The 60,948-nt window shown below is 39.3% G+C and overlaps 1 protein-coding gene across 3 annotated transcripts; it reads right to left on the bottom strand.

Moving 5' to 3' along the window:
- Positions 1–7,723: 7,723 nt before the first annotated feature.
- LOC141657618 (7-deoxyloganetic acid glucosyltransferase-like) lies at positions 7,724–37,617 on the bottom strand. 3 transcript variants are annotated; one of them, XM_074464904.1, is made up of 2 exons: positions 37,009–37,617; positions 7,724–8,839 (listed from the first exon to the last, which is right to left on the bottom strand). In XM_074464904.1, exons 1-2 carry the CDS (start codon positions 37,511–37,513, stop codon positions 7,893–7,895), a joined length of 1,452 nt encoding a protein of 483 aa, XP_074321005.1. In that variant the 5' UTR covers positions 37,514–37,617; the 3' UTR covers positions 7,724–7,892. The 3 variants fall into 3 exon arrangements, with proteins under 3 accessions (XP_074321005.1, XP_074321007.1, XP_074321006.1); XM_074464906.1 differs by lacking the exon at positions 37,009–37,617 and adding an exon at positions 15,891–16,597; XM_074464905.1 differs by lacking the exon at positions 37,009–37,617 and adding an exon at positions 9,549–10,226.
- Between the last annotated feature and the right edge of the window lie 23,331 nt (positions 37,618–60,948).

Raw genomic sequence — 60,948 nt, 5'->3', positions numbered from 1 at the left:
CCAGGAGGAGTCCATTGTGATACTATACCACAATCTTTTAGGTGTGAATCAAATTCAATATTTAGATACTCACCACCACGGTCGGACCGTAGAGTCTTTATCCTTTTATCCAATTGGTTCTCTACTTCTTTTTGAAACTCTTTGAACTTGTCAAAGGCTTCACTCTTATTCTTCATCAAGTAGACATACCCATATCTACTTAAGTCATCAGTAAAAGTAATGAAGTAGTGAAAACCTCCTCTAGCGGTGATGGTTAATGGTCCACACACATCCGTGTGTATGAGAGCCAAAACCTCACTAGCTCGTGTCCCTTTTCCCGCAAAAGGTGCACGAGTCATCTTGCCAAGAAGGCAAGACTCGCATGTACCATAAGATTCGAAACCAAATGGTTTGAGCACTTTTGATGAAGCAAGTCTCTTAATGCGTCTTTCGTTTATGTGGCCTAAACGACAATGCCAAAGGTAGGATTCGTTTGGATCACCCTTTTTGAGCTTTTTAGTTTCCATATGATAAACGTCATTAACATCATTTAAAACATAAATGCCTCCAATTGAAATGGCCTTGCCATAAACCACTTCATTAAAAGAAAAAGTACAACACTTGTCCTTGATCATAAAACAAAAGCCTTCTGCGTCTAACGCGGAAATGGAGATGATGTTCTTAGTTAAAGTTGGTACAAAATAACACTTATTTAAATACAACTCTAAACCACTAGCTAAAGTGAGCACATAAGTCCCTACGGCAACGGCGGCTACTCTAGCTCCATTGCCCATCCGGAGATCCACATCACCTTTTGCTAGTGCTTGCACGTCCCTTATACCCTGCAAATGGTTACAAAGGTGAGACCCACATCCGGTATCAAGTACCCAAGTGGAAGTACAAGCATAATTAACGTCTATCACATAGAGAGGAAATCATACCAATAGGCGTCACACGCCCTTCCTTGAGATCCTCCAAGTATTTGGGACAACTCCTCCTATAATGCCCCTTCCCATTACAATGGAAACATTCGGCCTCGGAGAGCTTGACATTTTTTGCCTTGGGATTGCCATTCACAACGGCCTTCCCCTTTCCCTTGTCATGTTTCTTTGACGATTTCTTGAATTGGGACTTTTCTTTCCCCTTTCCTTTCTTAACTCCAAGAGACATGTTGTTTAACTTCATAGCTAAAACATCTCCCTTTTCACTCCCACTAGCCTCCATATCCCTCTCCGCTTGGGTGAGGAGTGCATGAATTTCATGGTAACTCTTATCCATGTCATTCATGTTGTAGTGAACCCTAAAGTGGGCAAACTTGGTGGGGAGTGAGTGAAGGATACGATCCACCACAAGAGTTTTAGGAATCTTACACCCTAGACGCTCTAGGATGTCAACATATTCGACCATTTTAAGTACATGGGGACCAACCTTTTGGCCCCTCTCAAGCTTAGCTTCGAAGAAGCATGCCGCCGCATCGTATTGACGGACTTTTGGTGTTTGTGAAAACATAGTGATCATACGAGTGAATATCTCGTAAGCATTTAAAGAAATGCATGATGGCTTGAGCTTTGGCGATATTGACCATATCAACACATTCTTGATATCATTCAACATCCTCACATAGTCATCATAGGCGGTTCGCACCGCCGATGTAGCTCTTGCACCGGGCTCGATAGGAGGAGCATCGGTCAAGTAAGTGAGCACATTGTCGGACAACGCGGCACTTTTGATGTTGGATTCCCATTCAAGAAAGTTATTACCGTCATCATTTAAAATACATTTGTCCATTACGGACCTTAGCCATGAATCTTTGCCTAGTGAAATAGTCGATGGAGTTGATGAAGTTGCCATTGCGAATTAAAATGCTACAACAAAAAGGAAAAATTAACATTCATTGTTTTAAAATTACTTGTAAAAACATGTTTAGCAAGTTTTAGCATTTATATAATGACCTCCCACTTAATTATATAAATGATTCCAAGACCCAAATTTTAAACAAAAATGAGCATCGCTTGGGCGAAACATCCCATAATTGCGTATATTCGGTAAGTCACGTTGACTAATTCTACCTCTAGAATTCTTGGTCGACGAATTTTCTCAAATTCATCTACTAGCCCCGGAACAAAAGACCGTCTTATATCCCGTTGAATCCAACCAATTTTGGCGTGTGATAACCTCTTACCACCCTACTTACCCAAGGTAAAAAGAGAACACCCGCTTGGCATGTGTGGTTCTAATGAACAAGAGATTCATAGGTGTTACTAATTGGTAAGGCTAATCTCAATTTTAGATATGTGAGAGATCTTGTCAATTTAGTCATAAATTCCTTATAAGTGAATTAATTCGGTGAATGTAAATGACGTGAATTGACAATCGCGAAAATAAAATGCATGTGAATGGCGATTTTGGCATGCGCGAAAAATAAAACAAGCAAACATGTAAGCATATGAATAAATCCTAGTATGGCCTCCTAGTTAATAAAAACTAGTCTATTACATTTCGGAAACCAACTCCTTGGTACCTTGCCTCTTCCTTGTGGGAATTTGGAACACCTTCCAAAAATAGACTAAAATCTCGTTTAATCCGTCTTTTGGAAACGCAAGATAAAATAACTATTACAAATGAATTACATAGCTATTCCTTTTATACATTAATGAATAAAATGAATAAAACTATTAATTAATTAAAAACTGACGATACGAGATCGTATTTAATTACAAACAAATCGATATTCCCATTCATTTCGGGTAATAACGATTAAAATTAACTAGGCCATACTAGGTACAATAAATAAATACTTTAAATAAATGACAATCATTCATTCAACTTAAATAAATATGCTTAAAATGCTGTAAATATGATGCCAAAATCGCCCTACCTATTACTCATTGGTACCCATCTCGGTTTTTGTGGATTTAATCGATTTTTAACATGTAAAAATCAATAATTAACTCATAAATCTCATTTAAGTCCAAACTAATTGTCCAAACTGTTTTGAACCTCAAAATTAGTCCTCACCAATTTTATGATAAATAATTAGTTTGATTTGGTGATATTTTGCTAATTTAATCGGTAAAATCATAATATTTAAGTAAAAATCCAAAATCATTGAAAAATTACCCAAACAATTGACACGAAAATTTTTAGTATTCTGGAACACTCCCAAGAACACCAAAAAGTCAGAAAAATTGCCCAAAATTTCCGGATAAATTTTGTGAAGAAAAAGATCGATATTTATCGGTTTTTAACCACTAAAACCAATAAACATCAAAACAAAGTGAAGACACACATAAAAAATCACTTTTGACATTTAAATAATATTCATAAATGTACATAAATTTATCATGGGCAGAATCGAAAATTTCGAAATTATGATTAATTAATTTGACTTTTATCGACTTTTTACTCAAAAAATCAATAAACATGCAAAAATTCGAACCAACCTTCAACCTTTTGCATACAATCATTAGAAAACATGCATGAACTACCATAAAAAATCCATGCACCGAATCAACATATAACTAATTTTAGTCAATTTTTCACTAAAATGCGTCATTTTGACTCGGTTTTCTATCAAAAAATCATTAAATTAACAAAATTACTTCACAAATCACCAAAAAATTCCACAAACCTTTTGAGATCAGTAGGTATGCATGACCCAAAAATTTCGTGCTAAAACCTCTTCCAACACAATTTTTGAGTTTTTACTAATTATCTCATAATTCATTAAAATGCTTAAAATCAACAAGCAAATTACAAGCCTATGCTCTGATACCACTTGAAAGATCATAGATCCATATTAGACTCTCTAATAAAATTAATTTATCTTCATAAATTGTAATTTAGATGATCTATGTAATATGCATGCTAATATAAAAGCATAATAAGAAAGTATAAGGAAAAACAATTTCCTTACATTGATTTTGTGGTAATAAAGGGCACAAACTAGTTCACCTTACTAGCTTGTTCTTGAGCTTAAACCAAATGGAAGATCCTCCTTGCAAATCTTCAAAAAGAAGATCTCCTTCTTGTTGCACCCAAGAACTTACCCAAAAACCTTACTAATATTAACTAGATATTAAGTAAAATTACCCTTGATAATATGTACCAACTTTGTTCATATGCAAAAAGCACTAATGAATTAGTATATCAAAATGAACAAGTAATTGGAGTATATAAGGAGGAAGTGGCGTGAAGGAGTAAGGGAAATGGTGGAGTTCTTAATGTACCACTAATAAGTGCACAAAGCACCATAAAATTAGTGCACAAACATCACCATCACATGATGCACAATGCACCATCTTAATGCATAATATGTTTGTGTTTTGTACGTACACACAACCACATACAATTTACACGGTCCATATTACCCATATATGGGTCTATTTTGGTTCTTATATTTGTCACACAAATACGTGTAAATTTTATTTAAACATCGTTTTATGTTTAAATGCTTCCCAATTAATATTGTCAAATAAACACTCCGTAAATATATGTGTACCGTTACAAATATATTTTACGTACCAATACTAATCTCATTAGTCAATTAGTACCTATCTTAAAAATTAACTGCTTAATTATTAATTCACGTCTCATATAATTTATTATTCAATTATCGCATAATTAAATAATAATTTCCGCACCTCGAGTTCACAACTCAATATCTCTCTATATCGACTAACTTTTCAGTCTATTTATCAAGGGACTAAATACATTGTATCTCATACAATTAATTAGTAGTCAATTGGGTTCCGTTCCTTTAGGTGTGACCGAAAGGGGTCAGTTGATCACCGCCGTCTCACGACAATAACGTCAAACTCTAGTCAGCCAACCGTTATCGATTTTACGTTAATCAACTGACGAGGATCAAATAATTAAATATCTGATGATATTCCATTAATGAGATTTATTATGTTAACGCACTATTGTGGAGGACACTAACTCCAACAGCTTGTTGTAGTTCGATGTTTAGCAATGAGAGAATATTTCAACAGTGTTGACAGTTGAATGATAATGATTATGAGTCTAATAGTTTTGACAGTTGGAAGATGATGTTTATGTGTTTGAGTAAACTTCGAGGACGAAGTTCGTTTTAAGGATGATAGAATGTAACATTCCGTTTTGATGATTGATCTTCTTTTGTGGATTGAGTGCTATTGAGTGTTATGGAAGTAATGTTATGGAGTCAGTATTGAGAGCCTATGCTATAGTTGAGACGATATCGTGAGCCATGTTGTGGAAGGAAGAGTGGTTTGTGGAGTTAGTGTTAGATGTCCATGTTTTATAGGTTGGGTTGGAACTTCGGGGACGAAGTTCTTTTTAAGGGAGGAAGATTGTAACACTAAGGATTTTTATAAGCTAAGTACTCGACCGAGTAGTTCCTACTCGGCCGAGTAATGTCAAAAGTGTATTCTGCTTGGCTTCTGCCGAGGAATACTCGGCCGAGTATGATGAATACTCGACCGAGTAGAGGATACTCGGCCGAGTATGCTCTATACTCGACCGAGTATTCCGGTCCGTCGAGTATTATTTCCGCGGTTTTATTTGGGAATGGTTAGGGCGTTATATATTACGATAAACAGTTTCTAATTACAATTTACAAAACCTAAAACATCCTACGACGCTCTCATCATCTCTGAATCTCTCCTTTGGGTGATCATAGCAATTGTATTCTTCCTTTGATTCATCTTCGGTAAGTCCCCATCCTTATATTCAATGATTGTTATTTAGGGTTTGTCTTTGATCATGAATTGGGGGAAATGGGGTTTTGCAGTTAGTGATTGGAATTATGTGATTGTTGTTGTAGGTGACGATGTGGTAATTGTTATGCATTTGTATGATTGATTGCAGCATAGCGGATTGCGAAAAGGTAGGGTTTCTCCTACTCAGTACTGTTAATTGATTGAGATTGCATATGTTTTATAATTGTTGTTATCTGCTGATCATCGGAGGTTGGGTGTTGTGGTGACGGTATTGGTGTGGTTGTGCCGTGACGATTGTGGTGTTGTGACAAATTGGTGATGATCTTGTGTGTGTGATTGTGGTGGAGTCACTTGCGGGAGTGGCTTCACACCCTAGTTCGCCCTCCGTGGAACCCGTCACGGGAGGGGATGTGCACATTAAGGGACAGGGATTGTTAGTCGCTCGTTGATGAGCTGGACTAGGTGGGGATGGGCTGCGGTCACCCACTGGCGGCGAGGATTACCTGTTGTGATGGGTAATCAGTGGCCGCACACCGGTGTGTAGTCGATTCTGTGTGAGATCGATGATGTTTGGTTGTATTGTTGTTGTCTTGTATTGATTGAGTAATACCGACCCGTGTTGTTGTTTTGTAAAACCGCGGTGATCCATTCGGGGATGGTGAGCGATTGTGACAGTAATGCGGATGTTTAGCTATGGGACAAGTCATGGGAGTCACCACGTCGAGTCTAGCTTAGTTGTTATGAGTTTAGATGTCTTGGATTTCATTTGTATCGAGACCTTGTACGTTTATTTTGAGTTGGTCTGAGATAATGTAATCTTTAACTTATATACTTTGATAAATGTTGTTTGGAAATTGTAACTTTGATATACTAACCTCGGAAAACCGAGATGGTAACAGCCTTTCATGCTAGGGTAGTCCTTGGTAAGGTACCTTGGTATGAGGGGGTGTTACATTATATGTATATCGATGATGTCTGCAAAGCTAACCCATATCCTATGGTTTATGACAATGTGTGTGCGGCTGACCCACCTCTGCTAACTAAGGGTAATAACAATGTACCTGAACCCTTCACAACAAAACCTTCAAAATTCTTCTCCAATAGAAAGCAAGCTAAAAATAAATTACATATTTCGTCCCAAGTTTATGAAAACTTGATCCTCCCCCCGCCCCCTTTTTTTTGGGTGTCAAAACCAACTCTCTCACTTTATCATGTTAATAATTAATTATAAAATGTTACTCTAAATTTCCATTTATTTTCCTTCTTTTTGGCATAAGAAATAAGGAATTAATTAGACCACACAATACACATCATGACCCACATCGATTGATTTTGGACCACACAAAGTTGTCCAAAAAAGGAAAGAGGGAACAATAAGGAAAATGGATGGAAAGGGAAAGAGGAACAATAAATGAAATTGGAGGGAGTATAATATTATCTAATTTAATTGATGTCCTAAACTCCCTTACATTATAAGTGGTCATGCCACTAGACCGAGACTCTCATCTTTTTTTTGTTAGATTATTTATTTTCAAGAATTTAATGTTTTAAACTCATTTAAAAACAATGCAGAAAAGGAAATTATAATATTAAAAAATAAATAATGTTGCAAGATCGACTCAATGGATTAGTGACGTTAGCTATCAAGAATAACCTTTTGGAGAAAGTTACTTATGATAATATTTTCCTTTCGAGACGAAACATGGCTTTGCTTTTTAGTTTTTACATGAATTATTGTAATTTTAGAAAATCTTTAAAAACTTGTGTAATAGTGTTTGCATTGACTATATATATTAAAAAATATTTATGATGAATTTTGTATTTTTGTTATATTACCAGGGCCCCATTTTTAAGTTTCGTACAGGGGCCACAGGGCCACCTCAATCCCCGAGACGGCCCTGACAATGCAGAAAAGGAAATTATAATATTAAAAAAAATTGAACTATTTGCGAGCTTTTCAAACCAAACTTGACCTTTGCTCGCATTGTCTCACAAAGGACCCCAACCGAGCTCAAGCTCGAGTTCTGTTGACATGAGACAAGTTTTGACCGATCAAATTTCGAGTTACTCACGAGCTATCTCGTTTTATTATCTCATCCCTAGTACGGATAATCATGCATAAATTAAGAACACAACTGAATATATTGTCCAAGCTAAGTCCTTACACAAGTGAACATTACTCACCGGATTTGAACTGAATTAAACACGTAACTAATCTGCACCTTTTATCGACATCATTTTAATGTCCTGTATGAGACGGTCAAGATTACAATACGAGGAACCACCTTCAGTGACGCTTTTCTTAGCTGCTTCCGACATCCTAGCCATGGATTCCTTCAACTCATCCTTCTTCCTATCCAGCACGTCATTTACCATCTCCGCGACCACTTTCCGATCACATTTATCCTTCATGTCTAACCCAATTTTCCAGACTTCACCCACATACCTGCTGTTCACTTGCTGATCAGCAAAGTAAGGCCAACATAGCATTGGCACGCCCGCTGTAATGCTTTCCAGGGTCGAGTTCCATCCACTATGAGTCAAAAACCCACCTACGGCTGGATGGGCTAAGACCGCCTCCTGCGGGGCCCAGCTCACAATGCACCCTCTCTCTTTAGTCCCCTCCAGTAGCGCCGTTGGAGTTGGAGTACCATTTTCACCACCAATTACCAAATTAGGCCTAATTACCCATAGAAAATACTTATTACTCTGTACTAATCCCTCCCATATTTCGAGAATTTGTTCCTTTTCGAGTATTGTCAAGCTCCCAAACCCGACATATATAACAGATTCCGCTGGCTTCTTGTCCAACCAAGATAGACAACTTTGATCAACCTCCCACAAGCTACTCGAAGAGATGGGTAACGTGGTCTTTTCTTCATCAAGTCTGTGTTTAAGGTGGGAGTGTAGGGGTCCGATGGAGTAGACTCTTGGACATTTTGATCGAAGGAGCGAGAGAAGAGGACCCTCGAGATCTTCAAATGTGTTCAGGATGAGCCCATACGCTTCACTCGTTCGCTGTACCTCATCCGCAAATGCTTGTTGGAGTCCTAAACAGGTAGCTCTATCTTTGGTTCTGCAGAAACTTGGAAGGTCACGGTTGCGCAGGAAAGTATCCAATCCGGGTACATTCTCGACTAGCTTATCCATGTCCTCCTCTGCACTTAGCATGTGTAATTGACAAACAGTTAGAGATACATTTAAAGTTTGAAATGACAACCAGAATCTGGAGTTCGGGAACAAACTAATACGGAGTAATACAACACGTACTTTCAAAAACGCCGACAGTTAGAATTGATGTTTTCAAATTTACCATTTGCTCCAAATAGCAAAACTGAGCTATAAAACACATCTGTTCTACGTCTTACACTCTTACTACGTCCTGTATTGTTTTGAGAAAACATATACTCCGTAGGAGTATAATTTTTTGCCAAGCCTATTTGTTAAATTCAACAACGGGCAAGAGAAAGAGGGAGTAGCCCCTTGCCTTGTTATATAGTAGAATACTCTTCTCTAATTCTCCAATGTGCGATCATTACATGTGTAACTCATATGGGTTGGAACTTTATTCTCAAACTATTGACACGGATTTCGCTTGACAAGGGTAGGCGCTTATGGAACGTGATGCATGAATTTCCTTGGCGCAAGACAAATTGACAGAGGCATTATAGAGTAACTATTGGAATCTTTGTCTTACGGAATGAAGCATTCAAAACTATACTAAGATCCGCCATTTTACAAATATTCTATTCATGGACCGGGGGACTCTCTTAACTGAACTCAACTGAAATGAAGATGAAAATGAACAGAACTGAAATTGCTTCACTCGGAAGTCTAAAAGAACGAGGCTTATAGTATTACAAGTACCTTTAAAAGGAATACGTTCATCTTCGATGAGCTTTACAAGGTAGGCATCTAACCAATAGTAGGCAGCACTAAAACACCTGATTGCAATCAGTGGAATGCCAAATTCCTTTGCTAAATTATTAGCAAATCCCAGCCACCCATCAACAAGTAAACACGTAACAGAAGTACCAACCGATGATAGCATTTCTCTAAGAAAGGGTTGTGCAGTTAATGCAAACCCCTGAATCGAGGCCCAACAACCATCCTTACCAGTCCTAGGATAGTCATCAGGCAACCCGTCTGATACTGCCTCCAACTTAAACCCCGGGTAGCGAGCAAACCGTGCCTCGATAGATTTGTTAATTCGCTGGTGGACGTAAGTTGAAGTTAATAATGTTACGTTGAGTTTAGCTAGGCAAAGTAGTTCGGCCAGATGAAACGTTGGTGTTACATGGCCTTGCATAGGTGTTGGAATTAAGACCACGTGAGGTGTAAAAGGGTTTTGGTGTTCCATATTTGTGTATATACTGTATATACACAAATAATTGTGCTATTGCTTTTAGTTCCTTCGGTGTATATACTGTATAATTCCTCCTAATGGATTTGAGATTTACACACAGGGGTAGTGGTGACAGATGCAATAATTGTGATATTTGAGATTAGTTTTGTGGGGATTTTTGGACCTCGAGGGTCACGTTTCAAAGTTTCAATAGACAGTATATAAACCACATGTATCGCAAATTAGGCATCAATTGTTTGGATGTACTTACTTTTCAACATCACTAAGTTTTTTGGGTTTGGTGTATAGTGAACACTAGTATTGGGGTCCGGTTTCGTCCGGGCTACCTCTACTTACCATTAATTTTTTTTTTTCATTAAATAAAATTAATTAAAGTTGCATAAGCCATAAATTTATGATTAATATATTTTTTTTATAACATATCCTAAAATTACGATGAAATAAATTTTGAGACAAATTCACCACTCCCGCTATTAATATTTTTTCCTATTAATAATGAAACAATAGTAATAACATTTCAATACTTGCCCGTAATCATTGTTACTTTCACTACTCCCGCCGTAATTATTGTTACTGTCACTACTGCCGTATTAATATTGATAGTTTCACTGCTCCTGCCGTAATTATTGTTACTTTCACTATTACCGCATTAATATTGACTATTTCACTACTCCCGTTGTTGTTTCTACCACTCTCACTGTTGATAATATTGTTACTTTTACTATTCAAATGAGTGATTATTATCATATAACTATATCCAATGTTACTACAATATTTTTTTTTTCCTGACGAAATTACTTTTACTATCTAGCCATGCAATTTTAAGAGGATTATATATTTATATAAACTAGTATTGGTGCCCGGCTTCGCCCGGGCTACCTTTACTTACCATTAATTTTTTTTTATTAAATAAAATTACTTAAAATTGTATAACACATAAATTTATCATTAATTTATTTTTCTATGACATATCCACAAATTACGATAAAATAAATTTTGAGACAAATTCACTACTCCCGCTATTAATATTTTACTCTTATTATTAAAACAGTAGTAATAACATTTCACTACTTGCCCGTAATCATTGTTACTTTCTACTGCCGCCGTAATTATTGTTACTGTCACTAATGCCGCATTAATATTAATAATTTCACTACTCTCGTCGTAATTATTGTTACTTTTACTATTGCCGCATTAATATTGATTATTTCACTACTCCCGTTGTTGTTTCTACCACTTTCACTAATCTCGGTCATAATATTGTTACTTTTACTATTCAAAGGAGTGATTACTATCCTATAACTATATCCAATGTTATTACAATTCTTTTCATTACTGACGAAATTACTTTTACTACTTAGGCATGCAATTTTAGAGGATTATATATTTATATAAATATATTACATATATGCATTAAATCAAATCGAAAGAATTATGGAATATTATATATTATGGAATCTAACTTGAATTATTTTTGTATGCTAAATAAGTAACAACTCTATACATCTAATAAACTATAACGTTTAATAAAATTGCATAGATTTTAAATTTAATATATAATTTTATGATGATAATAATTAATACCATAAGTGTGCATGTTTATACTAATTAATTATTTTATTTTAGGGAAATTGACCATCTTAATTAATTATTTTATTTTAAGGAAATTGACCATGTTTTAGTCTCTTACAATGTTTAGGAAAATTATCAAACTTCTATATAATTAATTTTAACCCAAACTATATAATATTTGCATTGAGATCCCTTAATCGGGTCCATCACACGGTACTATCGATTTAAAACTATATAGTATCATTAATTTGTATAGATTTCTTTAATTACATTGAAGTCCCTTGGTTTCTGGATTTAATATATAGTATTGATATATTACATATACGCATTAAATCAAATCGAAATAATTATGCATTATTATATGTTATGGAATCTAACTTGAATTATTTATAACTTACTTATTATATTTTTGTATGTTATTAACATCTCTATACATCTAATAAACTATAAAGTTTAATAAAATTGCATAGATTTTAAATTTAATACTCCCTCCCAGTCGCTATAATGTTCCCTCTTTCCCAAAACAGATTATTCAACTAATGTTCCCCTTTCTATTTTTATAAACTTTTACTCTTATTTTATTCATTCCTCTCTCCTATCACCAAACCCTACACAATTCTTTTACTCTTATTTTATTACTTTCCTTTATGTTTTGGCTCCACAATTCTTTATTTAACTACTAATAATTCACCCCTCTCTCCTATCACCAACCCCACATAACTCTTTTACTCCTATTTTAATACTTTTTCTAAAGTATTGTGCCAAAACCAAATGAGAAGATTATGATGAATGAGAGGGAGTATATAATTTTATGATGCATAAGTGTGCATGTTTATACTAATTAATTATTTTATTTTAAGGAAATTGACCATCTTCTAACCTTCTATAATATTTAGAAAAATTATCAGGCATGTTTTTTTTCTTTTAGTCTCCTTGAAATTGACCATCTTAATTAATTATTTTATTTTAAGGAAATTAACCATGTTTAGGAAAATTACCAAGTTTCTATATAATTTAATTTTAACCCAAACTATATAATATTTGCATTGAGATATTTTTAATCGAGTCCATCACAAGGTGTTATTGATTTAAAACTATATAGTATCATTAATCTGTATAACTTTCTTTAATTATATTGAAGTCCCTTGATTTCTGGATTTAATATATAGTATTGATGTACACATAAACATCGTTTATATACTCGTAGTACATTAGATGTAAGTTCCTCTTTTTCCAATTACATACTCATACTAATATTTTATTTCATACTCATTATATTAGGAAAAAGAAGAATTAAGTTTCTAATTTATCATAATTATTGCATAATAAAGAGTGTTTTTTTTAATTTAAATAAAAAAAATCCACTTTTTGGTAAAACAATAAAAAAAAAGTGGTAAATTTTCCCACCAAACACACTCAATTAGAAGTTGGGCCTTGCGCACTATTTTTGGAGCTTCCATAGTTCTTGTGCAGAATTAGAGCCTTAGAGGGTGTTAAACAAATCGGCTTATCCTATAAGAGACTTGTATAAGCCAAGGCAATTTATAGGGATAAAATAGTTTTAGGGTGGGTTTGGATTGATGGATTTAGAGGGAAAGAGAGGGGAGGGAATTGGAAGGATGAGAAATCTATTATTTGTATAAAAAAATGAAGGTAGAGAGATTCTCCTACAAGGCAAATTATTTTCCACCAATATAGGTAAGATTTAGAGGGAAAATCACCTCTTTTACCTTCCCTCCTTTTCCTTTCCCTCCCCCCTCCTTCCCTTCCTTTCCCTCCTTTTTTTGCTATCTAAACACACCCTTAGGCAGGGACGATTCTAGAATTTGGGTAAAGGGGTGCAAAAATTGACAAACACGAGACATTGGATTAGCGTGAGATTAAGGGTGTGTTTGGATAGCAAAAGTGGAGGGAAGGGAAGGGGAGGGGAAATGAGGGAAGAGAGAGGGAGAAAAAGAAAAGGGAGGGGGAATGGGGTGTAGGCGTTTAGATACAATTGGATTCCTCCAAATCTCTCCCCCCTCTATTTCCCTCCACCCTCATTTGTTATTCAAACAAGGGATTTTAAATTCCCTACTCTCACTCCCTTTCTTTTCTCTTCAAATCACTCAATCCAAACACACCCTAAGATTCTAGCGATAGAGGTTGGAGTTTGAACAAAACATTTTTTTTTAAAATTGAATTTTTTTAAAAACTGAACTTTTATAGCATAAAATCAACAAAAATAATACCTTATATTATCTTTTAATATACAAAAATATTGTAGGAGTAAAAACGCTGGGCAAAGTATATAAGGAAGTCTAAAATAAAAGGTTAGGAGGTGGATACCACTACCACTGAGCCAATATGAAACACATAATTCTTTATTTCGCTCAAATCTTATTTGTTCTTTAGATCAGAGGGGGTGCAATGAATTCCTCTACCCCCACTAGAATCACCTATGCCCTTAGGATATGTTTAAATAGCAAAAGTGGAGGGAAAGCGAGAAGAGGGAAGGGGAATGAGGGAAGGAAAAGAGAGTTTAAATTCCCTACATTCCTCCCTTTTTTTTTCTCTCAATCCAAACACATCCTTACTAAGATCCGCCATTCTACCAATATTGTATTCATGGACCGGGGGACTCTCTTAACTGAACTCAACTGAAATGAAGATGAAAATGAACAGAACTGAAATTGCTTCACTCGGAAGTCTAAAAGAACGAGGCTTATAGTATTACAAGTACCTTTAAAAGGAATACGTTCATCTTCGATGAGCTTTACAAGGTAGGCATCTAACCAATAGTAGGCAGCACTAAAACACCTGATTGCAATCAGTGGAATGCCAAATTCCTTTGCTAAATTATTAGCAAATCCCAGCCACCCATCAACAAGTAAACACGTAACAGAAGTACCAACCGATGATAGCATTTATCTAAGAAAGGGTTGTGCAGTTAATGCAAACCCCTGAATCGAGGCCCAACAACCATCCTTACCAGTCCTAGGATAGTCATCAGGCAACCCGTCTGATACTGCCTCCAACTTAAACCCTGGATAGCGAGCAAACCGTGCCTCGATAGATTTGTTAAGGCGCTGGTGGACGTAGGTTGAAGTTAATAACGTAACGTTGAGTTTAGCTAGGCATAATAGTTCGGCTAGATGAAACGTTGGTGTTACATGGCCTTGCATAGGCTCCGGAATAATGACCACGTGAGGTGTACAAGAGTTTTGGTGTTCCATATTTAATTTGTGTGGCGGGTTTTGGTGCTGGTTATACGGTTACAGAAGCGACTCTATAGGCTTTCGCTTTCGCTTTCGTTTATAGGTAGTTCACTCAGTAGTGTATATAGCATACTTCCTAATGGATTTGAGATTTTTCAACGGAGGTAGTGGTCGCAGGTGCAATAATTGAGATTAGTTTCGTGTTGATTTTTCCACATACACCGTATGCTTTGGGGTTTTGGTCTTTAGTGAATATCATAGATATAAATATTTCATTGTTCATCCTTTTCTCTAAGTGCGCTCTACTTAAACATACATTTTTATATTCATTTTATTATGAATATAATCAAATTTGTCTTCATTAAGACTCACAGTGAAACATAATTCATTGTCTTCTTTTCCAAATTTTATTGCTCTTCTAAATATTACTCGACATGATTTTATTGTATTATTATTTATTTTACAAATTTTCTAAAGTTGAAAACTTTAACATTGACACAAAATTCAACTTAAATAAGTAAAAGTAACCGAAAAATCAAACTTTCTATGCGAGCAACCAAAAGTAGTGATAAACAAATAGTTTGAAATGACATCACCATCATCTGGTGCAATTGGGATTCTCTCCATTTATGTCTCTCTCCATTTCCTTCCATTTCTTATTAACGTTTAAGATTTCGTTTTATAACGATCCAACGGTTGATTGTTTGATGAGTTGGAGGGTGAATAATGATTTAATATTGTTGTATTAGAGGAAATAGAAGGAAATGGAGAGAAAAGTAAATGGAGAGGATCCCTACTCCATCTGGTGTTCGGCATCAAACTACTCCGTACTACAATGACATAAATGAGATACTAATACATAAAATGCTACGATAAAAATGCTCTCAACAATTTAGTGAATAAAGTTTTTGTGTTAAGAAATATTCTATTCGTAAACGTGATTGGAACTCTCTTAATTGAACTAAATTCTGAAATGAAATGAAGATAAAAATGAAATGAAATAAACTAATAGAGTGAACTGAAATTGCTTCTCTCGAAGTCGAAAAGAACGAGGCTTAGTAGTAATACATGTACCTTTAAAAGGAACACGTTCATCTTGAATGAGCTTTAAAACGAAGATATCTAACCAATTGTTGGCAGCACTATAACACCTCAATGCAATAAATGGAATGCCAACTTCCTTAGCTAAATTATTAGCAAATCCAAGCCACCCATCAACAAGTAAACACGTAACGGAAGTACCAATCGATATCATCCCTCTAAGAAAGGGTTCTGCAGTTAATGCAAACCCTTGAATCGAGGCCCAACAACCATCACTACCAGTCCTAGGATGGTCATCGGGTAACCCATCCGATACTACCTCAAACCTAAACCCCGGGTAGCGAGCAAACCGCGCCTCAATAGATTTGTTAAGGCGCTTGTGGACGTAGGTCGTACTTAATAACGTTACGTTGAGTTTAGCTAGGCATAATAGTTCGGCTAGATGAAACATTGGTGTTACATGGCCTTGCACAGGGTCTGGAATTATGACCACGTGAGGTGTAGAAGAGTTTTGATGTTCCATATTTTTTGTGTGGCGGGTTTTGGTGCTGGTTATCCGGTTACAGAAACGACCCGATAGGCTTTCGCATTCCTCAGAGTATATACTGTATATACTCCCTGCTAATGGATTTGAGGTTTACACACGGGTAGTGGTTGGAGATGCGATAATTGAGATATTTGAGACTAGTTTGGTTGTGAACTTTGGACATCGAGCGTCACGGCTCACGTATCAATAGACAGTATAAAACCACATGTATGGCAATTTGGCATCAATAATTTGGAAGTATGTATCCTTTTCAATATATGACTAACCTTTTTGGTTTTGGTCTTTAGTGAACATCATAGTATCTCGCACGTAAACATTTCATATTTTTATTTAGTAATATATACTTCTTTCGTTCCATAGGATAATTTACATTTACTTTATATTTTCTTTTGTTTATATCTTTAGTTACATAATATTACTAAAAATTATAAAAAATTAATATTCATAATCTACTTAAAAGGCAATTTAAACAAGATCTCACATGACTATGTTTTATGTTATACATTAAAAGTTATATTGAAAATTCTTTACACTTATGAATAGTATCCAAAAAGCAAACATAGATAATTCTATGGAACAGAGGAAGTATAACCTAAAACTACATTATTGCTCATCTGTTTTTTCTAACGTGCGTGTTCAATTATACGTTAAGGAGTAATATTTTATTTCATACTCATTGTATTAGGAAAAAGACGAATTAAGTTCCTAATTTATCATAATTATTGCATAATAAAGAGTTTTTTTTAGAAAATTAGAATATTATCATGTAAGACACAAATCCGTTTATTTATGAGTTTTTTATAATCCGTTTATTTAAACTTGTTGGGTTTGTCTTGAATCATTAGTCGTAACACTTCGAACACTATGCTTGTTATTGGGCTAGGGTCTGTCTTGGGCCTTATTAGTTCATTCTATATTAGGTCTAAGAGAGTATTATATAAACTCTCTAAGCCGCCTCTCCCTAGCAGTTATGATTATCATATCGTCTGAATTTGTAATTTGAAAACTTCTCATATATCAATAAAACTCTCTCTCCCTTCTGCCCTGTGGACGTAGCTAACACACCGTTAGTGAACCACGTAAATCTGTGCGTTGCTTTCTTTATTGTTCTTTATTTGTCTTTCTTGCTTCTGTTATAACAAATTGGTATCCGAGCCTTCAGGTTCCTGACCAGCGAAAAAGATGTCGGCGATGAACATAAAGATCGATCACTTTACCGAGAGGAATAGTTTTAGTCTGTGGCAGATCAAGATACGGGCTCTGTTGAAGCAATAAGAGTTGTGGGCGCCGCTTCAAAAGAAGCAGGAAGGCAGAGCCGTCGTTGCCGTCACCGCTGAGATGGCCAGTCTGGAGGAAAAGGCACATTCAACAATTATGTTGTGTCTTGCTGATGATATCATCACTGAAGTTGCGGAGGAAGATACTGCCGCAGGTCTGTTGGCAAAGCTTGAAAGTCTTTATGTGACGAAGTCTTTGACCAATAAGTTGCTTATGAAGCAAGGTGTGTTCAATCTGAGAATGCAGGAAGGTACGCCTCTTCGAGATCATTTAGATCAGTTAAACACAGTTTTACTAGAACTGCGTAATATTGATGTTAAGGTAGAAGATAAGGATACCGCATTTGATGGGGCATATTCTGCATCGCTGACCAAGTCAACATATTGAGCAAGGTCAAAGATATCCACAGCAAGTCAACGACTTAGGCATTTGAGCCTAGCCGTCGACCCCCATCTACTGTCACTGGTCTCGGCATGGCAACTTGCGGCGGGGCACATACCCGCGTACTCATATCCAAGACCCCTCGGTGAGTCAACGGGGCCGCCGGCCGCCATAGGTCCCTCGGCCGAGGGGTAGATCGATCTTTCCACCGCTAGCCACTTGGCCACTTGGCACCACGTGACAAAAGGTGAAAGCCTATAAATACTCCTCAACCTTCATTGAGGAAAGGATCGAACAAATACACAACTAAACCTAAATACACTATTCATCTGGTAATATCTTCCTTATCTCTCTACAATATACATTCAGCCAAGTAACAACTTATCCTTTCAGTTTACTGACTTGAGCATCGGAGTGAGTACGCTTGGCACAAAGCCAAGCCCTCAGTTCGTTCATTGTTGCAGGAGAGGCCGAGAGGAACGAATCAGACCAAAGGAGAATCCAACTCAAGACATCATTCAACAAGCCACGGGTGGTAACTATACATGCTCTGGAATTACACCCGGAACAATTGGCGCCGTCTGTGGGGATAGACACTAGAAGCTAGTCACATTCATTCCCAAACAAAAAAAAAAACAACAAAAACCCACCCCAAAAGCTAAGATGTCAAAACAACAAGACGCAGTCGTGACCGACGAAACCGCATTCTACCACGATGACACTTTCAACAATTCTGGAGTCGTACAGCCCTCCACCGGCGGAGTAATCCAACCGGAGTTCGGGATGCCAATAATGCCGGACACGCCGCTGCCAGCCAACCAAGTCACCATCATGGGACACGTGGTTGACATAGCAAAACCGAACCGTCGGGAAGCCCGATGAGGTCTGGTGCCGAGTCTTCCCAACAACTTTGCATGGGATGGCTCAAAGTTGGTACAAAGGGCTTCCCGACGGCTCGGTATACTACTACGCCGACCTAAGAGACGCCTTTCTAGCCCAAGACTCTTTGCAACAAGAGAAGGGCCGTGGAGACATCGGACCTCCTAACTATCAAACAGAAGGGGGGCGAGTCTCTACGAAGCTATGTGAAGAGGTTCGATGGAAAGGTCCAGCAGATTCGAGAAATTAATCCCGAACGGCGGCCTTGCGGCGATGAAGGGCCTCCCAAGGGGAGACTTAAAGAATGAGCTCATCAAGTGCGGAGGCTCGAACTTGGACGCCGCTAGGAAGATGGCCGACCAAGCCATCAAGGTAGAGGACTATCACAAGACACGGGTAGGCCCAGCGAGGCCGAGCACTCGAGAAAGAAGAGTCACCGGGAGGACAACCCCGGATGAGAGACGCCGTGACAACAACGGGTCACGGTCCGATGAAAGACGCCGTGAGAATAATAGTCACGGACGGACAAACCTCGCCGGGAGACAGGACTCGACAGCGCGCCGGTGGAGTTCGGGAACGTACCACCGCAGGCGGTATAGTGATAAAACCCCTCTCGTCGTATCGCCCGCCGAGGTCTTTGCCCCGAGCAAAAGCGAGGGCGGAAGTGGGAGAGACCCCAAGCCAAAAAGTGACGGTGACACGAGCCGATCTTTGTGAGTACCACGCCACACCGCCATTTAACCAACGATCACGGCAGCATCTAAAGAATGCCATTGAAGAGCCGATCCAGGAAGGGAGCCTCGGCAAAGTACGTTGCCAAAGGCCAAAAGACCGACGCCGACAAACGATTCGGGTAAGAAATCCGTCTTGAACGGATAGGAGTGATCCATGTTGTCATCGGGGGGGCAACGAGAACGGAGGGTCCGCTCACGGGCACAAACGGCACCTGAACGAGCTATATCAGGCCATCAACTTTGTGCCCAACACGGCGATCCCTGCTTCCAACATCCCCGATATAACCATCGGAAGGAAGGACTACGAAGGAGTCATCGCTCCTCACAAAATGACCCACTTGTAGTCAATTTGGACATATCCACCCACTGGTCAAGAGGTGCACGATTGACACAGCGCGTACACGAACATCATGTTCGGGAGTGCTTCCTCACCTCGGCCGAAAGTCGAGGACTTGAGCCCCCGCACCAACCCACTATACGACTTCTCCGGGCCGGCCCTGGTACCGCTGGGTCGATCGGACTCCGGTGACGTTCGGCGAAAAGAATGCGGCCAAGAATGTCTGGGCCGAGTTCGTGGTCATCGACGGCTCGTCCGCCTACAACGTTCTCATAGGCCGAGTCACCCTGAGCGAGGCCGACGCAGTGATGTCCATCCGGGCCCTAACACCGATGTATGTCTCGACCGGGGAAGCGCATAAGCTCGTCTCCAAAGACGAGAATGACGAGGTGGTCAACGTCCAGATAGCCGCGAGAGGATGCAACATGCAATCCCTCAAAGTGGCAAAGAAATCGGAGAAAGGGAAAAGTCTATCCTTACAACAGGAGGGCGACCTCATGGATGTAACTAGCGGTACCGACTAGGACGTTGTGCCTTTGATAGGCCATTAGGACGCGGTAACCTCGGGAATACTCTATGTAGCGGCGGAGGTGCCTAAAACATTTGTGGGCACCCCGACGCATGTTTTTACCTAAATGAAAAATCATCCAAGTCTTCCATCAAAATGTTCATTCTTCCCATAGTCACAGGAAGCGTGACGCCGACTCACACCGTCATACCGACAAGAGCGGCTAGTCTTTATCGATAGCGGATGTCGGCTCACACCGTCATACCGACAAGATTTAGCGATCTCCATGAAGAAATAGCGCGCCGTCAGATCACCCCAGTAGTAGACGCCACGGCTAGATCCACCCCAAGAGGTTGGACGCCGTCGCAGTCACCCAAGTGGTAGACGCCACTAGCCCGGTCCCATGAAGAAGTAGGCGCCGTCGCAGTCACCCCAAGTAGTAGACGCCACTAGCCACCCCAAGAGGTTGGACGCCGTCGCAATCACTCCAAGTGGTAGACGCCACGACAGTCTCATGAAGAAATAGGCGCCGTCGCAGTCACCCCAAGTAGTAGACGCCACGGCATTCACCCCAAGAGGTTGGACGCCGTCGTTAGTCACTCCAAGTGGTAGACGCCACGACAGTCTCACGAAGAAATAGGCGCCGTCGCAAGACACCACAAGTGGTAGACGCCACTAGCCGATCGAATAAGAAGCAGAATGAATGCGGCTCACACTTTGTCATTGTCACACCGACAAGAGCGGCAATCACGACCCGGTATTGATTGATACTCGCAAAGCAATCAAAATGCCTTAGAAGCGTTAACACAATTGAGATACGCTCTAGACAAGCGCCTCGGCCAAGCCGAGGCGGAAACAAAAGAGACACTCAATTAATAACGTAAGGAGACAACCCAGACGAAGACGAAGACGCTAAAAGTACAGTTGAGGCTTAAATACTAGCGCAAGAAAAAGAAGTAAGGTAAAAACCTCGGCGGGTAGGAGGCGAAGAAACGAGCTCTTATTAAAAATGTTCAACGAATTACAAGAAATTACAAGGACAAACCAAAAGACAAAAGGCTACGAATATCATCTCCCTATGTCTCTGTTGTTGCTCGCCATCGCAGTGTAGCAAACACCTTCTTCGAGGGGCAACCCAGCGGCTCCTTAGCGACCTCGGCTTCGAGCCTTTTACCTTAGCCTCGGCGGCCCTCAATCGCCCTTGCCCAATCGGCTTCCTCCTTGGCCGCTTTAGCCTTCTCGGCGATAGCAATTGCCTCCTCGGCCGCCTCTTGCTCTATCTTCACTCTCACCGCCTCCTTGACCTTCTCCTCCATGACCTTCTCCTTAGCTTCGAGCTTGTCGTCAAACGGCTCGTCAAATCGCCCCACGGAAAGGAACCTTCAAGAGGAAAGAGCTCCTCAATTACTTCCCTGGCGGTGCTTGGCGGATCCGGGTCGGAACACGAGTCGGGGAGCATTTTGGTTTGGAGCATCTCAATGTCGTCCTCCTTTTGCCTGATGATGGCCTCCTTGCTCCGGATCACCTTCCCCTGGATCCGAAATTTGCCCCTAAATTCATTCCTCTGCTGGAGATAAAGGTCGGCGTGCCTCTGAACAAGGTCACACTTCTCCAAAGAACTTTGCAACTTCGGCCGCAGCGGCCTCGGCCTTGGCTCTCTCAAGAAGGACCTCCTTTTCGGCGTCCTCCCTAAGCTTTCTCTCGGCCCAAGAGCGCTTTCTCGACATCTCCCCTAAGCCTTTGCTCATTGAGGAGATCCAGCCTCGCCTTCGCGGCCACCTTCTTAGTGACATCAAGCTCAAGAGCGGGTGAGCCACGGCCTTCTCTTGCTCTATAACGCGAGCACGGCCCTCGTTCCACCTCGCTTGACTCCTCGACCAACCTCGCACCTCCCGCCACGAGCCGGGAGGGGGAAACCTCTCGGGATGAAGAGTCGCAGTGACATTTCGATCACTAGTCTCCGGTCGGGAAAGGGAAACCTTCGGGATGAAGACCCAATGGCGACGTCATGATCATCACTGCGCGGGTTTCTCTTCCACTTGCCGCTCAATAAGAGCGGCGATCGACAACGGCCGATCTACAAAATTTAAAGAAAGCATCGTATCAACATACATCGACATGCCGAAGAGCTTTGTCATCGGCAGCGCGATGAACCGGCTAAACCGAGCCACCGGATAGATCGATCGTGCTTGGCCTTCTTGGCCGAAGGGCGATCTCCTCGTCGCCAGCGAAGCAACAGCGGCGGTAAAAGTCGCCCGCTTTCTCTTACGGACAAGGGGAGACCCCTCCTCCTCGTCAAAGTCATCCCCATTAGAGATGTAAACGATCTCCACCGTCTCCTTCGACAGGGGGGGATGGAAGGTGGAGCCGATGTCGACGCCATCACCGCCGAAGGCTTTGTTTTTCGAGTATGGCGCGGCATGTTACTAACAACCTTCGCCTGGGCCTCCACCGCATTCAAGCTTTTTCCCGCTGGTCCATAAGATCATTCGGCGACGTCCTACGGTCATGGGCGAGCCTGGGGGTGCGGGTTAGAACGGTTTTGTCTTTGTGCGGCCCATTCTGGGAGGATATCCTCGACAAGTCCCGTCCAAAGTGGTCTGCGAAAAAATAAAGGCAAGGATTAAGTAGAAGAAATAAATCGAAGTTCGAAAAAGGGAACATTAAGAGCGGTGATGGGCCTCACACCGACCCCACTCACCCCGTGCTGGGGGCTAGGTATGAGGCCGACGTGGTGAGCGGCTCATCCCGAAGAATGATCTGCGTTGGGGGAATCCATTTTTTCGACACCCCACCCTTGTCCGCCTCAAAAGCCTCATCGCCGACTTGAGCTTCTTCCGGGTGACCCATCCGTCATGCTCCGCCTTAGTCTCACACCGCAAATTCACTTGGTCTTTGAAAGGAGAGGGGCGGCGGATAGTCATCCAAGCACCTTAACATACACCCACCGATCTCTCCAGTCTTTACAAGAAGTAAGTTTGTCAACAGAAACATAACCTTTCTCCGTGTGCACACTGTACCAACCGACGCGCCAGCGATTGTGGTGGAGATAATGAAGCCGTGGAATAAATTCACCGTCGGGGCCTCCCCCTTGAAGAGACAAAGCCACACAAAGCCGACTATCGTCCTCATGGCCAACGGATGCGGTTGGGCCACGGCGCGTTCATAGCCTTAATGATGGCCATGACATACTCATTCAATGGAAACCGGAGCCCGAACTCCAAGTGTCGCATGTATACGCCGGTATGGCCCGGCGGAGGGCAACAGACGGCTCGACCCTCCTCGGGGATAACAATCTTGTACCCCCGCCAAAAAAGAAATGGCCCTCGAAAAATTTCTCACCGAACAACCGCCAACTTATGGGTCCAAGTTCGGTCAACGCGTACCTTGCAGACGTCACCGTGATCCATAACGTCTTCGCCTCACCTCTTTGGGACGAGCCTCTTGACATCATCACCAAAATCGTCTGCGTCATCATCGACATCGAGTCATCCTCCCATTCCTCCAAAATTCGAGGATCGACTTCAGGAGAAGGAGACCAGGGCCCCTGTGCCTTATCGGAGGGCGTCCAACTTCTCCCCCTCATCAAGACGCGACGGGGAACCCCGGTCCGGCTTACTAGGACCAGCATCGTGAGAAGACATGTTTACCATAAAGACTTACAAAATTAAGAAATGGGAAAGTTTGTTTGTTTACCTTAAAGAAAACACTCACGGAGTAACAACTCGAGAATTAGAAGACAAAGAAAACCCTTGAAAGTTTAGAGGAAAATTTTAGAGAATGAAATTGGTGGCCAATTTCGCGGGATAATCGCCTCTATTTATAGGGAAAAGCCCATAAAGAAGGACCAATCGAATGTTGACCCATGAGGCGTCAACCAATCAAAGCATGCGGACACGTGTCGGGCATGCAATTACGAGAATGTCAATCGTTGCAAATGATTAGACGTCAATCAATGCAACAAGAACCAAGCGTCTTCAACACGCCTATTCATATCTCCTTGCCTATTCACCTTCCTCAACAAATTCCCAAGCATCCGTTTCTCCGACATCATGGTCAACCAAGCTAAGTAGCGCCGGCCGGGGGCAATCAAAAACAACCAAGCACGCTCAATCCCGGTCTCCCGGCGTCACTTTCTTTTCCACATAGGATGCCCTTTACACATCCATGTGGAGGGGGATATGGTACGGCCTAAGAAAGACCAGGCCGAGGTAAAAGAAGCCGCGAGAAGAAGCCGATCGAGAAATTTTCCGCAAAATACTTACGCAGAATATACGCTCAAACGTACATCGGAGCCCATACCACGGCATAGACTACGCTGGGGCAAATTGATGGGGCATATTTCGCACCGCCGACCAAGTCAACATATTGAGCAAGGTCAAAGATATCCACAAACAAGTCAACGACTTAGACACCCCTAGCCGTCTGCGACCCATCGGCTGTCACTGGTCTCGGCATGGCAACTTGCAGTAGGGGCACATACCCGCGTACGCATATCCAAGACCCCTCGGCGGTGAGTCAACAGGGCCCGTCGGCCTGCCATAGGTCCTCGGCCGAGGGTAGATCGATCTTTCCACCGCTAGCCACTTGGCCACTTGGCCACTACGTGACAAAAGGTGAAAGCCTATAAATACTCCTCAACCTTCATTGAGGAAAGGATCGAACAAATACACAACTAAACCTAAATACACTATTCATCTGGTAATATCTTCCTTATCTCTCTACAATATACATTGAGCCAAGTAACAACTTATCCTTTAAGTTTCTCGACTTGAGCGTCGGAGTGAGTACGCTTGGCACAAAGCCAAGCCCTCAGTTCGTTCATTGTTGCAGGAGAGGCCGAGAGGAACGAATCAGACCAAAGGAGAATCCAACTCAAGACATCATTCAACAAGCCACGGGTGGTAACTATACATGCTCTGGAATTACACCCGGAACAGCATTAATTCTGTTAGTTTCTTTACCATTGTCATATGAGAATTTTGTTTTATTGTGGGTAAAGATACTGTGTCTCTAGATGATGTTAGGTCGTCTCTTCATACTAGAGAACTGCACCATATGGCGGCTGGTACAAGTACAGACAATCAGGCTACAGGGTTAGAAGCCATCGGGAGTTATGGATAGGGAAACTCGGGGAAGTAAAGTATAAGAAGCCTTCTTATTCGGGTTCTTCTAATTCTGCTGGTACTTCAGGTACTTCTGTTTCTAAGGGTCCTAAACCTACTGATGTTTGTAACTAGTGTAAAGGAAAGGGGCATTGGAAATTTGATTGCCCCAAGAAAGATAAATAGAACAAGTCTGGTACTGCTGGTGTAGCAAATGCAGATGCAGAGGAAGATGATTATGCTCTAGTTACTGATAGAGGGTCACACATCATACTGGTGTGTGAATTCTAGATTCTGGAGCATCTTACCATATATGCCCGCGCAAAAAGTGGCTTACAACTTATGAACAAGTAGATGGAGGCAATATTTCTATGGCCAACAGTGTTGTTTGCAGAATAGTTGGAATCGGCCCAGTCAGGATACATACACATGATGGTAAATTCTTCACATTGAACGAAGTTAGACATGTTCCACTGATGACTAAGAATCTGATCTCCTTAAGTACGTTAGACAGTAAGGGTTTCAGTTTTCAAGGTGTAGGTAGAGTTCTGAACGTCTGCAAAGCTTCGAATGTGGTTCTGAGAGGTATCAAGCATGGTACTCTATATTATCTTCAGGGATCTACTCTGTCAGGTTCTGTTGTTGTTAGCTCCTCAGATATTCATAAAGAAGATTTGACTAAGTTGTGGCATATGAGGCTTGGTCATATGAGTGAAATGGGGATGCATACTCTGTCAAAAGAAGATCTTCTGTGTGGTCACAAGGTTAAGAATCCGGATTTGTGTGAGAATTGTGTATTTTGGAAGCTACATTGCATCAAGTTTTCTAAAGCAGTGCATAGGACAAAAGGCACACTTGATTACACCCATTCTGATTGCTGGCGTCCTTCTAAGGTGGAGTTTTTGGGAGATCACAGGTATTTTGTGTCAATTATTAATGATTATTCAAGGAAGACTTAGATTTATTTGATGAAGCACAAAAACGAAGCCTTTACTCACTTTAAGCAGTGGAAGACATTAATGGAGAATCAAACTGGGAAGAAGGTCAAGAGGCTGCGAACTGATAACGGCCCAGAGTTTTGTTGTTCGAGTTCGACGAGTTCGCAAGAATTAAGGGATTGCTAGACATCGTACGGTCCGAGATACACCTCAGCACAATGGTGTAGCAGAGCAAATGAACCAGACACTTCTGGAGAGGGCAAGGTGCATGCTCTCTAATGCTGGACTAACAAGAAGATTCTGGGCAGAAGCAGTTAGTACAACATGTTAGTTGATAAATCGAGGAACTCACACGAGTCCGATTCTCAAAACTCCATTTGAGATGTGGTCTAGTAAGTTTGCTGACTATTCTATTTTAAGAGCTTTTGGTAATACTGCTTATTATCATGTTAGTGAGGGTAAGCTTGAACCACGAGCTAAAAAGAGAGTATTCATGGGCTATGGGGATGGTGTCAAGAGATACCGCATCTGGTCTCCATCTGAAGGTAGGGTTATTCTGAGTAGAAATGTTGTCTTTGATGAAAATTCTATGGTAAATCCTACTGTGAAATCTATTATTTTGTCAGATAGTAGTAGTAGTGTTGATAAAGAGGTGGAGTAGCAAGACACTCTTGATAAGAGTGTACCACAGGAAGAAGATCAACCACTACAGTCCGAATCCGAATCTGTACCATCAGGTTCTTCATTACCAGTTCCGAATCAGCAAAGTTTTGCATGTGAGCGATCAATCAGGCCTAATTTTGGTAAGCTTCCGAATAGACTTGTTTTGAAGATATGGTGGGTTATGCACTTCAGGTTGCTGAGGAGGTGGATCCTGACTTACATGAGCCATCCACCTTCAAAGAAGCAGTTAAATGTTCTGAATCTGCCGAATGGGGCTTGTTGCCATGGGAGATGAGATGGAGCCACTTCAAAAGAAATAGACCTGGAAATTATCCAAGAAGCTTGAAGGCAGAAAGATTGTTACTTGTAAATGGGTCTTCAAGAAAAAAAGAAGGAGAAACTGCTGCTGAGGGTATAAGGTATAAAGCTCGATTGGTAGCTCGTGGGTTCAGTCAGAAAGAGGGGGTAGACTATAATGAGATTTTTTCACCAGTGGTCAAACATACTTCCATCTGAGTGTTACTAGCAATAGTTCCACATCAAGATTTAGAACTCGAACAGCTAGATGTGAAGACAGCTTTCCTACATGGAGAGTTAGAAAACGAGATATACATGACTCAGCCAGACGATTTCCAGGTTCCGGGTAAAGAAGACTACGTTTGTAAGCTGAAGAAGTCCTTATATGAGCTAAAACAATCACCGAGGCAGTGGTATAAAAGGTTCGACAGCTACATGTTGGAAATTGGCCACAATAGGAGTCTATATGATTGGTGTGTTTATTACTAACAAGGTAAAGAATAGATCTCTCATTTATCTGATCCTATATGTAGACGATATGTTCATAGCTTTAGAGAGCAGGTCTGATGTTCAGAAATTGAAGGGTCTTCTCAGTGTTGAGTTTGAGATGAAAGATTTGGGTGCAGCAAGAAAAATTCTAGGAATGGAGATATACAGGGATAGGAGCAAGAATAAGCTTTTCTTATCTAAAAAAGGCTATATTAAGAAGGTACTGTCAAGGTTTGCCATGTCTACTGCTAAATCCATTATAGATACTCCTAGTGCATCAAATGCACATCTGTATGTTGCTTTCGCGCCTAAATCAGCTAAAGAAAGGGAGTACATGTCCCGAGTTCCGTACTCTAGTGCAGTGGGTAGCTTGATATATGCTATGGTCTGCACTAGATATGATCTAGCGCAGTTAGTCAGTGTGGTGAGCCGGTTTATGGGTGATCCAGGTAAAGAGCACTGACAAGCTGTGTAGAGAATTTCCCGGTACCTTACGGGTACATTTGATGTTGGTCTCATTTATGGAGGTGAAAGAGAGTGCCTTGTGTAAGGGTACTCGGATTCTGATTATGCAGGAGATGTTGACAGCATACGATCAATGACTGGTTATGTTTTCACTCTTGGTGGTTCAGTCGTCAGTGCAATATGCTGGCTAAAGATCAACATGTTTACCAAGCCAGTTGTATTCTGTGACAGTCTTAGTGCAATATGCTTGGCTATCTGGGTCTACATCAGGAGCAAGCAATTGTATTCTGTGACAGTCTTTGTGCAATATGCTTAGCTAAAGATCATGTCCATCATGAGAGGACTAAGCATATAGATGTGAGATATCACTTTCTGAGAAATGAGAAGAGGATTAAGGTGAACAAAGTGGGTACTACTGATAACCCAGCTGACATGTTTACCAAGCCAGTTCCGCATAGCAAGTTCCAACACTATTTGGACTTGCTAAATATCTGAAGTCTATAATTGCCCCTTGTGGGCAATATCTGAGGGGGAAGGGAGAAAAGTTTTCTGGTACATCTGGCATCTATAAGGGTGTATCTGATACATCTGTCTGTTTGTGAGAGAATTCAAGTTTAGGTGGAGATTTGTTGGGTTTGTGCCTTGAATCTGTTAATCGCCGCTTCGAACGACTATGCCCTGTTATTGGGCCTTATTAGGTCATTCTGTATTAGGTCTTAGAGAGTAGTATATAAACTCTCTAAGCCTCTCCCTAGCAGTCATGCTTATCATACCGTCTGAATCTGTAATCTGAAAACTCCTCACATATCAATAAAACTCTCTCCCTTCTGCCCTATGGACTTAACTAACACACCGTTAATGGACCACGTAAATATGTGCGTTGCTTTCTTTATTGTTCTTTATTCGTCTTTCTTGATTCTGTTATAACAGAACTCATGTCTAATTATTACGAGTTGTATATTATGTCGTTATGTCCTAGTGTCTTCTCTCCAACATTCCTTCATTACATGAATTATTTCCCTTCTTTCAAGGAAAATGATATTTTTTTTAAGTTTTAGTTAATGGTGTGATTCGAATTGATTTATGTTTCATAATAACCACCACTTTCTCGCTCTACCTTTATCTCTCTACCTTTCCTCTTCCCCTAAGGATCCCTTGAACTACTACCACCGCCATCCCCTACCATCCCTGCCTTCACCTCGGGTACCGCCGTAGGTTTGGCTGTTTACAGCCGATCTTTGGCGGTTTCCGTTGCTCGATCTCGATTTAGCTTTTTAATTTGATCGCAGCCACTGATTTTTCCACCTTTTTATGTCTGCATGTGACTCTATCCGCCTCCGCCTTACCGGTATCTTCGGTTACAGTTTGTCCCCTTCATCTCGGGTCCGCTTATCTCTCTTGGTATGTTCTTGACTGGCTTAATCTTTATCCTTTTGAAGGTTTTCATGTTTCTGATCGTAATTTCAAGCTTGTTTTTGGATTATGAGCTTCTTGAGTGGATGAGAGTTTTGGCTCTTCTGATTTTGCTCTCTGATCGATTCCGAGTGTTTTGTCCGTCTTCAGGATGTCGCTTGATTGGTAACCATGGGGTTTTTTCTTTGTTGGTTTCACTTCTTCTTGATGACAGTTTATGTGTCACCTGTGTTAGTTTGGGTGTTTATCTTCCTTAATTCATCAAGGAGGTGATTGCTTTTAGTTCCTTGGGTTGGGGCATTTTCCTGCCATATTTGGATTTTTGTCAGGAGGTTAGTGGGGTCTATATGTGGCTTGCGGTTTATGCTTTTTCCGTGATCGAGCGTCTTTTGGGTGGGTAGTCTGGATTGGTATTGGTGGAATTGGCGTGGTCGTAGTAGTTCTTTCGCCTATTACTGTTATCGTTTTCCTGTCTCGACTTTTTATCCGTCCCCTTTACTCTCTGGTTTTCTTGTTCTCAAGTTCTTGTTTCAATGGATTATCAATCGCTTCTTCTCAATCTCAGTGAAGTGTTTATTTTCGATGACAATGATATGGAGGATGAGGATTTAATTATGAGTATGGGTGAGCCATCTATATACACTATACAAATGATGAAAGATAAGGGCAATTCTCTTTTCAAGGAACAAAATTTTCTCTAGCAGTCAGCCTTTACAAACAAGCTCTTAATCTCTTATGTTTTCTTAGCTTTTCGACCTCTCGTGATCAGCATACTACATATTCCCTAGCTCTATCTCTGGTCCTTAATCTTGCGGCTTGCGAATTGAAACTCTCTCACTATAATCAGGTCTGTTTTTACTGCAATTTTGTCTTAAAATTTGATCCCTGCAATGTTAAAGCTCTTTACCGTAGAGGCTTTGCTTATAAACAGTCAAATTTCCTCATGGAGGCTCTGAAGGACTTTGAGCATGTTGTACAATTTGAGCCGAACAATAAAGAAGCTAATCGTGAGCTTCTTGTCGTGGTTGACAGATTGGTAGTGAACCATAACGGGAAACAGGTTGCTTTTCAGTTTGACCCGTTAGCCACTCCAAGTAAAGGTAAGAAACCTCTTCTTGCAGTTGACAAGTGTGAAGTAGCATCTTCTAGTAATGTTCCGATGTTCAACAATGGGGTTGATACTGATCGTGCAGATGAGATTAATTCTGATAGTAACATGGATTTTAATCTCAATTGTGAACCTGACCCACCTTTGGCAGCTGAAGATAAAGGCAATACCTCCCATCCCTTTACCGCGAAACCTTTAAATTACACTTTCTCCAATAAAAAACAAAATAGGAACAAATTATATCTTTCGTCTCAAGACTATGAAAAATTGTTGCTTGGGAGGAATCTCCAGTTTTTCAACCCAGGATCTTTGTCTTATTTGAGGGTTCGGCCCCTCGTGTCTAAAAACTCTATCCAGACGGTAACTCCCCTTGAAGAACATTCAAGGGAAGCAATAGTTCCTTCTTCTCTTCCTTTGTACGCGGAGGAATATGAGAAAATTGATTCTAAACCTATGAGTACTGGGTTGGCCCACGAAGAGGTTATTCTTCAAGTGGATAAGAAGCTACGACTATCGTCTGACCTTTCGCTAGCTAGTAAGGTCTCCATGGTTCAATTTCAATTTGCTGCGGTCCAAGATAATTTATGCAGGAGACGTAGTCGTAAGGTGGATTACCCTTATTGCCATGGTCGGGTGGCTCGAGCTGGTGTTAATTTGAAGAAAAGATCTCAGGTTTCTGTCAACCATTCTGTTTTTCTTCGCAGGTACTCCAACACCGGTGGTGCGGTTAAAACATCTAAACGAAAGGAGGTTCAGATGATTCAGTTTGAAGACTATTATCATCCTCCCTCTAAGAAGTGTCGTCTTTCTGTTAATTACTCTTGTAATATTAGCTCTGTTTGTTGTTGGATTTCTGGTAGCTATGGGGTCTCTAATACACCCCAGTTTGTATGGTAGGTATGTAATCGGATACTATGTATTCTCCTTTTTTACCGTTTCTATAAAATAGTACACGTTTGTCTAAAAAAAAAAAAAACAATGAGCCTAGTTCAGAATCATCCAAGATGCTAATACGCAAATCGATCTATCAAGGCTCTCACAACCTAATTTAAGGCGGCATTGTTTACATTAAACAATAATAACAATCGATTCTACAATCGTGACCAATACCTAAATTAAACACGAGGCTATATGTGGAAGTTAAATTAGCATCAACAACCACCCCAAAACAACTTCAATTGCGTAATTATTTATTGAACTTTTGAGAGTTTTTAATTTCTTTGTTATTGCCGTATCTGCTCACGCACTAAGTCAAAGAGCATCTCCAATGGTTTAGCCTGAGGACTTGTTTGCAATTTTACGGAATTGTAATCTAGTAGTTCAAGCATTGAAGTTGGCCCATGTAGATTAGCTTTGCTCAAATGGACCCACAAAGTTTTTGAGCTAGTAGCTTTATGGAGCTAGTTGCTTAAATTGACCCACAAGAAGCACATAGTTAATTAAGAAAACATTTGTCACACTTATTAAGTTTTAATTTTATGTTTAAAATTAAGAATTAAATAAAGAGTAAATTAAATTTTACTCCCTTTTGAAATAACTTTTTTAAAATTACTCCATTTTGATCTTTTTTTAAATTACTCCTTTAAGTTCCATTTTTTGCTAAAATTACTCCCTAAGTTGCATTTTTTGCTAAAATTACTCACTAAGTTGCATTAATTTTTTCATAAAATTGTTTCAAAACTCACAATTTAAGTGATTTATTTCCTCTGTTTTAAACAACCCCCCCCCCCCCCCCCCCTCCCCCACATTTGTCTACATAGTTACACCTTTCAAAGTATAGATTGGCTAAGGCACAAACGGAATAACTTCAAAAACAGACGAAATAAGTCACTTAAATTGGTGTTTGGGAACAATTTTAGCAAAACTTGTAAGTTAAGGAAATAATTTTAGCAAAAAGTTTTAAAAGGGAGTAATTTAAAAAAAACAATTGATTTCAAAAGGGAGTAAAATCTAATTTACTCTTAAATCCCCTATTTACTAAATGAATAGGTGATTCTACTTTTTTTTCCCGCCTAAACTATATTAACTTTTAATTGGGCCTTTATTTTTGCATTCTACTAAACGCACTTGGGTCAATTATGCAAACTCAAAAAATATAATGTAATGTATTAACAAGGATTTACTCAATCATTACTATAATTAAATTATCTCATTAATTCATAATATATTAACAAGAATTTCATCAATCATTGCCAAAATTAACTTGAATAATAAACATGTAAAGCTGGAAGATTTAGTTGATTGGTTACAGCATCAATTATTCTCCTTATACTAAAAGAATAAGTCTATCCAAAAGTTTTATCTCCAAATCTACTAATACTTGAAAAAGAAGGATACAAATGAATATATATGGGTGTTACAAATTTCTCTATTTTAATAAGGAAAAGAATAAAAATTAAATTATTCTATGTGATATACTTAAAGGGTAACACTAATTTTGTAATTAAAAAAAACAAAAAAAAAAACTAAATAATATTTGAGACCATGACACTCTTAATTAACTTATTTTAAATAAGTATGAAGCAAAAATTGAAAAATAGAGAAACATAGAAAAAATTCCTAAAGTATTTTATTCAAATAATTATTTCCCTTAAATCCTAAGAGTTTAATTAAAGTAAAAAACCATTCGATAATGCCCTATATACTAAGAGAATAGCTTTGTTTGGTAAATGACATATTGGCCAAATTTCAACATATTGGAGAGGTTTAGCATGTTTGACTTACGAATATGTTATTTAGAGCGTTTGGTTAATGACATATTGAAATAGCATATTGGGGTCCAATATGCTATTTTGCAATATGCTGCTCTTACTAGCATATTAGGTTAGCGGATTAGAAAGAAAAAATATTGTCTTATTTACCCCCTTAAAAATATTAACCTTCCTTTTATATATTTAGTAAATAATTTATTCATATCCTTATTTGTCATTTTACAAAGAATCTAAACAATATGCTAATCTAAAACTGTCAATTACCAAACACCTCTAAAACAATTTTGCTAAATAAATGTGCTACTCAAACCCGCTAAATCGTTATGCTAGTCAAATCTGCTTTCTAAATCTGCTTCTGTTAATATTAATCTGCTGTTTACCAAACATGGCCTAAAACTTCTCTAAAGTTTTCCCTCCAAAATGTTCAAGCTTATATATGGAAATAAATTAGATTTTCATTTATTAAACTAATTTCTCATTTAGAATAATCTTCTCATCATTAAACATAAAAATATAATCTTTTAACAAAAATAAAACAAAATTGGTATAAAACTATATTACTCCTATTATTAACTTCGTGACGAAAAACGAATTTATTAATTTGAGGTAGTTAAAATATTTTCATAAAAAACACAGTTCATAGAATTGCTCAATTCTCATGATTAATTTTACGATTAATTTTTTTTACAAAAATTCATGAGATATAAATTTAAAATCTATAAGTATTACAGTAAAAATTAAAAAGTCTATATGTACCGCGCATTTGCGCGGGATCTACACTAGTACACTAGTAATTAATTAAATAAATAGGAGAGTGTTAAGTAGGTCCAATCAAGTTAGTAGTAAATTGACTTAACCATTGAACTAAATTGTAGTTTGAAATTATTATACCTCTAAAAAAATTGATGTGGCAAAGACCAAGGAAAGAGAAATGGGTTAATTACTAAATGACAAGTGGAACAAATTGAGTGTGAATGATGAAATTGCTTATCAAGTTCATTCTTAGAATAGAAAGGACAAGAAATCACTCAGACACCCCAATATAAAAAAAAAGACGACAAATGACCGGGAGAGAGGGATTGGGGGAGTATCAATTAGCTTATCATTGGAGATGCTCTAACTAGAACTCTTTTTAGCTCAAATGAAGATAAGTTGGAAGATACTTAGAAATTCAACTAAATGGATTGAAACTTCTTACCTCAAAAGTCCAGAAGAACAAGGCTTAGCATTACATACACGTACCTTTAAAAGGAATATGTTCATCTTCAATGAGCTTTACACTTGCGGCATATAACCAATGGCTGCAAGTACTATAACACCTCACAGTAATCAGTGGAATGCCAACTTCCTTAGCTAAACTATTAGCGAATCCCAGCCACCCATCAACAAATAAACACGTAACGGAAGTACCAACCGATAGCATCCCTCTAAGAAAGGGTTCTGCTGTCAATACAAACCCCTTAATTGCGGCCCAAGACCCGTCCCCACCGGTCCTAGGATGGTCATCAGGCAACCCATCCGATACTGCCTCAAATCTAAACCCCGGGAATCGAGCAAACCGCGCCTGGATAGAATTGTTAAGGCGCTGGTGGACGTAGGTCGTACTTAATAACGTTACGTTGAGTTTAGCTAGGCAAAGTAGTTCGGCAAGATGAAACATTGGTGTCACATTGCCTTGTATAGGGTCTGGAATTATGACGACGTGAGGTGTGAAAGAGTTTTGGTGTTCCATTTTCGTGTGTCTGGATTTGGTGCTGGTTATCCGGTTACAGAAGCGAGGATTTCGTTTTTCTTATAGCTCTGTGATCAGTGTATACAGTTTACTCCCTTGATGAATTTGAGATTTTCGCACTAAGGTAGTGGTAGCAGATGCAATAATTGAGATATTTGAGATTAGTTTAGTTGTTTACAGCGAATAAGGATATTCTCCATTTCCAATAAAGAAATGGAAGTTCATTATTTTTTAATAGTTCTAATCAAAGCCTAGATAGATCCCGTGGTTGTTAATACACTTGAGTAGGAAAAGGTAAATGAATGAAAATGAAATATATAATATAAAACGGATGTATTAGAGAGGAAATGGAGAGAATCTAAATTGGTCTATGGGTAATCTTTGGACATCGGGCGTCATGTGAAAAGACCCACATATTCTCAATATGAATATCCCACGTTTATAGAAGAGAAGAGAGTTTATCAATATATAAGCAATTAACAATTGATTTTAGAGTGAAATACGTGTAAAACGGATTCTTCCTCCTCTATTTAAGGTGACCAAGACCTATTTGCATAATTTAAAATGCAATTTAAAAATTAATAATTGTAATATAATTATATGTTTATGAAATGAGTTGCTCTCAATATTGACGGTGCTTCTAAAGGGAATCCTGGTTTATCAGGTGCAGGGGGTGTTTTTAGAGATACCGCAGGGAATATTTTGGCTGCTTTTACGGAAAGATTGGGGCTTGCAACAATGACGAGAGCGGAGTTGATGACTCTTATTAAGAGAGGCTTGGTCATAGGAAAGGAGAGATTTTTTCACAAGCTAGTTATTCAAACTGATTCTCAAACTGTTATCAATATGTTGAAAGCGGTGGACATGCTGCCTTCCGCCCATGCTCATCTTGTCCAAATTTGCAAATGCTTCCTCAATGACCACCCGGGGAAGGTAGAAATACACCATATCTATAGAGAAGCGAATGCGTGTGCTGATTAGCTAGCTAATGTTGGAGTGAATCAGACGCAGCAGGTGGTAGTGTGGGAACCTGATGATATACCGAATTATTTATTTCGGTTGATGCAACAAGATGTTGGAGGGGTGTCATGGCTGAGGATTGTTCCGTTCCATGCTACCTAGTTTCCTGTTTTTTGTTAGTTTCGTTTCTAGTTTGTTAATTTTCTAGTTTTTCTTAGTGCTTTTATCTTATATGGGTTTTATCCGTTTCATGTAACCAAAAAAAAAAATGGAATATATTACGTTTATTTAAGAGATGAATCGAATAAAATTCAACCAATTGACAAGAAATGAAAAGAGGAAATGGACCAAAAGAAATGGGTAGGATCTAGGTTCATAATGACCGACCTATTCCCCCATCTTTTTTATTAACTCATATGTACAAGAGGGATGATACTTGAAACATTTTAATATTAAGACGATACATTCATCTTAATGGAGACAAATTATCCTTATTTTCTATAAGTCATTGGGTAAAGTCGTTATTTTATCATTTTTTTAACATTCCAATTTATAATTAAATTGCCAATAATTAAAAAGAAAAAGTATAAAAAAGAGTAGAATTACCTTGAAAGGGTACTTGTCCAAGTTGAATAAGATTAGGAGTAGAGAAATAAGCCCAAACACAGCAAGCACTAGGACACCTAAACGAAATCACTGGTATCCCACATTCATTTCCCACTTGATACGCAAAACTCAACCATCCATCTACAACCATACAACTAACATCACCCCCATTTATCATTTTTTGTAAAATGGGCGTAGCATCCACTGCTAAGCCTTGAACTAACTCGGCTATCCACCCCATCAAGTCTTCGTGACAGGTCAATTGTCGCGAAGGTGGTTCGTTTGGTATTGGCTGGAATCTAAATCCCGGGTATCCAGCAAAGCGGGTTTTCGTGTCGGTATACAGAGTTAGACGTTCAAGGTATTGAGTTGTTATGAATAAGGTAACTTGAAAATTTGCATGACAAAAAAGTTGAGCAAGGTTTAACATAGGTGTTATATGGCCTTGTGCTGGTAGTGGAAATATGATTACATGAGGTGAAGTTGATGAGCTTTGATTATCCATGCCAATATCTCTATTTTGAGATATGAAATGAATGATTTACTTACAGTTTTGAGATAGAATTGTTAAGGTTAAGAAACCCTTTGTTTTTATGTGTGGCGGTGAAGATCATAGAGTTATCATCAATATTAATACATTGAAGCCAATTTCAAATTTTTCCTACCACCCTCATAATTTCGTGCGTCTATGTCGGCAAATGTTACTCGATACTTCTTCTGAAAAATTATTTGGGCACGTGCGATTTGTAGAAAACTATGTATGTATGTAACACATTTTTTGCATTAAAAAGTGTAAAGTAATTCGATAATTTACTGCGTTAAAAATTTTATTGGAAAAGTTTTTCTTTCGTCTCAGTCATTTATTTACCTTTAATTAAAATACTCCTTACAGAAAAATAAAAGTTAAACAAATAATTAAGATACAAAAATATAAAAAATAAACAAATACTAATTGAAGAGTTGAGACTGAGAGAGCAGACTTTATATGGAAAAACTTTTCATACATAGTTATGGACATAATAAAAAATGTAATCCTTTGCTCACAAATTCTCATTATAGACGGACACTATCCGTCTATACGTATAGACGGATACCATTTTCCCTCACAAAATACCCATTTGTCATAAAGTGGAAAGCACATGGGAGTGCCCCACCTTGTCCCCCTACCCATTTTATTAGAGGTCTTTACCCGTCTGTTCGCCCTACCCGTCTATACCAAGACCTATTGTCCTTTGCTTGTTTTTCAATTATGTATTTTGCTTTTTTTTTGGGGAAATAACATTAAAAGTTTATTCATATTGTGAGTTCTCGAGATTTAATCTGTCTTTTCTTCTCGTCCTCTCTCATTATGTCAAGTTTCTGTTCATGTTTTTGTTTTGCCCAAAACTTAATTTCAAAGTAAGAGGTTAGAAATTGCTACAACTACACATTATCGAACATAAAGTAGTGCAAACTGTAAATTCGTTGTAGAAAGATGTACCTCCCTCCGTCTTAGTAATTTGTTTATCTTTTATTTCGTATATTTATTGTGAGGGGTATTTTAATTAAAGGTAAACAAATGAACAAAACGAATGCAATATTCCATATAACTGGTATACAAATCAATCAGACTCTTATTCTTATACCTCTTTCTATTGTGCTCTAAATCTGTAAAATGAGTGTAATATAATTATCAAAGAAAACTCAACTAAATTATGAACTTGGAAATAAAAGATAAGCATGAAAACGAATTAATTCACATTAACCATATAAACATTGTAAGTAAGTATAATATAACATTCAGTTCAAGCTCAAAAATAAAAGATGGAGAGCCGACACATGGAGTATAGGGAGATACATGTGGGAGTTGGTGGATGGGAATAGAAGTTAAGGTATAAGTTGGTAAATTTGGAAATAACAAAATTTGGGAAGGTTATCATTGTCCAACCATAAAATATGTGGGGTATCAAATAAATGTTACGCAAATCTTATGGAAGACATTCTCCTTTTTTATATAGGTAATAGGAAAAATATTTGGGTCTGATGGTTGAGGCCGAACTATTATAAATATTACTATTACACTCCCTCACTCAAATGCTCGTTGAGCTTGAAGAGTGGTTAGTTGTGCACCGGCTCCCCCATACTGTGTGCTAGGTTTCCATTTCGAGTTTTTGAGGAGTTTTGAGGTTGCCAGGATTTGAACCCGTGTTTTATATATTTTTTTTTTTTAACTGAATGAGGTGATCATTAGTGACTGAAACGATTACAATATATACCAGAATGCCTTGGGAAACAATCCAAGTATATTCCACATGAATAATATCCTAACAAATATATTATCTTAACCATAATATATTTTCCTAATTTCTTAATATAATATTCTACCTAATATTCTCTAATACACACCCTCAATCAAAGCGAGAGTAAACGGATACTTTATTTGGACTAAAACGAATTGTTGATGATGCAGGTAGAGGAGCCAAGTTATTGTTATCACACTTGAACCGGATGAAGTGCCTTGCGCTTGTCTTGATCCACGCCATTAGAAGAGCCACACATAATAAAACTAATAAAACTAATTGTGCGCGAGAGTCGAAACTACTCGTGAAACATGGCTTGGTGCAGGAGTTAGAGCCGCAGTGAAACATGCCTTCGTGCAGGAGTTAGAGCCGCAGATAATGCAGCTATATGAAGATATTGCATCTGCGGAACGAAACCTTCAAATAGAAAAGGAGGAGAGGATGATTCTCATAGAAGAGAATGCATCCCTAAATGAACATCTAAGAAATGTATTTTTAGCAATGCATTAAGTTTATGTATATATATCAATTAATTAAGTTTATGTATGTTAAATGTGGATTTGTTTTACTATCCTCTCCATCATCTTCTTTGTTTTATTTTATTTAATTTGTTTTACTAATAAACGCAGAAAAACTAAGCGAATAATTAGAGAAAGAACAATGACGGAGAAAAACACAACAAATAAAATAATTAGAGAAAGAACAATAATGACGGAGATGACAAAACCTAAAACCATAAAGCGATAGATATATACCCGATAATTAGAGAAAGAAAGAGACGATGACAACAACGATGATGAGGAGATGATAAAGCGGCGATGAGAAAGAGACGATGAGAAAGTGTGTGGTTGTGTGTTTGTGTTTGTGGTCAGGCGTGATCTGTGTTTGTGTGGTATATATTGTGGTATTTGCTTGAAAGTATTGACAACGGTTATTACACATAAACCCGTTGTCATTAGATAATATATTAACAACGGTTCCTTTGACAACCGTTGTTAAAAAGTATTAACAACGGGTTCTAATATAACCGTTGTAATTACTTTTCTCTAATTTTGAGCCAAATTATTAACAACGGTTATAATGTATTACAAAGTAAACTGTTGTTATTAGTTTTTATATTAACAACGGTTATGTAAGTTTTACCCGTTGTTAAAACTAATAACAACGGGTGACAAAATAAAACCGTTGTAATTAAGTTTAGTAAAATTGCGCGGAAAAACAATAATCCATTCAACGTCGTCTTTTCGTAATTTTCGTAAATAAGCGTTGTTAAAGGGCCGTTGTGGTTGCCTAGTTTTGTAGTAGTGAATATTGATTTGTACATAATGAGAAACGAGCCAAAATTTACGTTTCAAACGTGCACGGGTCACAATTTTTTATTTTGTCCTATTTCACTTACATTATTTTGTACAGAATGTGAAACGAGCCAAAATTTTCATTTTAAACGCAAACGGGTAAAATATTTTGTTTATCCCGTGTACGATTCTACAAACGTGCACGAGTTTGGCTAAAAGAAAAACAGTTTGAACAATATGCACGGGTGCGCAAAAATTTAGACCCGTGCTTTTTTACTAATTATGTGTTATCTTTTATACGAACTATTTTGTTTCATACTGAGTATATAGTTTTGGGTTTTACGAAGTCGTTTGAGGGACAAAACAAAGTAGAAACTCAAATATAGCTAAGAGGTCAGATCGTTCTACAACATCTGACTCCATCAATTAACCATAATGCATCATTATGCTAATTATAGACAAAATTTATATTTCAAGTTTAGAAACTTAGTTATATATCACTTCATAACTCAACTTTTACATTTGTAATTTAAAACTGTTTAGGAAAAGAAGACACTTTAATTCAAAACTTTGTTTCTAAGGATAAATTACGCTAAGGAGATAATTAATTAATACATCAATTTATTAATTAATTGCTATATCTTTCAAGGTTAGTGTTTACATATGGTCAGCTCTATGCGGTTATTTAAAGAGTCGCAATAAAAAAGGGATTGAAGATTATGATTTGCGATAATGATAAACACGTGTCTAGTAGAATAAATAATGTAGTGTATAAAGAAATTTTCGTGAAGTTATTGTAGAATTCGCTTATAATTGTACAACAACAGTTCATTGTTGCTTCTTTTCTTTCAAATTTGTCTACCTTTGATATGCCATATTTTAGATATCCACGATAGGTACAAATTTGGTAATTGCAAACGGAATTATGATATGCATTGCGAACATGAAATATGGCCTTAATTAAAGAGCAACCATTAATAACCCCCATTGCTACAATATATTAAACAACAAACCCGTGCAATTTGCACGGGTTTAGGACTAATTAAAAAGAAAACTTAGTACAAAAAAGAGTAGAATTACCTTGAAAGGGTACTTGTCCAAGTTGAATAAGATTAGGAGTAGAGAAATAAGCCCAAACACAGCAAGCACTAGGACACCTAAACGAAATCACTGGTATCCCACATTCATTTCCTACTTGATACGCAAAATTCAACCACCCATCTACAACCATACAACTAACATCACCCCCATTTATCACTTCTTCTAAAATGGGCTTAGCATCCACGGCTAATCCTCGAACCAACTCGGCTATCCACCTCTTCAAGTCCTCGATACTGGTCAATTGTTGCGAAGGTGGTTCATTGGGTATGGGCTGGAATGTAAAACCCATGTAGCCAGCAAAGCGGGTTTTCGTGTCGGTGTACAGAGTTAGACGTTCAAGGAGTTGGGTTGTTATGAAGAAGGTTACTTTAAAATTTGAGAGGCAAAAAAGCTGAGCAAGGTTTAACATAGGTGTTATATGGCCTTGTACTGGTAGTGGAAATATGAGTACATGAGGTGAAGTTGATGAGCTTTGATTATTCATGCCAGTATCTCTATTTTGAGACATGAAATGAATGATTTACTTACAGTTTTGAGATAGAATTGTCATGGTTAAGAAATCCTTTGTTTTTATGTGTGGCGGTGAAGAGTTATCATCAATATTAATACATTGAAGCCAATTTCAATTTTTTTCCTACCACCCTCATAATTTCGTGGCTTTAAAAAACCGAAAAGGCTACAGTTACACTCAGTGTATAGAATCTTCTATACACTGCGAGTAACATTACGACATGTGGTAATAATGATTGAATATGAGATAGAATAATTTTTAAGTTAGATTTTGTACAAATTTGGGAGCCAAAATTCAAAAAATCAAATTTAAAACTTTTCCTAAATTACTACTCCATATATACCATAATTATTCAGATTGTTTAAGATAATAATTTTTATTAAGCTATATTATTTCTTCCAATGAAGGTTCATCTTCTTCATTGAATTCTTCCTGATACTCTTGATTTAAATCGAAATCATTGTGATTAAAAGTTGACATTATGAAGTTCGAGCACAAAACACACATTACTAGAAAAAAAAAATCAAGGACTTTTTTTTATATGAAAACCCACGTATGAATTTTTTTTTTTTTTTTTTTTTTTTTTATTTTTTTTTTTAACGAAAGATAACGTATAATTGTTAGGGTGGAAATTTTTAGAGATATGGTAGATATTTTGTTAAGATTTAATATTATATTTTATTATTATAGTAAATATAATTATTAATTATGATGCCATAATTAATAAAGATATTAAAATTTTCCTTCTCATCTTTTCCTCAATGATGAATTTTTTTCCCCACCAAACCTCTTCATAATTCCCTCCATAAATACAAAAAAGATTCCTATATATGTCAAACTAGCTTTACAACCGGAGTAGGTTGGTGTCTTTTATTATAAGGGTCTTTTAGTTGTCGGAGTAGATCACTAAAAGAAAAGCAATAAAAAGGTAGATTGGACGTAGGCACTTGAGTATTTGCCGAACCAATTCAAAAATCTCGTGTTCATTGTTTTTACTTTATTTATTTGCAATTTACTTTGTTTGTTTGTTTTGCTTTGCTTTACCTTAGAAAATGTGATTCATCATCTTTATGTCGCATTTGGTCGGTCATATTCCACAAACTGAGACAAATAGATACAGTCAGAACGATTGTTGCTTTCATACTTCAGCAAACATTCATCGTGATACTTGTTCAATCTTTCAATATTATTCAAAGTATCTTCTCATCTCGTTTGTCCTCGTAACTCACTTTAATTCAATAAAGTTGGAGTTATAAATTTTTAAATAGTACCTAATTCACCCCCTCCCCCTCTTAGGTACTTGAATCCATAAACTCAACAGTGGGACAATTCTACTATTTATCCGTAGTATATCATCAAACCTGCATTGTTTTTCAATGTGGGACAAATAACAAACTCAGAATTACACCATCTTTTTTGCACTTAGTTCGACATTCAACCAGATCACGAATACTGAATACGGACAATTGCTACTCATTATATCTAATAGTTATATTTAAATTTAATAATATGATCAAGTACTATCCATTAATATTTGTAGTTGTTTTTCTTCATTTTTTTTTATCATAGTTGAGATACGGAAATTTCCCGTCGTACCTCTTAATTTTGTTAGATTTTCCATGTTACCCCTACTTTTAAGAATCTGCCTATGGTATCCTTGAGATTCCATATTTTTGCCCATGGTACCCCTAATGTAAAAGGTCGTTAAATGGACGCTAAGTTTGATGGCGTGACAATAAAATAACAATTAAAAAATAATACCCCTTTATTGTTTTATTGGTACGGATATCTTTCTCTTTCAAATGAAAATTTAATTAACTATATCATTATAATATTGGAAATTTCTCATGGTAACCTTGAACTTTGATAGATTACACATGGTACCCCTAATTTTAAGTTTCTACAAATGGTACCCCTGTGTTCACCTTTTTCTTTCCCTGAATACCATTTGACAACTTATATCATAACTGTTCCGGGTGTAATTTCGGAGCAGTGTTATGACCACGTAAGCTTGTTGAATGATGTCTTTGCTTGACTCTTCCTTTCGCTCTTTCCTGTTTAAGATGAACAAACTGAGGGCTCGGCTTGGTACCGAGCGTACTCACTCCGACGCTCAAGTCAGTAAACTTAAAAGAGATTAAGTTGTGTGTTACTTGGCGAAGTATATTGTAGAGAGATAAGGGAGTTTATACCAGATTAGTGTATTGTGAGATGAATTGTGGATTATTGGATGATATTTCGGATCCTTTTCTCAATGAGAGAAGTGGAGTATTTATAGACTTTCACCTTTTGTCACGTAGTGGCCAAGTGGCCAAGTGGCGAGCGGTGGAAAGACTCATTCTACCCTCGGTCGAGGGACCCATGGCGGCCGGTGGCCTGGTTGACTCCATGCCGAGGGGATTTGGATGTGAGTACGCGGATGTGCCTCCGGTGGCTAGTTGCCCACCGAGACCCAGTGACAGCCGGTAAGGCGTGCTGCCGGTTAATTTGTCTAATACGTTGACTTGCTGTCTTTTAGCTTTGACCTTGCTCAATGTGTTGACTCGGTCAGCGGGTGCAGAATATGCCCCATCAATAACGTCATTACTCCTATGACTTTTGACTCCTTTTTCTTTTGTTATCTATTACACAAACACTTCATAATCTAATTCTTAAATCCATATTTTATTTAATAAACTAACATTTAATACCTAAATAACAAAACACAAATAGCATGGCATGCTCAATTACTCCTCTAGTTACTCATAGGAGTAACGGCGTTATGAAAAAAAGTAAACACAAGGGTATTATATGTACAAACTTAAAATTAGGGGTACGATGTGTAATCTAACAAAATTCGAGGATACCATGAAAAATTTCCGTTATAATATTAACCATTTTATCGATCTTTCTCACACCTAAAAAAATGTTACAACTTTAAAAATTTAACATTTAAATCAAGATTATGTTTAAAGTCTCTTATATAATAAGTATACTTTGAGAGATTCAATATATTTGGGGTGATACCTAAGTTCCAAAGATAAATCCTATTTATAATTTTGGGATCACCCCACCTTATGATAATCTTATGATGTGGGACAATTCAACTATTTATACGTAGTGTATATTTATCACATCTACATTATTTTTCAATGTGAGACGAATAACATATTTAAAAGTACACCATATTTTTTGAACCTAATTCGACATCCAACCCGATTTAATAATAAGCAAATACTATATTATCTATTAATATTCATACGTTTATTTTTATTTTTTTTATCATAATTAAAATATGTGCAAATGATATGAACCTATACTCTAATGATAGAATTTTTTTAACACTGTTCCGGGTGTGATTCCAGAGCAAGTATAGTTACCACCCGTGGCTTGTTGATGATGTCTTGAGTTGGATTCTCCTTTGGTCTTAATCGTTCCTCTCGGCCTCTCCTGCAACAATGAACGAACTGAGGGCTTGGCTTTGTGCCAAGCGTACTCACTCCGACGCTCAAGTCAGTAAACTTAAGGGATAAGTTGTTACTTGGCTGAATGTATATTGTAGAGAGATAAAGAAGATATTACCAGATGAATAGTGTATTTAGGTTTAGTTGTGTATTTGTTGGATCCTTTCCTCAATGAAGTTTGAGGAGTATTTATAGGCTTTCACCTTTTGTCACGTAGTGGCCAAGTGGCCAAGTGGCTAGCAGGTGGAAAGACTGATCTACCCCTCGGCCGAGGTTTCTATGGCAGGCCGGCGGGCCCTGTTGACTCACCGCCGAGGGGTCTTGGATATGAGTACGCGGGTATGTGCCCATTTGGCAGGTTGCCATGCCGAGACCAGCCGACAGCCGATGGGCCGCATCGGCTAAGTTGTCTAAGTCGTTGACTTCTTTGTGGATATCTTTGACCTTGCTCAATATGTTGACTTGGTCAGCGGTGCAGAATATGCCCCATCAATTTGCCCCCAGCGTAGTCTATGCCGTGGTATGGGCTCCGATGTATGTTTGAGCGTATATTCTGCGTAAGTAATTTGCGGAAAATTTCTGCATCGGCTTTTTCTGCGGCGGCTTCTTTTACCTCGGCCTGGTCTTTCTTAGGCCGTACCATATCCCCCCTCCACATGGATGTGTAAAGGGCATCCGATGTGGAAAAGAAAGTGACGTTGGCCGAGACCGGATTGAGTGTCGGTTGTTTTTGATTGCCCCGGCGGCGCCACTTAGCTTGGTTGACCATGTGGCGGCGGAGAACGGATGCTTGGGAATTTGTTGAGGAAGGTGAATAGGCAAGGAGATATGAATAGGCGTGTTGAAGACGCTTGGTTTCTTGTTGCATTGATTGACGTCTAAGCTGTTGCAACGATTGACATTAAGTAATTGCATGCCCGACACGTGTCTGCATGCTGATTGGTTGACGCCTCATGGGCTGTTCGCTGATTGGTCCTTCTTTATGGGCTTTTCCCTATAAATAGGGCAGTTATCCTGTGAAATTGGCCACCAATTTCATTCTCCAAAATTTTCTTCTCTAAATTTTCAAAGGCTTCTTTGTGTTCGATTTCTCAGAGTTGTTACTCCGGCGATTGTTTTTCTTCAAGGTAAACAAACAAATTTCTTCACTCCTTATTTTGCTAAATAATTATTGCTATTATGTCTTCTGTTGAGGCCGGGACTAGCACTTGCGGCGGGGGTTCCCCGTCGCGTCTTGATGGGGAGGGGATACTAGACGCCATCCCGATAAGGTTTGGGGGCCCTAGGTCTCCTTCTCCCGTAGTCGATCCACCAATTTTGGAGGGACGGGAGGATGAGGATGACGATCTTTGATGAAGATGAGGGGATTCCTTCGACGGTAGGAAATTTGTCTATCCCGGATCATGGCGAGCCCCCGCCACGACCGGTCTTGGCCGTGCTTGGTCCCATAAGTTCGCCGATTGTTCCGCGAAACATTTTTCGGAGGCCATTTCTCCTTCGGTGAGGGGTACAAGATTGTTATCCCTAAGAAGGGTCAGGCGGTCTGTTGCCCTCCACCGGGTCACACCGGCGTGTACATCAGGCACCTGGAATATGGGCTCCGGTTTCCTTTGAATGAACACGTCGCGGCCATTATCAAAGCTATGAACGTTGCCGTGGCCCAACTGCATCCGTTGGCCATGAGGACGGTAGTCGGCTTTGTGTGGCTCTGTCTCTTTAAGGGGAGACTCCTTGATCAACTTGTTCCGCCGACTTCATAGTCTTCGGCCGTCGATCGCCGGTAAAGTGGGATGGTACGGCGTGCGGACGGAGCCAGGCTATGCCTCCGTGAACAAGCTTACTTCTTGCAAAGCGCAACGGCGATGGGTGTACGTCCAAGTGCCGGAGGACTACCCTTTGCCTCGGCCTTTCCAGAGCCCTGTTTACTTTCGGTGTGAGAACCGGGAAGAATACGATAAATGTATCTCCCGGGGTAAGGTTAAGATGGATGCTTCGATGGTCCCTCTTACTGAGGATGAGAAGCGGGCGTCTGTTGTTTTGGCCGAGAAGGGATGGCGCCCCGACTCGGATTATTCTTCGGGATGATGAGCTGCTCGCCACGTCGGCCTCATACCGGCCCTCGGCCCGGGGTGAGTGGGGTCGGTGTGAGGCCCATCTTTGCACGTTATGCTCCTGTTTTTAGAGCTATGTTTTATTTCTTTCATGTAATTCTTGTTTGGTTTCTTGCGGACCGGTTTGGCAGGATACGTCCGAGAGTACCTTGAAGAGGATAGGCCTTGATAAGGACGGGAAGGTCGTTGAGCAGCATCCTACGGCTGAAAAAAGTGATCGTAGACCGGCTCCTAACGAGCTCATGGATAAGGAGCTGAAGTCGCTGGATCCGGCGGCGGCCGGCAAGGTTTCTCGGAGGCGTGCCAAAGAGAACAAAGAAAGCAGCGTCCAGGTTGGCGGCGGCGTCTGGGCCAGCTACCTCCTCGACCCCAGTGGTTCAGGAGCCTGTGGAGGTCATCGAAATCGCTGATGGGGCGGTGACCGTTGCTAAGGTCCTTTCTCCTCCGAAGAAGAGAAAAGAGCCTCCGTCTGCTTCCACCGTTGCCGGGGAGAAGAATGATTCAGCCGGCCCTCGAACGAAGAGGGTCCAGACTGGTACAGATCTAACTTGTGGTTCGGATTTGGCTGGTTCGTTGGACATCCCAGACGACCGGCTTTCTGATGTGTCAATGCATGGTGACATGGATGCTCTGTGTAAATTTTTTGTAGATCCTCCTTCGGCGGCTGCTGCTCTCACTGAACGGCAGATGGGGAAGCAGCCTGTGAAGGCTATTGCGAAGGCGGTTGACAGAAATGTCATCGTTGACTCCTCAGCCCAGCAAATTTTTGCCTCCGAGCTTGTGGCAGAGGGTGTGAAATTGTATAAGAGGCTGGCGAAGTGGACCCAACAAGCCGGCTCCTACATCACGGAGCAGGAGAAAACCATGGCCCAAGCTGCGCCACTGATCGCAAAGCTTAAACTTGACCTCTCGCCGCAAGGGGGAAGCCGCGAAGGCTAAGCTGGATCTCTTTCTTTGCCAAGAAGCGCGTGGAAGAAATTGAGAGGTTGCTAGCGGCCGAGAGGGCCAAGGTTGAGGAAGCTGATGCCGCCACTGCCAAGATGATGGGGGAGCGGGACAGGTACAAGGATGGTTATGACGCCGTGGTTGCCAAGGGGGAAAAGTGGAAGGATCTGTTCCACAACCAGGCGGAGGCGCTCAGGGACGCGCAGGCTGCCCTTGCTCAAAAGGAGAAGGATATTGCAATGCTTCAAGATGATCTTCTCCCTAAAATGTGCGCCCAATTCCGGGACCAGGCCGAGGAGGCGACCAGGGAGGCAATAAGAAAGCTCGTCCCCGAGGGCTCTTTCCCGTGGGATAAATTTGAGCAGCTTTTGGACGAGATGGCTGATGCTGCGGAGGCAGCGGCTACAGAGAAGGCGGAGGCGGCGGAGGCGGCTCAGATAGCCGAGGCCAAGGCGGCCTATGATGCCAAGGTGAAGGAGGGTGACGCGCTAAAGGCACTTGAGAATGTCGAGCCCTCTTCCGAGCGCCCACCGAGGAGCTGCTGCTGCTGATGGAGGACAGCAACAGGCATAGGGAGACGGGCGGTCGTCACCAGACTCACCTGGCGTCTCGGATAGCTTTAGCTGTTCGGGGGCCAATTATTGAGCCTTCTCTCCCTGCCATCTTTTGGCGCTTCAAATCCCAAGTCTGTAACCTTTTGTTTTTTGTTTCCTTGCTTTTTGTAAAGCTTTGGTAGGTAGAGTTTAGGCTATCCTTGTGGGGACGGCCGTCGTCTGTACTCTCCTTGCAATTATTTTCAGTAAAGTTTTATCTGTTCGGTCCTCGGCTTGGCCGGGACTTTGATCACGATCCTTTACTTATCTTCTTGCGTTATTAATTGAGTGCCTTCGTTTTTACCGTCGGCGTGGCCGAGGCAGTTAGAATGCATATCTCAACTGTGTAACGTCCTTAGCATTTCTTCTAGCGTACCGGTCATTGTATCCCCGTCGCTCTCGGCTAAGGCCGAGGTAATCGGGGTTATGGCTCGATAGCAATTCTTCTAGCGTATCGGTCATTGTGTCCCCGTCGCTCTCGGCTAAGGCCGAGGTAATCGGGGTTATGGCTCGATAGCAATTCTTCTAGCGTGCACGGTCATTGTGTCCCGTCGCTCTCGGCTAAGGCCGAGGTAATCGGGGTTATGGCTCGATAGCAATTCTTCTAGCGTACCGGTCATTGTGTCCCCGTCGCTCTCGGCTAAGGCCGAGGTAATCGGGGTTATGGCTCGATAGCAATTCTTCTAGCGTACCGGTCATTGTGTCCCCGTCGCTCTCGGCTAAGGCCGAGGTAATCGGGGTTATGGCTCGATAGCAATTCTTCTAGTGACCGCCTGGTGGCAATTATGGGGAGGACAAACACTTCGATGGAAAACTTGGGTGATTCATTTGCTTGTTATGATCGTGCGCTGGGGTGTCCACAAGGGGTTGGACACCTCCGCCGCTATACAAAGTATTTCCTTAAGTTATCGGTGTTCCAATGGCTCATCAAAGGCACACCTTCCATGTCTGTCAGCCGGTATGTGCCCGGCCTCATCTCTTCCACCACTTTGTAGGGACCCTCCCGGTTGGCGTCGCTTACCATGAATATTTCCTTTATTGGTGGCGGCCGACTTTCTTAGGACTAGGTCTCTCACTTTTAGGTCCCTTTTGTGGACTCTTCGGTTGTAGGCTCTTTTCATCCGGTTTTGATATCCGCAAGTTGAGGCGTGTATCTCGGCTTTCTTCGACCAGGTCTAAGGAAGCTCTCATGCCTTCCTCGTTTTCAATCGGGTTAAAGGTAGCCGTTCGAATGTTGGAACCGTCGCTTCAATTGGTAGGATCGCCGGAACCGTAGACTAAGTGGAAGGGGGTGTACCCCGTTGCTTCTTTCTCCGTGGTCCGAAGGGACCACAGGACACCGGGTAGTTCATCGGCCCACCTTCCCTTGAGGTCTTCGACTGTCTTCTTCAAACCGTTTAGGATTGTTTTGACATCTTCTTAGCTTTTTGGGTGGGTTTTTTTTTTTTTTTTTTTTTTTTTTTTTTTTTTTTTTTGGGAATGAATGTGGCTAGCTTCTAGTATCTTTCCCCACAGACGGCGCCAATTGTTCGGGTGTGATTCGAGCAAGTATAGTTACCACCCGTGGCTTGTTGAATGATGTCTTGAGTTGGATTCTCCTTTGGTCTTAATCGTTCCTCTCGGCCTCTCCTGCAACAATGAACGAACTGAGGGCTTGGCTTTGTGCCAAGCGTACTCACTCCGACGCTCAAGTCAGTAAACTTAAGGGATAAGTTGTTACTTGGCTGAATGTATATTGTAGAGAGATAAGGAAGATATTACCAGATGAATAGTGTATTTAGGTTTAGTTGTGTATTTGTTGGATCCTTTCCTCAATGAAGTTTGAGGAGTATTTATAGGCTTTCACCTTTTGTCACGTAGTGGCCAAGTGGCCAAGTGGCTAGCAGGTGGAAAGACTGATCTACCCCTCGGCCGAGGTTTCTATGGCAGGCCGGCGGGCCCTGTTGACTCACCGCCGAGGGGTCTTGGATATGAGTACGCGGGTATGTGCCCCGGCTGGCAGGTTGCCATGCCGAGACCCAGGCTGACAGGCCGATGGGCTGCATCGGCTAGGCTGTCTAAGTCGTTGACTTGCTGTGGATATCTTTGACCTTGCTCAATATGTTGACTTGGTCAGCGGTGCAGAATATGCCCCATCAAACACAATTCTAATTATATTATTTAAACGTAGTATATTTACCACACCTACATTATTTTTCAATGTGGGACATATAAAATCTATAGGTTGAAAATATAATGATATAAACTTTTAAGAGCTCTCCAAGACAATACTTAAGAGACTCAAAAGGTTTTGGGTTGATGCCTAAGTTCCAAGTATGCCTCCTATTTATAATTATAGAATCACCCACCTTATACTAATCTTTCGATGTGGGACAATTCTACTATTTTTTATGTAGTATGTTCACCACACCTACTTATTTTCCAATGTGGGACAAAACATACTAAAAAGTACACAATTTTATGTATTAAGAACTATACCTTCTTTAATATGTCCAAATAATATGAAATTTATACTCTAATGATAGCATTTTTTACCACAAAGCTAACTATATTATTTTCATAATTTTTTTAACGATATTTTTTTGACAAATGAAATGTAAAATTTGATATAAAAATTGGAAATATCACTTGAATATAATTTAGGAAATATACATATTATAATAATTAAAAGATTCTCCACTTTATTTTTTACATCAAAAATTATACTTTCCTAAATCTATTTTTGATGATGTGGACGCTCTCAGATCGCTCGAAAAAACTCTCTTATATATATATATATATAGATTTTAATTGGTGGTGTATAGAAGATTCTATACACCTAGTGTAACCGTAGCACCTCGCAAATTGACTTGTTATGTCGGCAAATGTTACTGGATACTTTTTCTGAAAAATTATTTGGGCACGTGCGATTTGTAGAAAACTATGTATGTAACATAATGGACTGAAAAGTGTAAATTAATTCGATAATTTACCGCGTTAAAAGCTTTATTGGAAAAGTGTCATCTCCGTCTCAGTCATTTGTTTACCTTTGATTAAAATACCCCTTATAAAAATATAAAAATTAAACAAATGATTAGGATACAAAAATATAAAAAGTAAACAAATATAATTGAAGAGTTGAGACTGAGAGAGCAGACTTTATAAGGAAAAGTTTTGTTTTCATACATAGTTATGGACATAATAAAAAATATAATCCTTCACTTGTTTTCCAATTATGTATTTTGCTTCTTTTGGAAATAACATTAAAAGCTTATTTATATTGTGAATTCTCGAGATTTAATCTATCTTCTCCTCGTCCTTTCTCATTATGTCAAGTTCCTGTTCATGTTCTTATTTTGCCCATAATTTCAAAGTAAGAGGTTAGAAATTGATACAACTACACATTATCGAACATAAGGTAGTGCAAACTGCAAATTCGTTGCAGAAAGATGTACTCCCTCCGTCTTAGTAATTTGTTTATCTTTTATTTCGTATATTTATTGTGAGGGGTATTTTAATTAAAGGTAAACAAATGAACGAGACGGATGGAATATTCCGTATAACTGGTATACAAATCAATCGGACTCTTATTCTTATACGGCCTCTTTCTATTATGCTCTAAATCTGTAAAATGAGTGTAATATTATTATCAAAGAAAACTCAAATAAATTATGAACTTGGAAATAAAAGATGAAGCATGAAAACGAATTAATTCACATTAACCATATAAACATTGCAAAGTAAGTATAATATGAAATTCAGTTCAAGCTCAAAAATAAAAGATGGAGAGCCGACACATGGAGTATATGGAGATACACGTGGGAGTTGGTGGATGAGAATAGAAGTTAAGGTATGAGTTGATAAATTTGGAAATAACAAAATTTGGGAAAGTTAGCATTGTCCAACCATAAAATATGTGGGATATCTTTGTCCATCAAATAAATGTTACGTAAATCTTATAGAAGACATTCCCCTTTTTTATATAGGTAACTAGTTTAAAACCCGTGCAAAATTGCACGGGTATATGTATGAGAATATCTAAAATTTTTAATCAGAACATTTTAATAGTTAGAATTATTGCGTTTTATGCACAGAGATTTTAATGAAATATTATTTTATTTTAGCACCATACAAATACAATGCATAAACATGTTAATCATGTATTATTGCAAAATAATAAAATATTTAGACATATTAATCACGTAAATTACCAAAATGTGATAGTACCTCAATATTGTAGTAAAATGTAAAAAAATTCACACTTTTATTTTTAAATTTAAAAAAATTGGAAACGGTAATCCTCACGTTCTACTCCTCTGTTTAGAATGAAGCAACTATTAACTAAAAATCTACTGAGTATGTTTATATTCTACGGTAACAGATTGAAAACCAAATGTTTTTATTTTGCGGTAACAAAGGTTGGTAACAAAGGTTGTTATTCACATATTTGAAACCCATGTTATAAATACAAAACTTGAGTCTTGTGCTTAAAACATACTTTGTAGATGATATTTATTGTACAATCAAATGTTACATAAATTGTACAACCAATAAAATGTAAAATAAACCCTTGAAGTAGCTTTTCTGATCAGACTAAATAACTAACTCAAGCCTAACCTTTGAACAGGTAAAATTGTCGAGTGTATAATTAACTTGTTCTATCACCTTGTGAAGGTGTGAAATTGTTCAAATGGTTATTGTGTCTGGAGCACTCTAACTTGCATCAGTTTACCAATAATCATATCTCAGTGCGCTCTAAGGTGTCCACGAGTCCTTGATATATTCAGAATGCGTACTCATACAAACTGCTTCCAATAGTGTACAAATTACTTCGGAATAAGACATACATATGTCACCATAACCTGCAAGCCACCTCCACTTGCTAACCCTGTGCATAAAATTTCACATAAAAAGATGTAAATTTAGTGCACCAAATTGTCGAACATATCTAAAATTATAAATACCGTATGATTGCAGACTTGCAGTTAATTTATTAATTACCAGATTTTCAAAATAGACAGATCATTCAACATTTCGGCTAATAATTATGATCAATTTTGACTAATTCCTATTATGAGTTATTATAAATAACCTTTTGGCAGGATTACTTAATTACTTAACAGAGTACTCCCCTATCACAATTCTTGGTTTGCCTTTCTTATTCTTTGTGAGAGGTATTTTAATCAGAGGTAAAACAAATGATTGACACCAAAGGAAGATGTTGGAAGTCACTCAATAAAACCATAATGGCAAGCGAAAGAATTAAGCTAGATACATATATTCGATGTTATTAAAAAGTCCAATAGCAATGAACACCATAATATACAATTTCATAGATTTTCCAAAACCTCATTTTCAGATATTTGGTAATAAGCCATAGAAAAACTATTGTGAACAAACATATCCTACATGAATAATTCTATACATACACATAAAAACCAACCGAGGAATGACATACTACAATTGTATCTATCTCTATATATCCAACATAACCAACTTTTGGGAGTCCTAATGATCTTAAGCCAATAATGGAAAAAATAACCATAACATAAGTAAGTAAAAATTTGTCAATTAACATAGTCTTGTCTATGTTTTATGTGATGACATGATTGACAAAAAAAAAGTAGTCTTGTAAGTTTTGTCAATGCTAAATGAAAAAAAAAGAAGTTATTTTTATCCGGGCTTAAAATCTCATTCTAAATAATGCGGGGTGTATTGCATCATTTAATATTTGTATGGTCTATGACTGTCACTCTATGGTAGAAAAAAGTCTCATGGCAATAGCACGGTAGAAGGCGGGGGAGGCATTACATTTGTACTAAAATGAATGGAGCACTAATTAATACAGAGTACAATTTACGATTTTCGAAAAAAAAAATCATAGTCTAAATTGTGTGAATGCCTCCCTTGGTTATATTTAGTTCGACTAACAATGCTTAATGCCATTCATAATCGAGTTCATGAAATTTGTATAGCTTAATATCAGTAGATGACTTACATTGCTTAACCATAATCATGTGCACCTTGGTCACATATGACTCCCTTAAGTAGCCCTTTCCAACATCGTTTTGGATAAGCTAATTATAAGCGTGATCATTTAGATGATTTGTGAACACGTTAACCTGTTGTAATTTGACATCGACATATAAAGCATACAAATTAATAAATCATAATTCATAACTTAGCTCAATGTTTTCCCTGTAAATTCAATGATTGACATTCAAAAAACTTTAAACAAAGAGGGGGAGAAAAGAAATTACGCAATAATGTTATAGCCTATACCGTCGTTAAAGAATTTGGATTAGCATAAAAACTTATGAAATGCATGTTTAGCTTGCTTCAGGTAACCAACCTGTTTCAGCAAGAAATAACAACTTTTCATAAACATTGAAAATTCTAATACTAACATATTCAAAATCAATATAATAAAAAAAATTGTAAGGACTATAAGCTATAGTATACACTATGCATGTATAAAATGTATTAGCTGAAATTGTATGATAGTTGTTTTATATGTATTTATGTATGTAAGATTGATAAATAGATGTGTGTTTAACTGTTTATTATACAAAGGCCAGTTTCACAATCGTGGCAATGCTTACGGAAAACAAAAGCAATGAAGTGCCGTACATAGAAGATAGAATCCTCGTCACCTCGTGTTAAAATCTCATACACAAACTCTCAAACTGACCACATTAAAAACATCTAGTTATTAGTCAACCAATAAAAGTAGAAACATTGAGATAAAACAAATTAAATGTAACATTTAAAACAGGATTATTTAAACAAAGTTTAAATCAATAAATAGAGAAAATGCATACATAATTGATAAAAATTATAACCTAAATATTACGCAAGGGAATAGATCAAACAATTCAAATTGTTGGAGAAAATCTTTAACCTCATATTTCTTGAAAAAGCATAGAAAACGCGATATTTGAGGTGCAATCGCCAGTCGATTCATACAAATAAGCATACAAAGTTACTACCTCAAAGGCTCAAAGTTCCAAACACCCAATTCATCATTTGCAATATGTATTGATATAAATTTGAAGATCGAAATTGAAAACTCAAATCAACCGTAAATAATGAAACAATCATTTCCTTAGTAATGCTAACAAACTCAATTGAAACGAATTCTCAAATTGTGCCTGCCAAATTTTTTTAAGATAAAATAGTAACAATAATGAGATAATTCCAAGGCTAACCTTATATAATCTCAATCGTTTCATAGCCTAGTAATACTGTGATGACGGATATCAAATTGTCAACCCTACATCGGAAAATTAGATGCAGTTTAGATGCCAAATTTTGCAAAAGATCATAAGTTAAAAAATTTGAAATGTAATAGTAGTGAATTTTAGGGGAAATAGCATAGGCGTTTTTGTAATACTACGGATTTTCCTTTTGTTGACTACTCGACCGAGTAGAGCCTACTCGGCCGAATAGTGCTGTTGTTGTGAGTTGTTTTGGTTCTGCCGATGAATACTCGGCCGAGTATAGTGAATACTCGACCGAGTAGCGGATACTCGGCCGAGTATAACTTTACTCGACCGAGTATTTGGTCTGGCGAGTATTATTTTGACGGTTTGATTAGGGAGTGTTTAAGATTATTTTATATCCCGCGTCAGTTTTCAAAAACATCATTTCAACTTCATCATTTCTACGTTAACCCTAATCTCTCCCTAATCACTCCCTAATCATCCCATAGCTTTGTTGTTTGTGAAATCTTCGGAGTTCTTGCGTATAATTCCTCATCCTCTTTTGTTGGTAAGTTCTATTTCTATGTTATTCGTATTCGTTGGGGTTCTTTGTACATTTACGGAATTTGGGAATATGGGGGTTGTGCAATGTGTAATTGTGTTATATGATTATGGTATAGGAGAAGACTTCGTAGAGGAGCCTTTACGAGTGTTCGAGTTCATTCCATTGTTGATTGCTAAGGTAGGGTTTCCTACTCGGTTTATTGTTCTTTGTAAGACATGCTTGTTGTGATTATTGTTTATCGTTGATCATCGGAATATGGAGATTGTTGTGACGATGTTGGTGTGAGGGTATTGAGGACTTGTGATGTCATGTGATTGTGATTGTGGTGGAGTCACTTGCGGGAGTGGCTTCACACCCTAGTTCGCCCTCCGTGGAACCCGCCACGGGAGGGGATGTGCACATTAAGGGACAGGGATTGTTGTCGCTCGTTGAGGAGCTGGACTAGGTGGGATCGGCTGCGGTCACCCACTGGCGGCGAGGATTACCTGTTGCGATGGGTAATCTGGCAGGGCTACACACTTCGGTGTGTAGTCGGTTACTGTGTGAGAATGGTTGATTGAGAATTGGTGATGATCAGTTGATTACTTCGTTTGATTGTCTTAACATTTGAGTAATACTGACCCCGTGTTGTTTTGTGGTATCTGCGGTGATCCATTCGGGGATGGTGAGCAGGCTTGACAGGTATTGCTAGTGTGAGCTTGGGGACAGTCATGGGAGTATTGTCATCACCAGTCATAGCATCACCGTCTGAGTCTTAGTCGATTTCTTTTATTGTTAGACATTGGAGATGTATTTTGTTAACTCAGTATTTGGATTTGGATGTTGTAAACTGTATACTTTACATTACTTTAATAAATGTGCTCAGTTCAGACGCTTTTGATATGTACTAACCTCGGGCAACCGAGATGGTAACACACTTTCATGGTAGGGTGGTCCTAGTAAGGCACCTTGGTATGAGGGGGTGTTACAAAGTGGTATCAGAGCCGAAGATTCCGACACCTAAACAAATGAATTTAATGAACCTAGGGAGTCTAAATAAAATGAACCCGGGGAGAGTTGTTTGGAGCTACCGCAAAGACTCGGGAGACGTCCCGGAGTCACAAATTTGCCCTCATTAACTCGAGCCGGTAACATTGGGTAGTGTGATGAGAGTTATGTTTTGTATGTACATGTATGTGAAGATACATGTTGGTAATAGTTGATAGTTGAAAGTGTGTGTGTTGAAATTGGTAAGTGTGGTGATGGGAGAAATGGTGGATGTGACGGGTTTGTGAATGTTTGTCATGTTGGATAGCATATGCATGAATTGTATGCTGATATGATTATAACGTGGCATTAAAGTTCTTTATATTTGAATTGTATGCTGATATGATTATAACGTGGCATTAAAGTTCTTGATATTTGAATTGTATGCTGATATGATTATAACGTGGCATTAAAGTTCTTGATATTATGTGTTTGCTGCGGGAATAGTGAGCATGATAGAAAACCTTATACTGTATACCCGTCTATAGTGTGACTCGGCCGAGCAGGGCAGGTACTCGACCGAGTATGGAGTACTCGGCCGAGTAACCAAGCACTCGACCGAGTGTTGTTTGATTGTAAGTAGCAATCGCTACTGTATGTGATAACTCGACCGAGTAAATAAGTATACTCGACCGATTAGTGTCTACTCGGCCGAGTGTTGTTTTACTCGACCGAGTGTTGTTTCTGGGTTTTTTACGTTCGCTTCTGGAGTCGAATACTCGACCGAGTATCTATGATACTCGACCGAGTAGTCGTTACTCGACCGAGTATGGTTGTATACTCGGCCGAGTGTTCTTTTGGCGGAAGGTTGTTACGTTTTGAGCCATAGGCTTTTGTGTTTACGTTTCCTTGTTTCTTGTCAGCTCAAAATGCCGCCCAAAAGAACTCCCGCGCAGATCCAAGCTTCTGAGATGACTCTTGACGAGGTTGCTCGCATGATTGAGCAACAAGAGGCTCTCCTTGAAGCTCTAAAAAATGTGGGAAAGGGGAACGAGAAGTCGATGGATGCTACTCAGCTCAGCATCATCATTGCTCGCTTCAACCCTCCCACATATGATGGGGTAGGTGAACCAAAGCTACTTGAAAAGTGGCACCGTGAGATTGAAGCTCTCATGGAAATGGTTAAGTGCCCCGAAGACATGATCGTTGAGCAGGTAGTGTACTACCTAAGAGGTGAAGCTGCAGTTTGGTGGCAAAATGTCAAGGAAGATGCTAGAGCTTTTTACCAGGCAGAAGGAGCTATTCCTTGGTGCAGGTTGAAGAGTGCTATGAGGGGAGCGATTCGTGCGGAGCATATCCGACACAAGATGAGATCGACTTTGATTCCTTCACCATGACGGATGAGATGACGATCACCGGCTACTATCATCGGTTCTGGAGCTATCCCCTTATGTTGAGGACATGCGGCTAGGACGAGAGAGGTTTGGCTCTCCGTTTTGAGAGGGGTTTATCTGCTAAGATCGTGAGTCGTATATGCCCGGGGGTTGCTGCGACCTCAAGGAAGTGTATCCGAGAGCGGGTCAAGCTGAAAGAATGGTAGATCTCTCAAGGGAGATCGATGAGAGGATCGCTATCTTCTTGAAAAGAGGAAGGTGATGGTGGAAACAACGTCGGTCGGCCAACAATAAAGAGAACTTTAGCCATGCTAAGGCTTTTTCTGGTGGAGCTGGTTTTTCGGGAGGATCTCGTGGCTGGGGAAAGAATGGAGGTCGGAGTGTGAGTGACAACTCTAACCTTACATGCTTCAACTGTGGTGGGATAGGCCACAAAAGACGGGAATGCACGAGCTACAAGCCCGGCACTGGTTCAGGAGCTCGGTCAGGGAATTTTTCTCAGGGGCCGACTCAGAGTTTTGCTAGTAACCGACCGGGAAGTTCATGGGGCAACAGAGGTGGACAGGGTAACCAGGCGGTTACACCCGCGGTGGTGGTGGATCTTATTAGCGCCAGAACAATAGCACCACTCAGGATTCGGCAGCCAAGCCAAGTACCTCCAACGCTTTGATTCGGGGTGGAGGACAGAAAAAAGATGGAAAGCTTTTCATGATTGACAAGCAGGAAGCACAGGATGATGCTCATGTAGTTACCGGTACCTTTCTTGTTCATAATGTACCGTCCTTTGTTTTGTTTGATTTCGGGGCTACACATTCTTTTGTGTCTAAGAGTCATGCTGTGTCTATGAGTTTGGGGAAGTTTGAGGTTGTAAAAGATGATGTGTTCATACCTTCAGGGGAGCCTGTGTCGTGTCTCAAGCTATATAAGGGAGTATCCATGGTAGTTGGAGGGGTATATTTACCAGTAGACCTGTTAGAGTTTCCTATGGATGGGTTCGAGGTAATTGTCGGGATGGATTGGCTGGGTAAGTATGATGCCAGGATAGATTGTCGGCAAAAGAGGGTGTCCTTAAAGGGTCCCAAGGGTGTTAGGGTGTCCTATAGAGGGTTTGTGGTAAAGCCTAAGTGTAGGTTCATAGCTATGATGACTTTAAAGTCATGTTTGAGGAAGAAGTGTCCCTTGATTCTTTGTCATGTGAGAGATCACCGAGTAGAGCCACCGACAGCTTCTGAGATATCTGTGGTGCGAGAGTTCGAAGATGTTTTTCCTGAAGAGATACCGAGTTTGCCTCCCAAGCGGGATGTTGATTTCAGCGTGGAGCTTAAGCCGGGAACGGGTCCTATATCTAAAGCACCTTACCGTATGGCACCTAAAGAGTTGGCAGAGTTGAAAAAGCAGATACATGAGTTACTAGGCAAGGGTTATATCAGGCCTAGTGTGTCACCGTGGGGAGCCCCAGTTCTTTTTGTAAAGAAGAAAGATGGGAGTATGAGACTGTGCATTGATTACAGAGAGCTCAATCGTGTCACAGTGAAGAACAAGTATCCGTTGCCGAG

The sequence above is a fragment of the Silene latifolia genome, chromosome 5 (genome assembly GCF_048544455.1).
Source record: "Silene latifolia isolate original U9 population chromosome 5, ASM4854445v1, whole genome shotgun sequence".
Classification (NCBI taxonomy): Eukaryota; Viridiplantae; Streptophyta; class Magnoliopsida; order Caryophyllales; family Caryophyllaceae; genus Silene; species Silene latifolia.
This window is presented reverse-complemented; position numbering and strand designations above follow the sequence as displayed.

Excerpts from the sequence above, each read along its gene's own strand:
- LOC141657618 (XM_074464904.1), bottom strand. The coding sequence starts at position 37,513 with ATGGATAATCAAAGCTCATCAACTTCACCTCATGTAATCATATTTCCA. Across the intron at positions 8,840-37,008 it reads TGGACAAGTACCCTTTCAAG|AGGAGGACATGGATAAGCTA; the intron begins GTAATTCTACTC and ends TGCTAAGTGCAG.